Source organism: Lissotriton vulgaris, chromosome 12 (assembly GCF_964263255.1).
Source record: "Lissotriton vulgaris chromosome 12, aLisVul1.2, whole genome shotgun sequence".
Taxonomy (NCBI): Eukaryota; Metazoa; Chordata; class Amphibia; order Caudata; family Salamandridae; genus Lissotriton; species Lissotriton vulgaris.
Genome location: NC_141700.1, coordinates 703,709,379 through 703,781,467, shown reverse-complemented (window position 1 = coordinate 703,781,467; position 72,089 = coordinate 703,709,379). Strand labels below are relative to the sequence as shown.

General features: G+C 45.6%; 1 protein-coding gene across 1 annotated transcript; it reads left to right on the top strand.

Moving 5' to 3' along the window:
• The first annotated feature begins 41,333 nt into the window (after positions 1 to 41,333).
• On the top strand, positions 41,334 to 66,160 carry VGF (VGF nerve growth factor inducible). The gene is made up of 2 exons (XM_086945942.1): positions 41,334 to 41,399; positions 62,599 to 66,160. Exon 2 carries the CDS (start codon positions 62,615 to 62,617, stop codon positions 64,250 to 64,252), a length of 1,638 nt encoding a protein of 545 aa, XP_086802068.1. The 5' UTR covers positions 41,334 to 41,399; positions 62,599 to 62,614; the 3' UTR covers positions 64,253 to 66,160.
• The last annotated feature ends 5,929 nt before the right edge of the window (positions 66,161 to 72,089 follow it).

Here is a 72,089-nt window from a genome sequence, read left to right as displayed (position 1 = left end):
GTACAGGGGTATTTTTAGGGTTATGGGGTAGGTTTGGGTTTTGGGGTACAGGGGTATTTTAGGGTTCAGGGGTAGGTTTGTGTTTTGGAGTACAGTGGTATTTGTAGGGTTCAGGGCTAGGTTTGGGTTTTGGGGTATAGGACTATTTTTAGGGTTCAGGGGTAGGTTTGGGTTTTGAGGTAAAGGGGTATTTATTGGATTCAGGGCTAGGTTTGGGTTTTGGGGTACAAGGGTATTTTTAGGGTTTAGGGATAGGTTTGGGTTTTGGGGTACAGGGTATATTCATAGGGCTAAGATGGGTTAGTGTTTAAGGGTGTTGGGGTATTTTAAGGAGTACCGGTGGGCTATGATTATGGGGTGCAGGGGTATTTAAAGGGAGCAGGATGGGATTAGCACACAATATTAGACATGGCATGAAGGGCGGAACGTACCACATGCCCCCAGCGTTTGTCACGCCCCCAGCACACGCCCACAGCACAACGCAGACACGCCCACAAGGGACTACTTTGCTGGCACGGTTCTTTTACCTTTTAAATGTATATGGTGGGCGTCTGCATAGCCTATGTCCTTCTGCTGCAACTGCCCTTTCCAACGCTGTATTGGGTGTTGTGATTGGTGCTGTGGTTCCTGAGATTACCCGCCTCAAAGGTTTGGGCTCTCTCTTTATTATATTAGCATGGATGAGTGCGGATCTGATATATTAAACCCAAAGAAATAAGCAAACTTCTATACAAACGTTTGTGAACTACCTTTCAGTGGTATAGGTAAATGTTCCAATTGGTGGCGTGTGAAAACATAACGAGGGGTACTTGTTTTATGGAAACAATTATGACCATAATGTTGGTAACAATACATGGTGTCAAAATCAGACGTATCATCATGCATGTCATATTTTGAGAATGCAGCAGATTATTCCAAATCAGATGGCATACTATTTACAGTTTGAAAGTCCCAATCATCAGAGAATGTCCTGGAGGTGATGATATCATTGAAAGAAATGCTAAACCAGCTAGCTCACAGTGCCACTATGTGCCCCTCTTATCAAGGAGTGAATTGTTTCTGGCAACTATCGAACATGACAACCCTGACCCCTCAGAGATCGTGGAAACAGTACAGTACTTTTCGCTCAGTCACTCGTGTTCACTTTGTCCTAGAGAGATACACAGAATAAAGGATGAGAACATTTTCAATAGCATTTATTGAACCAGCGTCATTCTAGTGTAAAATATGTGTGCTGCAACAACCATAAGACAGAAACTGATGTATACGTTTTTAAGCACAAACAGAGTAAATAGATGGTAGAATTCTACCATAGTGCTAAAACAATAGATATATATGCAGGCATATAAATACATGACAGTAATAATGCGTACTCCTATGATGCTAACCCTAACTAGATGTACCTAAATGTACCTAGCATGTATGTAGTGAATCCCCATATAGCCAACCCCATTATCTGATGTGAGAAACAAAGGACCCTGTCTTGGTCTGAGATGGACAGCCCGCGAGAGATGTAAGACCACTGCATGCTGGAGTGTCTGCTTGCAGGAACCTCAGCGTCTCGTCTCAGCGTGTCAGCATGGAAGTCTTTTCCCTCTGTCTACCCAAGCAAGGATATGGTATTTACATACCCAAGAGGTACCCTCAGGCGTTCTACCTAGCTGTGTCATGTCGGCTGAGGATGACAATAGTGGGCCCCACTTTCTGTCCTGCTCCTGCTCCTTGCTGCAATCGGTCCAGGTGAGGACCACAACACCCAGCCAGCACCTCCTCTCACAGTGCTTCGTGCCCTGTCAACAGCGTCAGCGCCAGGAGGCGCTTAAAAACAGACGCGGGCTCCCGCAGCATGGGTCCCGCTTTGTATCCTGCTCCTACTCCTTGCTGCCATCGGTCCAGGTGAGGACCACAACACCCTGCCTGCACCTCCTCTCACAGCGCTTCGCGCCCTGTCAACAGCGTCAGTGCGGGATGTGCACAGGCGTGCCCGGGCCAAGGGCTGGCCCATCTGCGCCCATCAGAGGCCGAAGGAGGCTGGGCTGGGCCACATCGCTCGGTTTGCCAAAACTACACTCCCTGAAGCACGCATAACCAAAATTGGACATTAAAAGGACCGGGACTCAAGACCTAACTTTTCCTGCCGAACACGAGATATAAGTGCACAGTATCGTTGAGAGGGAGCCATTGTGAGACTGAAAGAGGGATTGAAGAAATATAATATCTGACGCCCGTTATCACAGCAGCCTTACCGGGATCAGAGGAGGCCAGGATTCGTCGCCCCAAGGTGCCTCGCGCTTCTGCACAGGCGCACACCAAGCGTCATTGTCTGCGCCAGGAGGCCCCATCTCAAAGGGCAGAGCGGGCTCCCCCTCTTATCCAGAGGAGGCTGGGCTGGGCCATTTCCATAACATCGCACACACGGAGCCCCAGGCCACATCTTACTAAGGTACTGTTGTCGATCTACCCTTGGAACTTCATGTTCTTCTGGTCTCTAAGATTGGACTTATAGTCTGCTCCCTATTGGCTATCATAGCTCTGCTGGGACTAGTACTGTTTGCAGCTCTCTTGTTGAGGTTTGATCGCTTAACCGGTGACATGGGGAAAAGAAAAGGGACCGAGACTGGGCTGGGAGGTACTATTAGGAAAAGATTAAAAAAACTGCTTCAGACGCTGGTACAGGGAACTGGGTGTGATGGAGGGACAGGAGAGGATGTCCTCGGCCGCATAGAGAACATTGTTGCCGATTGCGAAGAATTGCTATTCACACCTGTACTAATTCCTTCCCCCACTAACATGGATACCACCCACACCAAGCCCCCATGTTCCTTACGTTCTAACGGACCCACTACTGTAGGGTACGGGAACATCCCTGACCTATTTAAGAAAGCAGCAAGGAAAAGAAAAACTATCCCAGCCGTGGAAGAACATAATAGTAATATTCTAAGCTCCTCGTGTGCCCAAAAGGAAGGGAGTCTCTCTGATAGCGTTATATCCGATGAGCTTCCACTCAGTAATCAATTTGCCCTTCTTGCTGTTGACCCACTTTCAAATAAAGTGCACACTAACACGAACGGCACCCACACAACTGATAATTGCTTGAGTGCAAATTTCCCACAGGGAGAAAGGGAAGCTAACTCTTGGCCTATACCCTCGAACCTTGATCTCCAAAGGGAAATTATAACTCTAAGAAATAGCGTTGAGGCATTATCTACCTTGGTATTTAAACTCTATCAGCAACTAGATGGCCATATTAGATTACATCTACACCAACCATTGCAATCATTGCAATTGCCCTCGTCATCCACCAATGCTGGCCCAAATATGGAACTTCAAACGCCCTCTGGGAAGCAACTTGATTGCAATGCCTTGCCCCTGTAATCCCACCACCAATTCACCCACAGCACAAGAGCGACTAAAGGTACATCTTTAGAGCTACGGGGGTTAAATGTTGAGCATGGTAGAAAAAGTATGGGTTTGCCACAGGACTGAGGTGGGCATGGACCAATGATAGGGCCACCTGTGCTGAGTATGGCCACAAGTTGCAACAGGGTGTCCCTACCTTACCAGCCTTCCCCACCATTACATCATAAGCAGAGCAAACCATTATTATTGTCAATCTACCTGACCAATGTTCCTAAAGTAGACCCACAATATATTAAGTATGAGAATGTTGATGCCTTAATAAACAAAGCTATACATTGGTTGAGGCACATTAGGGGATGTAGGTCAGTAATTAGAGACGATACTTTATACGCCAAAAGGTGCTCCTCACACCTGAGTATATATGATGCAATTGAGCTAAGACTGGCGTCCGAGCATCTGGTGCACAATTTAATTGCCCTAGAGACTAGAGCCCATCCAAGCCCTTTCACGAAAATCAGGTTGAGACTAAGCATCCCTTTAATACCAGTTTAAGCTGAAAATATGCACCAGCCTCTTGGCGATCCTCCCATTTCATCTCTATCCCAGAATGATTGACTAACCCTAGCCTCCAACAAGGTCTTCCCCAGCAACCTTATTATAGGTCTTACGAACAACACTGACTGTGTATTTCCTTATCCTGATGTAACATCTAGAGAGAAAGAGAGCACGTTACACTCTACACAGGTGGCTCTAGTCCTTGACCCACCGCAGGTGATGAGTGATTGTACCCGGGCCAGTGGTCCAGAAAGGGCCATTGATTGCCAAGCATTGCCCAAATTGAATGTCCCCACACCTTTTTTGGCTTCCACTCCTAAAGTCAATGGGCAAAAGTTGAGAATCACAACATGGAATATGGCGGGTATAAGGGGAAAGCTTGATCACCCGCATTGGCTGGAGCGTATCGCACAGACTGAGATTCGTTTACTCCAAGAAACCTGGAGTTTGACCCCTACATTAATTCCAGGCTTTATGACCTTCCACAGACCTGCAATACCATCCACACATGGTCGGCCCTCTGGAAGGCTGCTCATACTTGTAAGTATTACATTAAATTGTGACGTCAAAGAGTTGGTTACGAACAGTCCAGCTGTTCTTGGGATTAGGATAACCAATGGTAAGGGTAAAACGGACGATATATAATGTATATGCTAGGAGTACCAGAGGTGGTAGTTTTCCAACTCTCCAGGTCTTGGACAACTTATTGAAAGCCAGGCTTGACATTTATCCACTAATAGTTGTTGGTGACTTCAATCTAACTGATTGGGCAGAGGCCAATGACGTGAATAAGGTGGTCAAATTTTGGAGGGTACCCCCGCTGGAACTCACCCCGATCAAAAAATGGTCGCAAGCTGCACTTCAGTTAAACACGATATCCTTAGAATATAGGGTAAGGCTCACAAATGGTAGAACTATTTCAGACAGAGGAGGAGGAATTACTTTTGCTGGAACAAATGGGTCAAGTAGGATTGACTACTTACTAGCGGACCTGACAGTCTGGCCATTGGTACAGGATATGGCCATAATCCCATTGTGTGACTGTGATCATAACCCCCGTATTCTGTCCATTCATAATCCTTGTGGTGGTATTGGGAGAGAGCCCCTGACACCATTAAGCACAAAGATTTTAACCCCCACAAGCGATAAGCGATGACTCAAATGGCCTGTGGTATTGGTGGACCAATCAAAGATAGATTTGATTAAGGATGTCCAAAGTAAGCATTTAGCGACCCTAACATCAGTGACCACGGACTTGCCTAGAAGTGGTAGTTGTAGTAACCTGCATAGGGAATTATTTGATCACCTGGCCCGTTTTTTTCATGCCCCGATTAATAAGATCAGGTTATCTCAGGAAGGACCTCTGGGAAGGCATTCATGGTTCAATAAAGAGTGTAGTACCTTGAGATGGAGACTGACTGTTGCTATTAAGAACAGAGAGCCAGCAGTATTCACAAAGCCAGGAAGGAATATAAACAGGTGCAGGGTAAAGCCAAAAAAGAATGGGATGAGAGGAGATGGGAAGAGCTAGGAGAAGCCATTGGGCATCCTGATAGTCGGATGTTTTGGTCCTTGGTGTCTAAAAGTAATTTCAAATGTACACCTCCCTTGGCAATTAATATTCCGGCCGTTGAATGGCATAAACATTTTAGTGAGCTATATTCTGGTGGTCCCTTTATTGATAGTTCCCAGACGCTCCACGACATAGGTCTTTCGATATGTACACTCATGTTCACTAGGGAGGAGATACTGTGCTCCCTTGATACCTTTATCCCAGCAAAAGCCCTTGATCCCGATGGCATCTCTAGAGACCTTTTTCATGCTGAAAGGGAACACTGGGCAATTTATTTTATGAGACTGGCCAATGATATCACTGGCAGGGGGAGCATCCCGGACACCTGGAAGGGGGCAGAAGTAATACTAATTTTTAAGAAAGGGGACAGGTCGAAGCCCGCCAAATACCGTCGAATTAGCTTGATAGATTGTGCCCAGAAGGTCTTCTGCCACTCGCTCCTTGTTAAAATCCAGACCAGGATGGAGGAGAATGACATCCTCTCTCCTCTCCAGGCGGCCTTGCGGCGGAAGACCAGCACCATTGACCAGGCGTTTCGCTTGGTCCTGCTGTATTGGAAGGTCTTTGTGCTGGGTAAAGGCAGCTCATATCTTGCCTTTATTGATCTTAAAACAGCTTTCGACCTAGTCCCCAGGGATTTACTTTGGCAAGTCCTTCGGGACATGGGTATGCCTTTGGAACTTCTAGAACCACTTATTAGGCTACATGAGGATAATTTTGCCTGAGTAAGGTGGGAAAACCAGGGCCAAAACACCGAGCCATTCAAGATCAGGCGGGGGGTATGCCAAGGGTGTGTCCTGGCCCCACCCTCTTCTCCCTTTATGTAAACCAGGTGGCCGATCTTTTGTGCTCTACTCCGGCCGACGCTCCCTTGTTGACAAACCACAAAATAGCTACTTTGTTGTTTGCAGACGAAACCCTCTTGGTGTCCAAAACTCACATGGGCCTACAAAAACTTTCAAATAGTTTTAAGACCTTTTGTGATGAAAGGGGTTTGGCTATCAACACCACTAAAACTCAGTTGATGATGCTAAATCCCCACAAATCTTTTAAAGGTTACCTTGTCCTTGATAATGTCCCTCTCGAACAAATGAGTTCGTTTGATTACCTGTTAACTGGGGCCTTGTGACAGGAGCACTGCCTCTCTTATACCAGGCCTCGTACTTAAGCGATATAGTTGCAAGGGGATTGGTGTCAGTACAACGCGATGTATTACAACGCGTTCCGTTACAACGCAGATTTTACAACGCGGGATACATTACAACGGATGTCATTACAATGCATGGCATTACATCGCAAATGCTATTACAACGCATGGCATTACATCGTAAGTATAGGTAAGTATAGCTTTTTTTAAAAATGTTATTTAGTTTATTGTAATTAATTTATTTAAAATAATTTAATTAAAAGACATTTTAAAATTGTCATTAAATTAATTTAATTAAATAATATCTATTTAATAAATAATATCTATTTAATAAATGTAATTTTATTAAAAATAGTAATTAATTTAATTTAATAAAAAAAGGTAATTAGTTTAAAGTACATATTTTTGATAATGAAATTAAATTAAATTAATAATAATTATTTATTTAATTTAATTAATTTAATTAAAAAATGTAATTAGTGTAAAATAATTAATTTAGTTTATTAAATATATTTTAATCAATTTTAAAATGGTAAATATATTTTAATTATCCCTAAACACAAACCCTACCCTAAAACCTAAAAACACCCCTGTACCCCAAAACCCAAACCCTGCCCTAAAACCTAAAAACACCCCTGTACCCCAAAACCCAAACCCTGCCCTAAAACCTAAAAACACCCCTGTACCCCAAAACCCAAACCCTGCCCTAAAACCTAAAAACACCCCTGTACCCCAAAACCCAAACCCTGCCCTAAAACCTAAAAACACCCCTGTACCCCAAAACCCAAACCCTACCCTTAAACCTAAAAACACCCCTGTACCCCAAAACCCAAACCCTGCCCTAAAACCTAAAAACACCCCTGTACCCCAAAACCCAAACCCTGCCCTAAAACCTAAAAACACCCCTGTACCCCAAAACCCAAACCCTGCCCTAAAACCTAAAAACACCCCTGTACCCCAAAACCCAAACCCTGCCCTAAAACCTAAAAACACCCCTGTACCCCAAAACCCAAACCCTGCCCTAAAACCTAAAAACACCCCTGTACCCCAAAACCCAAACCCTGCCCTAAAACCTAAAAACACCCCTGTACCCCAAAACCCAAACACTGCCCTAAAACCTAAAAACACCCCTGTACCCCAAAACCCAAACCCTACCCTAAAACCTAAAAACACCCCTGTACCCCAAAACCCAAACACTGCCCTAAAACCTAAAAACACCCCTGTACCCCAAAACCCAAACACTGCCCTAAAACCTAAAAACACCCCTGTACCCCAAAACCCAAACACTGCCCTAAAACCTAAAAACACCCCTGTACCCCAAAAACCAAACCCTACCCTAAAACCTAAAAACACCCCTGTACCCCAAAACCCAAATCCTACCCTAAAACCTAAAAACACCCCTGTACCCCAAAACCCAAACCCTGCCCTAAAACCTAAAAACACCCCTGTACCCCAAAACCCAAACCCTGCCCTAAAACCTAAAAACACCCCTGTACCCCAAAACCCAAACACTGCCCTAAAACCTAAAAATACCCAAACACCCCAAAACATATACATCAGTACCCCAAAACATATACTCCTATACTCATACTTATTTAAAAAAAATACTTAAATTAATATATTTAATTTATAATATTTAAAAACGAAATAAATATTTTTTAATAATTAATAATAAATAAATCAATTATAAAATATTAAATAAAAATAAAAAATTTAAATACTTACCAATACTTACGATGTAATGGTATGCGTTGTAATAGCATCTGCTATGTAATGCCATGCGTTGTAATGGCATGCATTGTAATGGTATTTGCGCTGTAATAGCTGCGTTGTAACAGCATTACGTTGTAAAAGATGCGTTGTAAGAGTAACACACCTTGCAAGGTAGTGAGTAGTGTGCTCTGTGGGGCAGAATTGTGGTGTTCCATAAATGCTAACATCCTTTCAACAATAGAAATAAGGTTTCCTAGGAGCCTGGTATCACTTCCACAGAGCACTCCCCTCCTTCCCTAGAAACTTGACATGGGTGTCAAGTCTTTCAATGACCAGGTGAGCTTACACCCATTGCTCTTCTGGTATGGTTTGGTCACAACCCCCAAACTGATGTCCTACGCTGCTGCTTTTACTGAAGTTTCTGCCTTGGACACAAACCCCAAAATTGGGTGGATTAAATACATAAATACCATCCGGGCAGACATATGTGTGCCTAAGGAGCTAGAAGGTCTTCCCCCCACATATTCTAGGGACCTATTAAAATCACAGTTTTGGGCATGGGTAAAACAGAAGAATTTCTTGACAGTACGCCATGGCTGCTTAACTGATGTGTGTTCAGTGATATTAAATCCAACAGCCGGCTAGAAAGTTATTTTGATTTTATAAAAGTTGCGGCAGTCAGAAAACTGTATACTCAGTTCAGATACGGCTGCCTACCCATTAATTCTTTTACTATCACTTGGCTGCCTAATACACTACAGCCCAATGGCTGTCTCTCTTGTCCATGCCCTAATGCACAGCTTTCCAAACTTTTCATGTTGGTGACACACTTTTTGGAGATGCATAATTTTGTGAAACAGTAAGACAGTGTAGCAAGCGAGCGAGCCCGAATCAGCTAAGGGGGTTCGGGGGGGGGGGGGGGGGCTGTGGGGGTGGGTTCTCCCCCGATAGAACATTTTGAAATACAAGTGGGAAAATGGTCTCCCTCTGTCTGTCTCCCTCCCTCTGTCTGTCTCCCTCTCCTTCCCTCTGTCTCCCCCTTACTCCCTCCCTCCCTCTGCCTCCCTCCCTCTCTGTCTCCCTCTGTCTGTCTCCCTCTGTCTCCCTCTCTCTGTCTCCTCCCACTCCCTCCCTCTGTCACCCTCTGTCTCCCTCTCTCTCTCTCCCTCTGTCTCTCTCCCTCCCTCACCCTCTCTGTCTCTCTGTCTCTCTGTCTCTCTGCCTCTCTGTCTCTGCATGTCTCAGTCTCTGCCTCTATCTGTCTGTCCCTGTCTCTGCCTCTAACTGTCTGTCTCCCTCCCTCTGTCTCCCTCTCTCTCTCTCCCTCTGTCTCCCTCCCTCTCCCTCTTTGTCTCTCTGCCTCTCTGTCTCTGTCTGTCTCAGTCTCTGCCTCTATATGTCTGTCCCTGTCTCTGCCTCTAACTGTCTGTGTGTCCCTGTCTCTGTCTGTCTCTGTCTACCTCCCTCGGTCTCCGTCTCCGTCTCTCTGTCTCTGTCTGTCTCTGCCTCTATCTCTCTGCCCCTGTCCCTGTCTCTGCCTCTATCTGTCTCTTTCGGTCCTTGTTTCTGTCTGTATATGTCTCCCTCCCTCTCTCTGTCTCTCTCTCTCTGTTTCCTCCCTCTCTCTCTCTCTGTCTCTCTCTGTCTCCCTCCCTCTCACTCTCTCTCCCTCTCTCTTCCTCTCTCTCCCTCTCCCTCTGTCTCACTCACTCTCTCTGTCTCCCTCTCTCTCTGTGGGTACAAGGCCGCAGAGGGGGAAGCCAGCACATATTGCAATTTCCCCCCAGCGAGAAACCCTCCCTTACACCCAAATGAAGTTGAGTTCCATACTGGTTTCTACCCTGAAAGGGGTTTACTGGAGCCCTTTATAGGAGCAGATGTCTGCCGTGTAGACACCAATAACACGAGAAAAACCAAGCCTTGATCCACATGCAGCACACTTCAATAGGGTTTACTCTTGCTAAATTGTCCACAGTTTTATCTTACAATTACACAGGAGTAAATACATTTACACCTACTATGTGTGTGTGTTTTTGTTGGTACCGAGCAGGTGTAAGTCTAGCCATTTTCGGTCATTGACATAAATTTATGGATGAAAATTACTTGGTTCATTGTGCTCATAGACAGCTCACTAAATCTGACGTAATACTGTAAATTGGCATGATGCATTTTAGAGGAAATTATACTTTATTTATTAGTTTAGCGTCAGGACCAGCATTTTTGACCATATTCTAATGCTTCAGCGTGGCACTACATAATTTTGAATGGAGCAATACAACAGTCGCCAGATTATGCGGAACGACATTTACCACATATTTATTGAAGGCTTCAAGAACATTCTACCATCAATAAATGAGAGGGCAAGCAGAGAGAATGTGCCTTGAATTTGCAGACAGCAGCCATGCAACGTCTCTCAACTGGTTCTATGCAGATTAGCCTTGGCCTGCACCGAAAGTGAAGATAAACTATGAACACATGCACACACATGTTTAACTTTTCGGCATCCATACTGTACATCCAGCTTCTCTGCAAGAGGCTTCCCTGGCTTCGCTAAGTGCAGGCGGCCGAGGCCAAGGTTAAGGATATGTTCTGCAAGTTCGAGACGCCAAAGGAATCCAAAAGGCTCTCCGAGTCGGCCAGTCTAATACAAAAATGCTGTCAGAAGTGACCTCTGGCTGGGAGCCAGGGAGTACCTAAGGGACCCCCCTGTAAAACTCTGTACTGTGTGGTAGGCACAATGGAGTGCCAGCATCAAGGTGCAGGGTTTTACACACACACCCCATCTCCCCATAGAAGCCTGTGTTACGGATGGTTGTCGGGCAGAACACAAGCTCACTCGGGGAAAAATAGGACTTTAACCAAGCGGTGTAATAGGGCGGGCGGAACCACCGACTGCTAGTCGGTCGGTCGGTCGCCATTCCGGGTTGATGTCGGGAAAAAAGATTCTGGCCGACATCGTACTGAGCTCCGAAATACGAGTATTCAACCTGTGTAATGGAGGGAGAAGTTTGTAACAGCCTTACAGAGGATTTTGAACAATGTATCTCAGCTCTCACTCTCCCAGCCTCTGCTACAAAGATTTCCTTGATTCTCGTCTTGAAGACAGACATGCAGATGGATTGTTTTTTGTATATTTCATTTAAACCCAGAGATCTCAATGTATTCATCACGTATTGTAACCAAACAATCTTGTATGCGTAGTCCTGAGGTCAAGTTAACAGTTTCCCTCCTCCAGATCGAGTGGCATAAAAAAATAGGTGCTAATCGCACATCATCGGAGTGGTAAGGAGCATCAGGTTCAGTATGGCAGTTATGATTTGAACAGCTGTGAGAAAGGGCCAGTAACTTTTTATAAAAACATCCCTCAATATGTTGTAGAAGTTCTATCGCCACCATTCCCCACACACCTGCCCCATACGTTGCAGTAGAAATAGCTTTAGCAGAGCATACCCTTTTATTACCTCAATGGGCTTAGACCCAAGCTTCTTAATAATGCTGAAGGTAACTGCTGTATTCTGATTTAATGTATTATGTGCTTTCACTTTAAAGCTCATGTTCTTTTTAGATCTTTAATTGTGGTGGTGTTCCATGTCTTGGTTTTCTGGCAGTTGCCTGTTAGCCTTGAATGGGATACCACCTTACTTCTGTTGTGCTAAATAAATACTTCACATTTTACTATATTCCTTTGTGAACATTATATCTTCCCCTACAACAACTGGCGATGGACGGCTAGCAGGGTGAGGAGCAGACATGAAGTGAGTTAAAGAAACTCGGCTGGTGTGGAGAATCCCGCGTGCAAAGAAATAAGAAAAAAAAAAAAATGGAAAAGAATCCTTGAAGGATTTATTACAGGCGAGTGCGTTACCAAGCATAATCGGACTGTACAGGACAGTTGAGGCTCTTCGTATTACAGAGAGAGTATTGTCTGAAGACTCGAGTGGGAAGTGCTTGAAGTCAGAAGTGTAACAATTTGGAAAATTACAGAGACTGGAACCGGATCGGAAGGAAAGACAACTAAGGTCTGTATATTTTTTTTGACACGATTTGGTGTAAAAGCGAATATTTGGTCTATGGGAAAATATCATGGGCTGTTTACTCGCGGAGTACATGTGCGACATTTGAAAGTGAAGAAACGCTTACCACGAGCCGGGAAGCAGGAGCTCAGGTTCGTGTGAATGATCAGTCACATTGACGAGGGACGACGTAGTAAGTGACGCAGTTGGTCACGAACGTAAGGAAACGAGCTGCGGAAAGGCGTGACGTGGCACGTAAGGAACGTGCGTGATGAGACAGCACGCAGCGGCCATTTTCTAGATGCTGTAGCGTTGCGTAGCGTAGCAACGGAGTGTAACGCGGAAGCGCAGGGATAAAGAGCAGATGTGACGGAGCGGAGACGGACCTTTGGGAGCAGTAGTTATTGGACCGTACAGTGAAAAAGAGAAGACGTGACGGAGCGGAGTCGGACTTTGGGAGCAGAAGTTATCGGGCAAGCTGTGGTTTTATGCATGCTGGTATAGAAGTGCATGGCGCATCGAAGTGACAGTTGTTTATATTTCAATTGTAACAAGACGCATTATATTCATGAGCAAACCAGTTTGGGAGTTTGAAGGGTGAACTTGGTAACAGACTATTGTGAGAGTTTGTGCAGGCATTATGGAGAATCAAAATGTGTTAATGTCACCCCTATTTTTGCAACAGAGTGGTGATCCACCCATTGAATGGGAGGAATGGATTGAGATATTCGAAAATTATATTGAGGCGCTGGATGGGAAGGACTTCAGCGCCACAAGGAAGAAGGCCCGATTGTTGAGTACTTTAGGGAAGGAGGGTCAACACGCGTTTTTTTACCTTCTGGAACTAATGCTGATGGTCGAGCTATAACGAATGTGTACTTGGAGGCTAAAGCAAGTTTAAAAAAAATGACTCAAAGGAAGTTAACATTGTGATGGCCCGACACAAGTTTTACACCCAACCGCAAAGGCAGGACGAGACAGTTGACCATTTCAAGACTCATTTGCGGGAACTGTCGATTAAGTGTAATTTTGGGAATATCAGAGATGAGATGATAAGGGATCAACTTATAGTGCAGAGTGAAAATAAGAAGATGCAGGAGAAGCTATGGGCCGCAAAGAATCCTTCGCTACAGAATGCGATAGATATTGCAAAAGTAGTTGAAGAGTTGAGTGCATGAATGAAAGAAATGGAAAGGAAGGAGAGTATGAAGGAGAGTGTATTGTGTGTGGAACAAGTTGAGGGAATTGCGGCTGTAGGTGGTAAAAAAGTTTATGAGAGGAGTGAGAAGGGTGTAGGAAGAATGATAGGTAACCCTTCAGATTCAATTGATCAGTAAAGGAGTCGAGACAAAATGTGTTCGAGGTGCGGGAGTACGTACCATACTGCAGAATACAAGAAATGCTTTGCATTAGACAAGGATTGTAAGAAGTGTGGGAAGCGAGGCCATTTTTACAAGATGTGCAAGAATGTCACTAGAGGGAGAGTGGCAGTCATTCAGGAAGAGGTTGTCAATGTTAGTTTGGGTGTAGGAGTTGAGGGAGCAAAATAAATACTGTGTGTGAGTGATGATAAGTCTAGCATGGAACCTGGGAGAAGAGTGAGACCGAAGGCATTGTTCCTAATTGAGGGGAAGGAGATCGAGCTGATGGTAGACTCTGGCTCATTTTGGACCATAATACCAGACTGTTTGTTTAAGGAGAAGTGGGCAGTTGTTATCTTGCAACCGAAGGATATAAATCCAAGTGGGTACCACTGGGAGAGGATTGATATCATTGGTTACATGCTTGCTGGCATTATATTCAAGAGCAGGTCTGTTAAAGGGAAGGTTTATGTAGCGCAATCTGGTCCACTGATTTTAAGGTGGGGACACCAGTACGACTTACATATCATCTTCAATCCGAGAGCAAAAGATCAAATGATGGTTGTGGAAGAAATTTCTACGGAATCTATTGTAGATGGGATGGCTGAGTTGTTTAACCCCTTCCATGCTGGTGACGAACCCCAGCCGTCATGCACTACGGTGCTCGTGTGCTGATGACGGCTGGGGTTCGTCATGGCCCGCCCCTGTTCGTTTGTTTACCGCACGGGGGCAGAAACCGGCCAGCAGGGAAGGGGTTAAGGAGGAGATCGGAGAATTGAAGGGGTATGTTCACAAGATCATGCTCAAGCCTGATGCAGTTCCCATGCAACATAAGGTCAGGAAAGTGCCTATAATTGCTAGAGGTGAAGTTAAAAACATGTTGTGTGAATTGTTAGAACAGGGTGTGATTGAGCAGATTGAGACGTTGAGTTGGATTTCGCCTGTGGTTATCACGACAAAGTCGGATGGGAAGTACAGGTTCTGTGTTGATTTGCGCTCATTGAACCGCAATATAGTTGTGGATAGCTTTCCATTACCGAACACTAATGAGCTGGTGTTGTTGTTAAAGGGTGGTAGGTTTTTCTCGAAGTTGGATCTACGGAGTGCATACCACCAGATCAGTCTGCATGAAAACTCTAAGCCTTTGACGGCAATTATTACTTCGGAGGGTATTTTCCAATTTACTCGAATGCCGTTTGGGTTGGCGTCTGCTGCTGGGGTTTTTCAGCGTATGATGGGATCTGTGTTGAATGTGATAAAGAATTTTGTGTACTTCCAGGGCAATGTTTTGGTGTTTGGAAAGAATAAAGAGGAGCATAATTTGATTTTAAAGGAGGTGTTGAACAAGATGGAATGTGCGGGTTTGACCTTGAAGAGAGAGAAATGTAAGTTTGCTGTTGAGGAGGTTGAGTATCTGAGTTACACTTTGTCAGCGGAGGGGGTCAGGCCTAAACGTGATTTGTTAGAATCGATTTGGAGGGCACCTGCGCCTGTTGACCGAGATCAGTTAAGGTAGTTTTTGGGGCTTATAGAATATTATGGCAAGTTTGTGCGAAATTTTGCGGACAAAACAGAGAAAATAAGAGTGTTGCTCAGGAAGGGTTGCAGATTTGCGTGGGGTGAAGAACAGGAGAGAGCGTTTGTGGGTATTAAGGAAGAGATTTGTGGGTCTGGAATTTTGACACCGTTTGACACAAGGTTAGAGTCTGTTTTGACTGTTGATGCTAGTGCTGTTGGGTTGGGTGCAGTGCTTGCACAGGTAAACCTATCAGGAGTTAAGACTGTGGCGTTTGCTTTGAGATCCCTAACTGGTTCTGAGAGACATTACTCCATTATCGAGAGAGAGGCTCTGGCGGCTGCATGGGGCTGTGAGTACTTCAGGATGTATTTGTGGGGATTTACTTTTAGGTTGCAGACGGATCACAAACCGCTGGTTAGTATCTTGTCACCGGGTGGTACGGGCAAAGGTTCCGCAAGATTGGCAAGATTGGCTGCTAGATTACAGGAGTTCTTGTACAAGGTTGATTATATCCCGGGTTGGAAGAATAATCAGGCAGATGGTTTGTCTAGGCTTCCGTTGCCATGGGAGGAGGTAGATCGGTTGGGGGTTGAGTCACTTTTGTGTGAGGGCTCGGTTGCGGCGGTAGGTGACGTTGTTGACTTTGGTTTGGGCGCAATTGGAAGAGAACAGTGGAATGAGAGTATGTCTAGGGATGGGGTGTTGCGTAGTGTGAAAGAGTTGATTGTAAAAGGTGTGAGGCGTGAGAGCACTCTTGAGGTTGCTGTTAGACCTTTTGCAAAAGTTCTGGATGAGTTGTCTATTTTTGATAAAGAGGAGAATATAGTGATGAAAGGGGATAAGTTCATACCGCCACAGGACATGAGACTTGTGTTGTTCAGGTTAGCACACGAGGGTCATTTAGGTCAGTCCCTTACTAAGAAGCGGTTGAGGGAATATTTCTGGTGGCCTGCAACGGGTCAACATATTTCAGATTGGGTAGAGAGGTGTGCAGAATGTTTGGAGAGCGAGAAGAGGTTGAAGGTAGGCCTTCAGGTTTTGCATGGGACGATTGAGGATCCTCAATCTCCGTGGCATATGGTATGTATGGATTTCATTGGACCTTTTAGTGGATTGAATTTGGAACTGAAGTTTGCTTTAGTAATGTTTTTTTTTTTTTTAGAAGCTTTATTCGATTTTTAAAACAAAACCATAAAAGCGAACATTGCAATAAAAAGTGCCCAAAACATTTAATAGTTATACATGTTTTTTTTAAATTCAATAATAAATAAATAAGAAGAAATGTTTATCAGTTATCACAATTAATAATAGGATTCGTCAAACAAATTAGTGCAATGAAATCTGGAATTTTATAACAAGTTTTAAAAAACCAGAAACTGCATAAATTACAAAATCGTTTTCTAGTTGCTGAAGTCTGATAAAAGCAAGTTTGCAAGTACGGATGCCCCACTGCTTTAAAATCGGTTTCAAAATGGTCCTCCGTGGGGTTTCATAATATTTACAAAAAAAGACACAATGAATGTTTGACTGGACAGATATATCATCACAAGGACAGATTAAATTTTCCATAGCCCAATTGTTAACATGAGGGAAAGTAATCAAACGGAAGAAGGTACCAAACCTAAATCGCGAGAGTAGCATTCGGTCATAACAGCTAGGGTTAGACGTAAATAGCTTTGAAGCCCTTCAGAAGTAGTAATTTGTTGGTATCTTTTAACTGTGGGCTTAATTATTTCCATGCCCATCTCTTGGTATTTAGGTGATCCATGACCATCTTTTTTAAGGATTTCCTGGGTACTAGTTACATGGTCAATGGGCTGGTATAAAATTCAGGGTGTCCAAGCTCTCTCATCATGTTCTTCACGTAAGTTAACCTTTTGATATTTCCTACCCCTTCAAGTTTGAGGCACTCATTAATTAGATCACGGTTTAATGAGATCTCGGGGGTGCCCCAAATTTTATGCCATAATAATATGGACGCTGTTTTAATAATGTCCAGTATGTAGTGCAGCCCCAATTCAATGTGTACAAGGTAGGTTGGTGTTGATTTAGGTACAGCCAATAAATGGCGGATAAACTGGTTTTCGCTGTGCTGAAGCTTTTGGGCATTATCCGTTCCCCAGAGGCCTGAACCATATACAGCTGTGGAGACACATTTAGCATTGTAAATATGGATCAGCACTCTCACTGATCTACTCCCTATTTTAGCCTCGAAGTTGTTCAGGGCGCCAATGGTCCTGGAAAAAGCTAGCTGTCTAGCTGTCACAGCAGGCTGCCAACTTCCTTTTCTATCGAAGTGTATGCCCAGATAGGTAAATCTATCTGTGGACTCAATCTGCCTACCATCAAGAAAAATAGAACAGGGAGTCCTCTTAGATCCTGTCCCGCATGACATTATGTATGTTTTGGAATATTGATTTTTAAACCCCTTTCCGACATGTAGTTAGCGAATTTGAGGACAGCTCTCTGCAGTCCAATCCTAGTACGGGACATGATGGCAGCGTCATCCGCATATAGAAATAATGGTGTTGGTATTCCCATTATAGTTGGATGGTCGTGTTGGAATTCCCTAAGATGTTGACTAATGGAATTTATGTAAAGTGTGAAGAGGAGGGGTGCAAGAATGCATCCCTGTCTTACACCCCTCTTGATGGGGAATTTTCCTGAACACTCACCCAATCTGCTATAACGGACCCTAGCACCAGCTCCCCTATAGAGTTCTTTAATAAACTGGAGAATTTGATTGTCCAAGCCCAGGTCTATTAATGTTTCCCATAAAAAGTTGTGGTTGACGCAATCGAAAGCAGAGCTCAGGTCAACGAAGGCAATGAAAAGGTTTCCCTTCTTGGCCTGAGTATACTTCGATATTGTCAGTACAAGATTTAAACCCTGCTTTATTGTGCCTTTCCCCGTTCTAAAACCATATTGCAAATTTGATATGATATCGTTTTCCTCAGCTCATGATTGAATCCTGTGTAACACTATCCGACCTGCTACCTTCATGAGGGCATCAAGCAATGAGATTGGACGGTAGCAGGTGGATTCATTGCAATTACCTTTTTTAAAAATTGGGACCACTATAGCTTCCGTCCAAGAAGGTATAAGCCCCTGTTGATTTACTTTATTTAAAACATTTGTTAATAGTGGAGCCCACAGATCAGTTTCGTTTTTATATACGTCTATTGGGACTCCATCTGGGCCCGGGGCTTTACCCGAGGGGCTGTCGCTAATAGCTTTTAAGACCTCCCCACAATTAAAAGTAATATCTAACAGAAATACGGTAGGTGGGAGAATGTCAGAGTGAGTATTCGACAAGCCCGTTCCAAAATTAGCATTGTCTGGAGGGGTCACTTTGTCATAAAGGTGTGTAAAGTGATTGACCCATGTTTCCCCATCAATGCCCTGGTCTATAATATCTGCATCTCTATTTGTTAGATAAGGGGTATTAACGGTTTTCTAAAAAGCGGTGTTATCCCTGCTTTTGGAAGCATCGCATAAAGCTGACCAAGCCTCCTTTTTCAATTGATTTTTCCTATTCTTAATGGCCGCTTTATATTGTTTCCTGGCTAGCCGAATCGCAAGCAAACATTTGGGTGTTGCGTGCAATGACCTTTTCAAAAAAGTATGTGCTTTTGTACAGCTTTTATCAAACCAGCCATACGGTTGTTAGAGTTTAGTCGATGTTCCTTAGTTAGTAAATTCTTCATCTCACCCTGGACTTTGATAAAAGAGCTCACAACCTTAGCTGTTTCCTCTGTATGGAATAAGCAGACAAGTAGATCTTCTTAGCAGGCCGATTCCAGTTTTAGTAGGAAATCAGCTGGGTTCACCTTATCCCACTTTAACATGTATCCGTTGCAAGTAGCTAGTTTAATTACCGGATGGTATAAAAATTTCTCTTTCGGAGTCTTGGTTTGTCCTCTGAATTTTATAAGAAAGGAAAAGGTGTAATGGTCGCTAAGAATTAACGGAAGGGTTTCCCATGAGGAAATTAAGGCCGCATGGGAAATTGTTAACAATGTAAAATCAATCGTTGAATTTCGTCCCCTGCCGTTAAAAGTAGGACAGAACGAAATGGCCTGGGAACATAATTCATTAATTTAAGACAAATTAAAGTAGAATAGCATACTATTGAAGGCATTTCCAAGTTTGGAATGAATAAAATGGGTGGGAGAGTCCTCTTTGTGTTCGGCTAGACCACACATGTCAGACGAACCATATGGGCAGATGGTACAGTTAAAATCTCCCAACCAAATGAGAACCATCTCACCTCGTAAGTGGTCCTGAGCAATAGATAAACTACTTCTGAGTTTTTCCTTTACTTTATCCACATTATTTTTGGGCACATTATTATAAAAATTAACTATGGTCATGTTTTTAACATAGCCCCCGCTAATACTCAGAATCTGGTAGTACTCTGTAGATATAAACTTTAAAATTTTGATTCCTGCTGCCGTGGAAACATACGTGGACAATCCCCCTTTATTTCTTCCTTGGGTGGTTATAATGGCAGGGGTGTGTAAAGTCTGGTAGCCAATTATATGTAATTCGTCCAACGCCCATGTTTCTTGGAGGCAGATTATATCGTAACTATGGAAAACATCTAGCCAGGGTTGATAGGAGATTTTACTAGCTAGCCCTGCAACATTCCAGGATAGGACATTTTGAATATATTTTCCCCTCTGTGGAGGAATAGCAGCATCAGTGTTATCGTTGGGATTTATCATCTGTAGTGGAGAGGGTTGGTCTGCCTCACATATCAGGTTGAACCTTTGCGCATTTGGGGAATTTTTGGGTTTGGGGATATCCAGCCTATATGTGATCCCTAGTTCCTGATCTTCTCCTCTCCTATTTTCGGGGGATTCCTTACCAGGAGTTGCTCTCCAGTGTTGATTTAAAACAGCCAGTGGAAGAATAGGGGCATTCAAAGTGGTTATCTGCACCCTATTTCTCCCCCTATTTCAATCCAGATCGTCAAGGGAAGTTATCGCCTCATATTGGTTGTGCAGGGGAATAGACCAAGGCGGGATGTAAGCGGAGCTCTGTGTTCTCACATATTGATATGGAAAGGGCCTATCTCTATGAGAAGATCGCGGGTGGTATGCCTCCTGCCTTCTGTGAAACGAAGGAGTTGGAGCTGGTGAAAAGAGACTAAAGTTATTCCCAATCTTACTAAAAGGTCTTGATATCCTCTGGGTTACTAAAGATTGTGGGTAAAAATAGCTCAGATCACGAGTGGATATGCCATCGCAGCCTCTCTCAACATACCAGTCTGTAATATGAGTGACTGCTCTTCGGTCCCTAAAGTTTATAATCAAAACATCGCCCGGTATGTCCTTTGGCCTATGGCAAACCCATGCCAGTCTTCTCGCGAACATGATCTCACCATTGATGTTTGGTGGCAATGGTCTATTGTTTTTTAGCCAATAGATGGCCTTATTCTTTAGTTCCAGATAGGCTTCCTTTTTCCCTACTGCCAATTCTGGAACGCCAGTAAGAATTATGACATAGGGGGCAGCAGCTGGGGGGAGATCTATATGTGCACCCATTTTATTTAAATTTGTAATCGATGGGTGTTCCCTAATGGGAGGAATGTTTAAATCTTCTGGGATTTTTCTTGTATCGGCTGCTTTTGCTCCTGTATTTATTATATGAGCACTATCTGTTGCTATAGAGACCGAGTTGGGCTCTTTTGCGATATGTAAGGTTTCTAATGTTTCCGATGTTTTATGAGCATCCCCCGGTATCTGGTCACTGAGAGTAATAGCTTGTTTAGGTGTCAACAATTGCTTTAGCAGTTTGGTGTTGTTAGTTGTAGCTTCAGCCATAGTACTCAGCTGGTCAGATATTCTCTTGACTCTTTCTATAAGGGGTAAGAGTAACGATTTTACTAAATGCTCAAGATTGTTCATTAGATCGTTAGAATCTATGGACAGGGGTTCTTTTCTCAATGTACCTTTAAGCTTTAAAGGGCTGGTATAAATTTTGGCTGTTTTTGGAGGTCTACCTTGGTTGCAGGCCCCTCCCCTTTTTGTCTTTGTTGTGGCACCCTGCCCTTTTTTTCTTATCTTCGAGTTTTTATTTCTGGGTGTTATAATTTTTTCTGGGGGCTTTGAGGGTACGTCCGATAGTATTTCTAAAGAGATATCAAGACTGTCACTGATTACTCGTGCCCCCCTGCTTGAAATCGGAGATGTGACACGATCTTGCAGAAGTAGTGGAATACTACAGTCTTTTGTCGGGGTTACTTGAGTGACTTGGGGGGGCGGAGATGGAACTGTGATTAGGGAACCCAGGGAGGAGTTTCTATTAGCTAATTCCAGGGACAGTCGGTGTTCGGCAATCGCTATCTCCTTGTCGATTTTTGAGGCCGCCTTAGTTAAAAAATGGTCAAGCGTCCCTTTATTTGGCCCTCCCCGCAAGGAGTTCCTGCCCTTAGCTATTCGTGCAGTCATTATTCTTAATGGGGCTGAAGGCTAAGTCTAACAGCCTACCTAACAACAGTGGTGATCCTTACAAATATAATGGTATGAAAGACTTTGTTACATGTGTTTTATAATGACTTTGCGAAGTAAAGTTCTTACTATCAAGGCAGTGCCCAGTGTTCACACATCAATGGGGGGGTCCCTGCCCGGCCTCGTTTGGTCCCGGATGGCCACAGACGGCCCACCCTTTGCCCGGGCTTCGCCCGGTGAGTCCCGCGCGCGGTCCCGCGACGCGGGAGATGGTTTTCTGATTTAAGCACCGCTTGGCGCGATGATCCTGCGTGCTGCTTCCGGCCGCAAAGGCTGATGAAATCCGTAGTCCAACCGTGCCACCATCCCCCCCTCCACTCGGCGGCCACAGTGTGATTCAATCAATGTGCGGCAGCGGAAGGCGGGCCACAACGGCAGCAACAGGCAACAGGCAGCGGGGTCCAAAGTATCAACCAGCAGCAGGTAAGGTCTCTGTAAATGTTCACAGCAAACAGGCAAAGTTCCCCGCTCTACCGGAGGTGGTTCCCTGATTTAAGCGCCGCTTGGCGCGATGATCCTGTGTGCGGCTTCCGGCCGCAAAGGCTGATGGAATCCGTAGTCCAACCGTGCCACCGGCACCCCCTCCACACGGCGGCCACAGTGTGATTCAATTAATGTGCGGCAGCGGGAGGCGAGCTATCACGGCAGCAACAGGTAACAGGCAGCGGGGTCCAAAGTATTAACCAGCAGCAGGTAAGGTCTCTGTAAATGTTCACAGCAAACAGGCAAAGTTCCCCGCTCCACCGGGGTGGTTCCCTGACTTAAACGCCGCTTGGCGCGATGATCCCGTGTGCGGCTTCCGGCCGCAAAGGCTGAAGGAATCCGTAGCCCAACCGTGCCACCGGCCTCCCTCCACTCGGCGGCCACAGTGTGACTCAATTAATGTGCGGCAGCGGGAGGCAGCCTACCACGGCAGCAACAGGTAACAGGCAGCGGGGTCCAAAGTATTAACCAGCAGCAGGTAAGGTCTCTGTAAATGTACACAGCAAACAGGCAAAGTTCCCCGCTCCACGGGGGGTGGTTCCCTGATTTAAGCGCCACTTGGCGCGATGATCCCGTGTGCGGCTTCCGGCCGCAAAGGCTGATGGAATCCGTAGTCCAACCGTGCCACCGCCCCCTCCTCTACTCGGCAGCCACAGTGTGATTCAATTAATGTGCGGCAGTGGGAGGCGGGCTATCACGGCAGCAACAGGTAACAGGCAGAGGGGTCCAAAGTATTAACCAGCAGCAGGTAAGATCTCTGTAAATGTTCACAGCAAACAGGCAAAGTTCCTTTAGTTGCTTTAGTAATGATTGATGTTACCTCTAAGTGGTTGATTGTAAAGTTGTGTAGGGAGATTACGACTAAGTCTACTATTTGCTTATTATCAGAGATTTTTAGAGAGGAAGGTTTTCCCATTAAGCTGAAAATGGATAATGGGACTCAGCTAACTTCTGATGAGATGGTAAAGATTTTGAATGTTTGTGGGATTGTACACAGTAGGACATCGTTGTACAACCCACAAGGAAACAGATTAGTTGAGAGAGCGGATCGTATGGTGAAGGGGGCAATCCAGATGGCTTTGGCTAGTAGTGGTGCTGTCAAGAGTATGGTAGATGATCTAGTCTGGGCGTATCACACCACTGAAAACCATTTATCTGGGAAGATTCCTTTTAATGTGATGAGGGGGCGTTCAGCTAGCACAAAGCTCATTCCTTCTTGGATGAAGGATTGTATTGGCTTGGCTAGTTTAGAGAATGTTAAGGAAATTGATGATGTAGTTCAATCGGGGAGGAAAAATATTATGGTGAATGATTGGGTGAAAGTGAAACCTGAGAGAATTGCTGGTGGCTTGACAAAATTTAGGGGGCCATTTAAAGTGAAGTCTGTCCACAATAGATTCATTACTTTAAGTAATGGTGAACATTGGAATCTTAGGAGGGTGGCCTTGTACAAGAGGTGTATGGAAGTTGGAAAAGATGGTATGTGTGTGAGGGGGAAGAATGTTGTTCATGATGATTCAAGAGAAAGAAGTGTTGGTGGTAATGTGGAGTCCTTGGAAAATGTAGAGGATGATTCTTCTGCTTCAGGTCGGAGGTGCAGAAGACCGCCTGCTTATCTACAGGACTATTATTGTGATGATGCTTGAGTTTTGATTTTATTTTGTTTTTTTTTGTTTTCTTTAATTTAGTGGAGGGAAGAGGATATGTTGTATTCTGATTTAATATATTATGTGCTTTCACTTTAAAGCTCATGTTCTTTTTAGATCTTTGGTTGTGGTGGTGTTGCATGTCTTGGTTTTCTGGCAGTTGCCTGTTAGCCTTGAATGGGATACTAGCTTACTTCTGTCATGCTAAATAAATACTTCACATTTTACTATATTCCTTTGTGGACATTATATCTTCCCCTACAACAGTAACCATTACACTTTTTTCCATTAAAAGGGCTCTGTTCTCTACCATATTTAACCAGGAATGCTTCCTATAAAAAAGAACCCCCAAGTAAAGGAATGTGTCTACCAACTTTAGCCTACGTGTCTCTGTGTAAAATATTAGAAGTTTCTTAGGGCATACCCCTGCCACCAAAACAAAAGATTTAAATTCATTTACATGAATGTGCAGGCTTTTCATAAATTGTGAGTATGCCTCTATAAGTTTTTGCATAACGACCCCAGTTCTGTCTATTAACACAGCGCTGTCTGTGTAAAGAAGTATTGGGAGGGGAGCTGCATTGAAAGAGGGAACATCTGTAGTGGACTCAGTCAGTTTGGCCTCCAACCTATTAACCCCTTAAATGCTGCCGCCGGCCAACGGTCGTCATGAGCACTACCTTGCCAGTGCTGCGCACGACTGTTTGCCGACGGGCCAGCATTCGTTCTTCGAACGTTCAGCACTGGGCGCTGAACGTTTGACGCTCCTATGAGGTTAATGTAATTTGGGAATAAAAAAGGGGTGAGGACACACCCCTGCCTAACGCCCTGCTTAATCTGAAAACGCCTTGTACACTCCCCATCTCTACCATAACGAATTGTGAATGGGATTATTATAATTCTTTTCCATGAGACTGGAGGACCCACCTTGCTTATAACATTAAAAATATTGGTCAAAGTAGGCGCCTAGAGATCTTGTTTGTCTAAAAAGAAATCTATAGGGGCCCAATCTAGCCCGGGAGCCTTTGCAATACTGCCTTGGGCCACCCCACACCTCACATCTGCCTAATTGAACATCAAGTTATCTTTAAGTGCTACTTGAACTATATTAATTGAAGCGGCCTGATCCCCAACAGCCGCCCCAAATACTGGACCCAAAAAAAGCCACCGTAGCTTCTTCATTGACATGGGTATCTAGTGTCAGGTCACTCTCACCTGTGAGAAATGGAGCATTTATCACTCTCCAAAAATACGTGCAGTTTTTATTAGCTGCTGCTTGGCACACATTCTCCCAAACTCCCTCCCTCAGATCCATTAATCTGGATCCCCGTGCCTCTCTCAATAGATTATGCAAGATCCATACCAATCTGTGATCTCTTTAGGACTTTGAACATGCAGCATCAAACCAGCAGACCTAAGGCACAAAAGGGCTCTGCCCGCACACAGAGGGCTCCAGATGGCTACAGGCTCCGCGGAACGAAGCAGCACTTATCCGCACGTAGAAGGGCCACAATGGTTGTTGGGGACTGTGGTCCTTTCCCCACTCCTCGGCTCCAGCAGGCTCAAAACAGCTCTTCCCGCACTCAGAGGGCTCCAGGCAACACAGGGATGGCACATGGCCACCGTGAGTGGCACTGGAGAGCAGCAGGGAGCATCAAGAACCCCTCCAGCAATTGGTCCTGTATTCCCAGGACACAGGCGTCTCTGGAGTCCGGCCCAAAACGAAAGGGGCCCCTTTAGCTCCTCATAGGGCCCATAGGCAATCAACAACACAGCGTCCGGCCTCGATCGCCTCCCGGCCTGATCCAGGCACCGGTGTCAGTCAGGAGTTAGCACGGGGGCAGTAGAATCTGCCCCACCTCTCCTCTTAAGTACGCGGGCAATCTCAGCTCTACCGGAGCCTCAAACCCCCAGTCGCGGTGGGCCCTCACAGGAGCAACCCGATCTGTTCCAATTCCCACCCCCGGTGGGCTCACCTGCTGTGCTGTGCCTTAACTTTTTAGTATGAAGGAGTTCGGTCCTTAAAGTGGGAAGGCTGGACCTGAAATCACAATTTTACACGAAAGAGATGCCACCCACTGTTTATTTGAACCAGCTTTTAGTTATAAGCCACACATCTACTTGAGTTAGAAGTGTTTGGTATATTTATTTGTACCTTATATTCATCATATAGTCAAAATGTTCAAAAAGTTTTTACATGTCAGACAAAAAACACTACAAATATAACACATACATATATCAATATGAGCACAGTTTTACAAATGAAACAATGAGACAAATCAACAAGTCAACATGTGCATGTACTATACACAACCAAGCGTTCACATCTAAGTACAGACGATTGGAAATTACAATAACCAGTGATGAAAAGCTTGTAATTAGAACAATAATGGACAAAATCACACATGAAAGGGGATATCACGACAATTGAATTATAATATTCTTTACAAAACACTAGTTCCTGGTCGTGTTAATTTATTTTGTAAATGGGTATAATTTATATCCCCTTCCTTGCCGACGCGTTTCGAACTTCATACATGAATTACGAGTTCTCTTCAGGGCCTTGTCAATACTATCTTCAAAGCCTTGCCATTGCTAGCTGCCTGTGTGTAGAGTAAAAAGATTCTGTCAATGTCGAATAGTGTGCCTCATCTCTTAAGACCTCTCGCATTTTTAACAAAAAGTACCTGAGTGTTAGCCAGATTTTTCTCAATATCTTGTTCTGAGTAAAGGCGTATTTCAATCTAAAAAGAATTAAGAGCCAAAGTCACGTTTTAGAGTCAAAAAATTCCAGGAATGGCCCTACAATCACATCGGCCAAGAACATCGCGCGACATACCTTTGGGTTTGTTTTGGGTGCGGAGGGGCGTCTCCCTATGGCACGGTGAGGCTTCAATTACCTGAAGGAGGGGGGAGGAGGGATTCAATACCTGCATATTTGCACATTTTACGTTTCTGTCATGAGCCGAGAAATCGGATTAAACAAGCTGAGCAGTTAGCGTTACCTCTAAGGGTGCCCCGCGGGCTTCGGGAGAGGCGCACTTTCTGTCTAGCGGTTTGAAGGTCCACGTTAGTCAGGAATATCGCGGGCTCGCGTTCAGTCTCCTATGTCCATGTCTAGATTATAAATTAAAGGTTGTTTGGGACTCCATGGGGCCCCTGATCTCTCATGCGACAGAAGGGCACATGAGGAGGATGTGCAAGTGACAACTGTAACCCCTGAAATCTGTGAGCCATACAATGGGTCTGCGCGCACTCAGCACTACAATTCCCATAACACCTCCGGTCATGTGACCGTATTTAGTTGCTTGGCAACCTGACCGCCGCCCGCGAGACCGAATCATTTGGAAAACGGAACGCTTGTGAAAAGGTGAGCGGAGCGCTTGTGCGAGTGAATGATAAATAGACTGCCCAATATAGCATCTAAATTGGGAACCGATCTCTCTTTTAGCAGCGCTTGAGATCGGAGGGAGACTGAACGCGAGCCCGCGATATTCCTGACTAACGTGGACCTTCAAACCGCTAGACAGAAAGTGCGCCTCTCCCGAAGCCCGCGGGGCACCCTTAGAGGTAACGCTAACTGCTCAGCTTGTTTAATCCGATTTCTCGGCTCATGACAGAAACGTAAAATGTGCAAATATGCAGGTATTGAATCCCTCCTCCCCCCTCCTTCAGGTAATTGAAGCCTCACCGTGCCATAGGGAGACGCCCCTCCGCACCCAAAACAAACCCAAAGGTATGTCGCGCGATGTTCTTGGCCGATGTGATTGTAGGGCCATTCCTGGAATTTTTTGACTCTAAAACGTGACTTTGGCTCTTAATTCTTTTTAGATTGAAATACGCCTTTACTCAGAACAAGATATTGAGAAAAATCTGGCTAACACTCAGGTACTTTTTGTTTAAAATGCGAGAGGTCTTAAGAGATGAGGCACACTATTTGACATTGACAGAATCTTTTTACTCTACACACAGGCAGCTAGCAATGGCAAGGCTTTGAAGATAGTATTGACAAGGCCCTGAAGAGAACTCGTAATTCATGTATGAAGTTCGAAACGCGTCGGCAAGGAAGGGGATATAAATTATACCCATTTACAAAATAAATTAACACGACCAGGAACTAGTGTTTTGTAAAGAATATTATAATTCAATTGTCGTGATATCCCCTTTCATGTGTGATTTTGTCCATTATTGTTCTAATTACAAGCTTTTCATCACTGGTTATTGTAATTTCCAATCGTCTGTACTTAGATGTGAACGCTTGGTTGTGTATAGTACATGCACATGTTGACTTGTTGATTTGTCTCATTGTTTCATTTGTAAAACTGTGCTCATATTGATATATGTATGTGTTATATTTGTAGTGTTTTTTGTCTGACATGTAAAAACTTTTTGAACATTTTGACTATATGATGAATATAAGGTACAAATAAATATACCAAACACTTCTAACTCAAGTAGATGTGTGGCTTATAACTAAAAGCTGGTTCAAATAAACAGTGGGTGGCATCTCTTTCGTGTAAAAGTGCTGTGCCTTAAGGCAGCGGGGTGCTCCTCGGGCAGAGCCAGCAGAGAGGCACTTCCTCAGCCCCGGGCCATTCCAGGGTCAGCACCACCACAGCTGAAGGCCACCTTGGCCATCACCATGGGCCCCTCAGATCCTGGCGCTCCTGCACCGCAGTGGTCAAGGGGGGGGGGGGGGGCACATCCATTGTCCACACTCCCGCAGGGGAGTCTCAGCCCCACTCCCAGTGAGCCCACATGCAGCTGTCCATACAATGTAGAGAGTAACCATGTCATATGCCTACTGCTACTGTTTGTCAACCTGTGCAATGTAACTTATGCTTTGTGTTATTTTTGAGTGTGTGTCAACACGTTCCACACCGGTCTCTCTACGAACGGAGAGAAGAAGAAGAAGAAGAAGAAATGTTTAAAAAGCACCACAAATGCCTGAAGGCGTCAATGTGCTAACGAGGTTAGTCCTAAAGCAGGAAACGGAGCAAAACTCGAATACAGAGATCACCAGGGCCCAGACCTTCAATGAAGAGGGAAAAGCCAGGTTGTTAAGGCCTTTCTGAAAGTGTGAGTTTGAAGGCCAGAAATGGAGCAGGGAAGAATATTCCAGAGCTTGGATGCAGCCACAGGGAAAGCCGTGCCTCTCCACCTTGCCTTTCAGAATTTAGGAATGAATACAGGATTGTGGTTGGAGGAGAGAAGCGATCAGGAAGGAATATACCATTGGAACATGGCGCTGATCTCTTTAGGTAGGTATTCTGCAGTGCCGTGTGAACAATACACAAGGTATTGAAGACAACGTGTCTGTTCACAGTCAGCCAATGGAGCTTAGAGATCCCGGCCGGGACAGACTGATATTTGGGGATATCAAGGAACCGTCTTGCCACAGCATTTTGGACCAGCTGCAGCTTGGCGAGTGCAGTCTTGCTGACATCCAAATATAGTGCATTGCAGTAGTCCAGCCTAGAGAAATCAAGGCCAGAGCCACGTGCTTACGTGCCAGCAGGTGAATGTAAGAAACACCTTACTAGGAGTCCTGATTATCCAGAAACAGGTAGAAACAGTTTCATTGATCTGATGGTCAAATGACAGGCTTCTGCCAAATAAAACTTCATTTATTCATCCTACCACTTGCCTGGCAGCCTTTCTTCACACTTACCTACCTTAGAGGGCTTATAACAGATAAGCAGAGCCAGTTGGCTACCCTGAACCGAGCCAGGCTTAAGCGACCTGTAAAGCTCTCCCCTGGAGCAGAGTTGTCTTTGAACTGCCCTAGTGAGGAGACACCTACTGCTAGGGTACTAGACAGCAGTTAAGCCATCTGTCTACTTCCCTCCTTTTGGAAGATCCAACCACTCTAAGGAAGTGCTAAGTAGCCCAATCTGAAGCCCTGGAAGCTTTGATCTGCTATATGAACAGTCTCTGTTCTCCCAGAGATGTCTGTGGCCACTGTGTGCAAAGAAGCAATGGAAGTCTTCGAATTCAGCCACAAGCTGTAATGTTAGAAATATCAATAGTCCTGCTAGAATCTCTAAGTGGGAAGAAATTTGAGGTTGTGCATGAGTAACGAGAGAGGTGATGTTATCTAGTCTTGGGGTGCCACATCCACCAGTGTGATGGAGGAGGTGTGAGAGACAGACACACAAATGACATTTGTAATGAGATGGTAGTTGTAGTTTACTCTGCAGGTCAGAAGCCTCATATCATAGACAGAGATGGGATTTAATGTCTTTGAAAAAACTGACTTTATGTAATGTAAATGTAATATAAGTGGTTCTTATACAGCGCATACTGCCACCCTACGGGTATCCTGGCGCTCAAACTGAAGAAAATAGCCATCATCTAAGTGAGCCAAAGAACAGGAAAGTTGAAGAAGAGGGGTCACGCCTTAGGAAATAGCCAGGTTTTCAGGCTCTTTCTGAACTACTCGATTAGAGGGTTGATTTGTCTAATATTCTGTGGTAACTCATTCCAAAGGTGGGCAGCAACCACACTGAAGGCCCTCCCTCCCATCCTAGAACTCTTGAATCTAGGAGTTGCCAGCAAGCTTGCACTAGAAGAGTGAGGCTGCCTCTTGGGGAGGTACCACGTGAAAGACTCCTGTAGTCATCACTGGTGAGGTTTCATATTGTTATCCAGTGCTTTAATGTTTCACTGTGAAAACTAATCTATTTGGGGTCCCCTATTCAAGCACAGGGCATTGATTTAAGACTTCTTTTACACCTATGCTAGGCTGGACTGTGTATGTTAGTAGATTATGAACTATGCTGTTATTTCTAAATGACGTTCTATCTGTGCCAATCTACTTAGCTGCTGTAGCCAGGTAGTGATGGTTGTAAATTTGCCATGTTGCACCTTATGTTGTGTACTATGTTCCCTTCCAAAGAATGGCCTCTTTTCCTGCTGTCAAGCAGCACTGCATCACACTTTCACAAACAGAGGATTAATCTTTCCAGACAGCTCATTTTATGGTGCACACCTCACCGAAGCCTAAAACAAACATGTGCTCACAATCAGTGCATTATGACGATTCCATACTACACAACGAATACATTTGAAATCCCATAATCAAGCTTTCGTCAGATTCCCAACATCAGAAAGGGCAAACGGCAGACCAGGGTCAAGCACATCCAGTCCATATGTACAATAAATTCAAAAGCTGGTGCAATCACTTCCCACACCCGCCGTCCAGAGGTGTGAGTATTAGCCAGATTCACAAGAGGAAAAGGAAGGTGCACTCAACATCACTCTCCACTCAAGAGCAGCTCAATGCACCATTGTTTCTAGACACACCTCCAAGTGGCCATCCCTTAACAGTACAAGCAAAAGAACAGATGATGGATGGAATGCTGAACAAATCAAACACTCACCCCTTGTCAAAGATCTGGGTTTCATCCATCCTTTTTTTACTCACCATGCCACCCCAGTTTGGACCCAGCCAGATGCAAATGATTCTTGACCCTGCTCCCCATGGGAACGGTGCACCCCGAACTGCCATGCCAGGTCCTCCCTGGTCCGGAAATAAGCATCCTGGGCCCGGTTTCGAAATATCCCCCCTCATCAGCCAGGCTAGCTTGAATCCATTGGCACAGTGAGCAAAGGTCCATGTCCGTGCATACCCTTCCCACTTAGGGCGACGGAATGCTGACCATATGAAACACTCACCCCAGTCACAGATCTGGATTTGATCCATCTTTTTTCTGCTCACCATGCCACTCCAGTTTAGACCCAGTCATATGCAAATCAGTCTTGACACTGCTCCCCATGTGAACAGTCTAGCCCTCCTGCCAGGCCACTGGATTCAAGCTAGCCTGTCTGATGAGGGGAGATACCCCGATCCAGGGAGGACCTGGCCTAGCAGTTCTATCTGGACTGTTCCCATCGGGAGCAGGATCAAGAGTAGACTGATTTGCATACAGCTGGGTTTAAACTGGAATGGCGTGGGAAGAAAAAAAAACGATGGATTCAGGTCCAGATCTCTGTATTGAGGGTGAATGTTTGACAATGTTCAGCATTCCGTCCATCATCTTTTTGTGTTGCATGCCTAAACAGCCCACCTTAGACACAACCCTGATGCCCTCCTGCCAGATAGCCCCAAAGCGAAATCAATCTGACAGCAGTCACCCGCCATAGCAACATACACTACAGCATTGCATCAATAAATATCCATTAATCCCCTCACCCCCCATATGCTCACAACATCACATCATAATTACTGAACTTGAATGTGGTGCACACAGAGAACACTGCTTAAGCCGAATAATGGGAAAACCAAGAACGAAAATATGCGCGTCTGTGCGAACACACAACCACGCACCTACAAATATCTACCGTGGCCGAACGCCAACTGCCCTCACACTGATCAACACAAACCACTTCTAAGGTAAACACTGAAGGTAATCTCAAATCATCTCCCACTTTCAAACACCCACACGCATCAGCCACGAGAGATCGATGGTCTTCCCAGTTTGAAAATGTATTCGATGGGACGGAAATGCGGAATAGAGCTATACAAATGCTCAAACCACATCGTATCTTCCTCGGTCTCCTGTGCTTGGTAAAGTCCCTGACTCCCAGTGGTCGAAGTGGGGACAAAAAAGTAGGGGAACTGTGGGCGGAGACTCAGGGGGCGGGAATAAGCAGAGGATTGGATTAGTGGGCGGAGTTGGAGGTGTGGCTAAAAATAGCAAAACATACCAATTTTTTGTGCATTTGACATTTCACTGACCAGTTACAGCTTATAACGTTATTTAATTCAAACAATCGATACACATGTTTATTTGAGGTTTAATATATAAGTTGTTTATATTTAATTCATTTACAATGTGGGACATGTTTCCAATCACAGAATATTCCAAATACGCTTATAAGTGGAATCATAAGCCATTTGTCTCCGAGCCATGCAGTTTCTTTCGTTGGCACTTCTCCTCCCTTTTTCTAACCATTTCTGAACATAAAATTCAGGTTTAAATTCTATGACAGGAGGCCCCACGATGTTTATGAACATTATAGAAGACAGACGATTTATTGATATTCTGTTCCGCAGTGGTGTGAGCACATCGTTCATTACACTAAAGCCCCGTTCACATTCAGCAGTGGAGGTACTAAAGGTGTCTATAATGTGCACTAATGGTTTCAGGCTTTCAGGGATGCAATTTTTATTTTGTTTGTACTCTCTGAAACCAAGGATGTACTGCCTAGTATCAAATACATGCAACTTGCTACAAAGGTTTTGTAATTCTCCCTCACCGTATAAGATGTCTACTGGATGAATGAGAGCCACCCTAATAGCAAAGCTGAGGAATGATCGCCATCCACACATCAGTCCAGGACCTGGCAACTCATTAATGTTTACACCCATTCCAGCGGCAGGCGGAACCTACAGCTTACACCCAGCACAGGCCCTACCACACTGGCCCTGGACCACGTCTCACCCTTCTCCGGACAGTCCAGGAATGACTGTACCTTTGTGCTCCCCCACCCGTGGCACCTTTTAGAAGAGGAGAACATTTTGCAGTGCTCACATTTGAAAAGTCATTCCCTGCTAGTATTTGTTACACAACTGTGTTTGCCATGTCTCATGTTTGTAAACTGGATGTAATTTAGGAGGTGGCTTCATGTGGTAAAAACTTTTTTGCAGCTTTCAGGGGCGGCTGGTGACATTTGAAAGTGGTGGGGGCGTAAACTAATTTCCATATTGCACCGCAGCGAGCGAGCGAGCCCTAACCACCTTGCATCCATCCATACATCATTCATGCATCCACCCATCCATCCACCCACCCATCCATCCACCCATCCACCATCCATTCATGCATCCACCCATCCATCCATCCATCCTGCATCCGTCATTCATTCATGCATCCACCCATCCATCCACCCATTCACCCATCCATCCATCCTGCATCCATCATTCATTCATGCATCCACCCATCCATCCTGCATCCATACATCATTCATTCATGCATCCACCCATCCATCCATCCACCCATCCATCCACCCATCCATCCACCCATCCACCATCCATCCACCCATCCATCCATCCATCCTGCATCCATCATTCATTCATGCATCCACCCATCTATCCACCCATTCACCCATCCATCCATCCTGCATCCATCATTCATTCATGCATCCACCCATCCATCCTGCATCCATCCTGCATCCATCATTCATTCATGCATCCACCCATCCATCCACCCATCCATCCTGCATCCATCATCCACCCATCCATCCACCCACCCATCCTGCATCCATCATTCATTCATGCATCCACCTATCCATCCATCCACCCATACATCCACCAATTCTGCATCCATCATTTATTCATGCATCCACCCATCCATCCATCCATCCACCCATCATCCACCCATCCATCCTGCATCCATCCTGCATCCATCATTCATTCATGCATCCACCCATTCATCCATCCACCCATCCATCCTTCATCCATCATTCATTCATGCACCCATCCATCCATCCACCCTGCATCCATCCTTCATCCATCATTCATTCATTCATGCATCCACCCACCCATCCATCCTGCATTCATCCTGCATCCATCATTTATTCATGCATGAGGGCAAACCGATATGTTGTGGGTATTAAATTGCTTAATAAACGACAATATTGGAATTAGAATTAGTAGAGGGGATCTTATGTTATCATTACACCTGTCAAGATAGTTGTGTATGCGGAGCCCCGCAAGAACATCCCCTGGAGGAGCACACCAATTGAGATCACACAAAGGTGCTTCTTTATTGGATTCTAAGTCTTTATTACTTCATTTATATCGTAATTTTGAGATTTTGCACGGCTTCGATATTTAACAGCATATCGAGAATGTGATAATCCATTTACACATGAACATTATGCTCCAATGCATTTCGGGCGTAGGCGCCCTTGATCACGGAGAGCTAAAAGAGGAAGCAGAGAAAGATAGTAGGTGAGGAAAGGTGTTCGAATTCGAGGGTACGGGGAGTCTATCAGTGTGCTCTTAAGTGTGGGGCTGCTAAACTTAGGCTTGCGCAAGTGGAGTACAGAGTGAGGGGTTAATGGAAGAATTACCGCCGGTGAAATGTGATAGGTATCTGAGTAATCAAACGGGAAAAAAAAAAAACGGGAAAAAACGCTAAGGGCGTGCTCTTAAATGTGAGGCTACTATGTTAAGTTCGCGTAAATAAGGTGCAGGGTAGGAGGTGATAGGAGTTTTACCGTCGGTGAACTAAATCGATGGCGGGTCTCTGGGGATGCTTACTTCAATGTGAAACGTGATGTCCTTAGGTCTGTTCCTGCGGTCATCTGTTTGCCGTCAGAGTCGCGTAAGAAACAACCGGCTTAATCAGATGAGTAGACAGAGATAACGGACTCAAGTCCGTGTATCTGGGGGCCATCTTGGAGTGGGGCAATCCTCTAAAAACACCGGATAGTGTGTACATGCGTATGTGAATGAGGGTGAGGGAATGAGCTTGGTGAAAGAAATTACCAGTAAACACAGATAAGTGTGCAGAATAAATAAGGTAAACAATATTACATCAATGTGTAAACATGGAGAGTAGAAGCATAAATATAGTGAGATGAGTGAAAGTAAAAGGAGATACACAAAGGTTAGGACAGGATGAAAGATAGTACTCAAAAGTTGGTGATGAGAGAGAAAGAGCTCCAATATTAGGTAGGTTAGAGGGAATGCGGGTGAGGGAATTTGAATATCATGGGAGAAATAGGGGTTGGGTAGGGTAAATAGGTGTGAGGAAATTAAACATAGTGAGAGAAATAAGAGTGAATGAGGTTAAGATAGGGTGAATACAGTGATAAAGAAGAATAAGAATAAAAGTGAATAAGGTTATTCACTAACTTTTTAGTGCGTTCTTCGATGATACCCAATTGGAATGCTGTTGTAATGATGTCATAAGTGCATCGACATGTTTGAGACACTGGTCCGAAAAGACTTTGCCAACATCAATTTCAAGGCACCCAGAAAAACCCACAATCTTACCATCAAAGACCGTGATACATTGAAATCTTTAGCTAACAACGCTAACATAAAAATCACCAAAGCAGACAAAGGTGGAGCCCTTGTCATATTGGACAGCGAAATGTACTCCAACAAACTCAGGGAACATATCCAAGACACTGACACCTATATGGCACTGAATTGTAACCCCACCAATGAATACCACAACCAACTGAAGGAAATTGTCAATAAAGCATTCCAATTGGGTATCATCGAAGAACGCACTAAAAAGTACCTGCTAGTGGAATCTCCAAAAAGCCCTACGATACATATGTGTCCAAAAATTCATAAGAATCTCATGGATCCTCCATTCAGACCCATAGTGTCCACCAAACGCTCAATCCACGAAACCACCGGCAAATTCTTGGACAAATACTTACAACCTCTCGTGCACCAAGCATTGAGCTACATCAAAGATACCACCGAATTTCTCCTAAAATTGTCTGAGTTTCAAAAGCCTAACAATGAACCTTTAGTGTTCTGCACAGCTGATGTGAGCTCATTATACACATCAATACCCCACGCGGGGGGTATCGAGGCAATAGAGCAAAGTCTTCTCAAAAGCGATATTCACCCAGACATGCAAACATTCCTGATGGAATTAATGATATTCACGCTCTATCACAGCTACTTTAAGGTTGACAATCAGTGGTTTTTACAACTCTCGGGGATGGCCATGGGAAACTGCGCTGCCCCGTCCTACGCTAATACCTACATGGAGAATTTTGAAACCAAATTCTTATACACCCATCCAAGTTTCCAGAAACACACCAAACTATTTCTACGATACATTGACGACCTGTTTTTTCTATGGGCAGACACCAAAGAATCGCTTCATAACCTCCTGACAGAAACTAACACCAAAGACCCACGGATTAAACTTACGTGGCAAATCAGCAACACAGACATTGCCTTCTTAGATGTTCACATCAAGAATACAACCGATGGTATTGTGACGGATCTTTACAGAAAGAACACAGACCGAAATAATGCCCTCCATTACACCAGCTTCCATCAAGGGTCCCTGAAAAAGCACCTTCCGTTTTCCCAGATGTTGCGTGTCAAACGCATAGTCTCTGACAAAACCATAGTTCATCAACGCATGACGGAAATGTCTTTAAGATTCCGGGCACGTGGTTACCCAGAAAACATTTTGCAAGACGCCAAGAACCGTGTGGCTAACACATCGAGACAGGATTGTCTTAAAAAGACTCATAGGAACACAGAACAACGTATGGTCCTCGTGTCCAAATACTCCACTGCTAGCGCAGCATATAAAAAGATCATCTGGAAGCACTGGCCAATATTACAAAATGAACCGGATTTCCAAGGCATCTTTAATGAGCCCCCCATATTTGCTCACACCAGGAGCCGAAACATCAAGGAAATATTGGCTAAACCTACTGAGTTCACCAAAAAACACCGTGGCACCCAACCGTGCCTAAACTGCGGACACTGTAACAGTGTAATCCGAGGCAATCAAATACAACACCCTATGAAAGGACACAACATCAGACTCCATGTAGATGCCACATGTGACTCCACCAACCTCATCTACGCCTTCAAATGTCCATGCGGTAAATTATACATAGGGAAGACCGAACGGAAAATCAAAACCCGCCTGAATGAGCACAAGTCTAACATCAGACTCAAATCTGAAAAATCCAACATTGCTCTTCACTTTATGGAAGCACATCATACCATCGCACAACTAAAATTCATGGTCCTTGAGATCGTATCCAGAAAAGAAGGTATAGACAATACCAAATTGTTACTGAAGAGAGAACTCGAGTGGATTTACCTTTTACAGACTCTCAAGCCCCATGGACTCAATGATCGTACAGAATTTAGCTGTTACCTATAACATATTACTGTAATGTTGCTGCTTCTCCATTCTCTTCATCGCTGCATTCACCCTATCTTAACCTTATTCACTTTTATTCTTATTCTTCTTTATCACTGTATTCACCCTATCTTAACCTCATTCACTCTTATTTCTCTCACTATGTTTAATTTCCTCACACCTATTTACCCTACCCAACCCCTATTTCTCCCATGATATTCAAATTCCCTCACCCGCATTCCCTCTAACCTACCTAATATTGGAGCTCTTTCTCTCTCATCACCAACTTTTGAGTACTATCTTTCATCCTGTCCTAACCTTTGTGTATCTCCTTTTACTTTCACTCATCTCACTATATTTATGCTTCTACTCTCCATGTTTACACATTGATGTAATATTGTTTACCTTATTTATTCTGCACACTTATCTGTGTTTACTGGTAATTTCTTTCACCAAGCTCATTCCCTCACCCTCATTCACATACGCATGTACACACTATCCGGTGTTTTTAGAGGATTGCCCCACTCCAAGATGGCCCCCAGATACACGGACTTGAGTCCGTTATCTCTGTCTACTCATCTGATTAAGCCGGTTGTTTCTTACGCGACTCTGACGGCAAACAGATGACCGCAGGAACAGACCTAAGGACATCACGTTTCACATTGAAGTAAGCATCCCCAGAGACCCGCCATCGATTTAGTTCACCGACGGTAAAACTCCTATCACCTCCTACCCTGCACCTTATTTACGCGAACTTAACATAGTAGCCTCACATTTAAGAGCACGCCCTTAGCGTTTTTTCCCGTTTTTTTTTTTCCCGTTTGATTACTCAGATACCTATCACATTTCACTGGCGGTAATTCTTCCATTAACCCCTCACTCTGTACTCCACTTGCGCAAGCCTAAGTTTAGCAGCCCCACACTTAAGAGCACACTGATAGACTCCCCGTACCCTCGAATTCGAACACCTTTCCTCACCTACTATCTTTCTCTGCTTCCTCTTTTAGCTCTCCGTGATCAAGGGCGCCTACGCCCGAAATGCATTGGAGCATAATGTTCATGTGTAAATGGATTATCACATTCTCGATATGCTGTTAAATATCGAAGCCGTGCAAAATCTCAAAATTACGATATAAATGAAGTAATAAAGACTTAGAATCCAATAAAGAAGCACCTTTGTGTGATCTCAATTGGTGTGCTCCTCCAGGGGATGTTCTTGCGGGGCTCCGCATACACAACTATCTTGATACTTGAAGGTGTTCCGTGACGGATAACACCACCCTAAGTGAGCACCCATAACCCACAATACTCCATCTCTTATTGAGCAACTTCTTCAACTTGAGGTGTGCACCCCGTTATCTCCACTATTCGATCATTACACCTGTCAAATGACTGCATTGTTACTTCATTCAGTGTGTTTAAGAGTTTAGTGAAAAACGTTTTCTGCACAGGAAAATGTATGTTTATTTCGGTTTTCATACTTTTACAGACTGTCTTCCTCTGTTCTAAGTGAAATCTTGTTGTCATCTGCCTGGGGCTTCTTATCTCTGTGTTCTGGGAAGTGCGGGCGGGTTTTCTACACAGTAATATAAGGCCAGCTTTACGTTAGATGCCAAGCCCCCCAAATAATTGAGAATAACACAATAAAAATGTTCATGCATGTAGATTGTTTTTTTTTAAAGTAAGAATGCCGCAAATAAGTTAGGGACACTGCCTTAGAGGAAGGCCAATTGTGTTTACAGTCTGCCTACTCCTGAAATACGTCCATTATTGCAGGCTACCAGAGCACTGTCCCTACCAGCCAGGAGGCCAGTCCATCACAGGACCAGTGCCCAAGCTGAGTCATGCACATTGAAGAAAGTAGGGCAGACCATAGCGACAGTTCAAGCACCCCACAGGCAGTCAGTAGGCGATAAGCAAAGCAAGCCACATTGATCCCCAGCAACTCCTGCATACCACCCAACACTTCTGCGCATCCTTGCTTCAGAATGCTGCACACCCCACCATAGAGCCTCCATAAGTACGAGCACACCTGGGTACTTATAAAGAATCTGGGTCAGAGCTTATAGAGGTACCAGCACCAAACGTCACTACTAAGTGGGCCTAATCAGTAGATTCTCTAACCTCGGTGCAAACGGTTTGAGATGTGACCCGTATACATCACACTTTTACAGGATGGCAGAAAAATACAAGCGAGTAAGAAGCAGGTGATGGAGTGAAGAAAAGAGAATGGTTTGGAGATAAAATACGAGGAAAGGCAGAGAGAAAGAAGACAGAAGCAGCAAAGAAAAGGGATAAGGAGAATTATGCACCAAGTGTTTTATTCCCCCCACTTACTTACTTGATGTTTGGGGAGTTCGCTTCAGAGGCAGTCCAGGCTCCTCGTGCAGGCCCGGTTCAGCGAAAGGGTAGAGCTGTAAAGGAGGGGTCAGGGACCTCTGGGCAGGCACGGAGAGGAGAGTAATTTACAGGAGAGGCTGGTGGGGCTGGGTCAGCTTTTCAGTGGCTGGCTGGCGAGCAGATATATAGCAAGTCAAGAAGTCCCCCAGGTGGCGTCCCTCAGTCTGATTGACACCAAAAGAATCATTGTCACAGGTCACAGTGGGGGCTGGCAGCGTTGCGAGGTGTGAATCACGGGCTCACAGTAGCCACAGAGCCATCAGAGTAGCCGTTTTCGCACCATGCTACACTGATGGCCCTTTCACTCTCGGTTTGCAGGCCCATTAGAAACAGCAGGGAAGGGGAGGAGGTCGGGCGCCCTGCAGAGGCCTCCTGAATATTCACGGTGCACCACTCGTGCGGCGAAAAAAAAAGTGTACTTTTAAAGTATGGCAACTTTACAGTCCCCGGTACGCTCTATCAAAATTAAGAAGTAGGGGAACGGACTAACACAATTTTAAGAAGTAGGGGCACGCCGTGCCCTTCCGTCCCCGCCCACTTCGAACGCTGCTGACTCCACGTCCCATCTTGCACTCAATTTTTTCTTGGGATGCTCCTGACTGTACCTTATATTCCAACGTGCCCTTCTTCTCTTGGTGGCTGGGACCCTGCAACCCCGTCATCATTATTTCCTGGCCCTCTAGGCCCAAACCCACCCGTACCTAAATTCACTGACAGGCTCCACCGACTCCTGCCCTTGCCCCTCTACGCACCGAAGCCCTCGTTCCCTCTCTGTCCTCCTTAATGTGGTCTCTGTCCTTCCATGGTCCCTGTCCTCCTGATGTCCTCTTCCTCCTCCCAATGGACCTATTGCCATGGTCTGTGTCGTCTATGCCCATTCTTCCCTCTCTGGGCTGTTTGGTATGCACATTGCAGCACACGGCTTCTCGCCTGACTGGTTGTAGGCAGCAGGGCTCCCTCCCCCTCTCCCTGCCGCTGGAGTAAGGCTGGTCCCCCTCCCCCATTCATTCATGATTTCCTTCCCATTCATGCAGTTCCCTCCGATGCTCTGCGCATGCGCACCCCCCTTCCAGGGCCCGGACAGATTCTTATGAATGAACTGTGACGTCAATGGCGGGGGCTGCGGGAGAGTCACGTGACGCCTGAGCCTGGTATATGAGCTGCCGGAGCTCCCCTTGGTGCTGAAATCAGCAGAGACAGTCAGAGGAGAGTGAGAACAGAGCCACAGAGCAGGAGCATAGTTTGCAAGGTAAGGAGAAAGGTACGGAACCCGAGAGAGTCAAGTACAACCCCAAGTGTAGAGTGTGAGAGTGAGACACAGCCTGAGATAGAGTGTGAGAGCATCTGGAAGATTCCCACAGACTCCGCGGAGTCAGGTGCAAAGAAAGGTACGGACTGAGAGTACAGGTACTGAGGTGAGGCACACACAACAGAACGGCAGGAGCACGGGGTGCAAAGTCAGGACAGAGGCACAGAGCCCGTGTGTGGTGCCTCAGAGCACCGCCAGGTACACAGCGCGGGTTCAAAGTCGAGGAAAGGAGCCTCCCGGTACACAGTGTGTGTGTGTGTGTGTGTGTGTGTGTGTGTGTGTGTGTGTGTGTGTGTGTGTGTGTGTGTGTGTGTGCGTGTGGTGGTGGGGGGAGGGGGGGGGTAAGAGGGTATGTAGGGGAGATAGGGGGCTTGATGGGGGAAGACGGGGAGATGCGGTTGGGCTAGGGACAGAACGCAGGTGCAGCGCCTGGTACACAGTGTAGATGTAAAGTGTAGGTTCGGGACCCAGGAATAGCACCCCGGCGCAGCTGGGGGCGGGCGGGGCAAGGGACGACACAGAGACACAGAGTCATGAGTCTGGTAGGGAGCCCAAGCAGATCACTCGGGTACACAGGCACGGGGGGGGGGGGCGAGGTAGGGGGAAGTGTAGAGAACAAAGACGCAGTGCATGATTCATAATGTGGGTGCAGAGTCCAGGCATAGCTATCTCACACCGAACAGCCAGGGACAAAACACAGGTGTGCAGTGCCTAGAAGAGATACAAAGTCTAGGTGGGGAAGCCAGTGCCGTACCCCGACACAGAGCTGAGGTGGGCGGATCAAGGGACAAAAATATATACAGTGAAGGTACAGGGGTTAGGTACTGAGCATAAGTACGCAACTCGGGGACAGAGATGAGGCGGGGTGGGTGTGGCAGAGATAACACAGGGACAGTGTCTGGGGCAGTGCGCAGTTACAGGTCTAGGTCCCGAGCCCAAGCTTGTCACTCGGTCGGTACAGGGATCTGGAGGGACAGAGGCAAAGGTGCATGTCTTGGTACGGTGCCCAAGTACGTCACCCAGGTACAGAGATCGTGAGGGGTGGGAACAGAGACACAGGTACAGGTGTAGGTACGGAGCCCAAGTATGTCACTCGGGTACAGAGATGAAGGTGGGGCGGCAGGGAGAAACCGAGTACGTTGTCTCTGACAGTGCGCAGGTACAGAGTCCTGCTTTGGGGCACAGGCATCGACCTCCATCAGAGCCGGGACCCGGAACAGACCTCAGGTACAGTCACTGATCCACAGTCAGAAGGAGCCAGGGGCAGGGGAAGAAGTGCCGAGGTGCAGAGCCCGAGGCGGTCCGAGGAACATGAACAGTGCGAGAGCACCGCGCACCGAGGCGGAGAAAGTCCGTAGCAGAAGAAACATACGAAAGCAGCCGGGCCAGAGGAAGGCGCGGAGACAACCTACAGACCCCGCACAACGAGACTGAACCCGCATACTGAGACAGCTACCGAGCCAGCACACAGAGACGCCGCACAGAGCTCGCATACCGAGACAGAGCCCGCATAAGGAGACACCGTACAGAGCTCGCACATGAGACACAGCCCGCATACTGAGACCATACAGAGCTCGCTCATGGAGACAATGTACAGAGCCCGGGTACAGATACAGAGTACAGAGACACTGTACAGAGCCCTGCTATAGGTAGAGAGACAATGTACAGAGCTCTGGTCTAGATACACAGACAATGCACAGAGCCCCGGTCTAGGAACAGGGACAAGGTACAGAGCCTGGTCGAGGTAGAAGACAATATACAGAGTCGTGGTCTAGCTACTGAGACGATGTACAGACACCGAGACAGATCCTGCACATACAAGGTACGCAAACATAAACCGGGACAGATCCTGCTCGTACTAGGTATGTAGACAGAACCCGGGACAGATACTGCAGGCACAAGGTACAGCAGACACAACCGGGACAAACCCTGCGCGTACAAGGTACGCAGAGCGAACCCGGGACAGACCCCGCACGTACAAGGCACGCAGACAGAACCAGGGACAGATCCCGCACGTACAAAGTACGCAGAGCGAACCCGGGACAGATCCCGCACGTACAAGGTACGCAGAGAGAACCAGGGACCGATCTTGAGGTACAAAGTACAGCAGACAGAACCCGGGACAGATCCTGCTCGTACAAGGTACGCAGGGCGAACCAGGGACAGACCCTACTCGTACAAGGTATGCAGACAGAACCCGGGACAGACCCTGCTCGTACAAGGTACACAGACAGAGCCCCGGACAGATCCTGCTCGTACAAGGTACACAGACAGAGCCCCGGACAAATCCTGCTCGTACAAGGTACACAGACAGAGCCCCGGACAGATCCTGCACGCACAAGGCACGCAGGGCGAACCAGGGACAGACCATGCTCGTACAAGGTATGCAGACAGAACCCGGGACAGACCCTGCTCGTACAAGGTACACAGACAGAGCCCCGGACAGGCCCTGCACGTACAAGGCACGCAGGGCGATCCCGGGACAGATTCTGCAGTACAAGCAAGGTACACAGACACAGAGCGAGCGATCCAGCTGCAGAGGAAGAGAGCCGGAGGAAACACGCACGAGCCTGAGATCAAAGAAGACCCGGGGGTTACACCAGTCTCAGAGATTCCAACAGAGCCCTGGCGCATAACCGGAAAGCCGGTACCATCAGAGCTCGAGAAAGGATGCTGGCAGAGCCCGAGCGGTGTCTGTCACATCCCAGGAGAGCCAGTACCTTCCAGAGCCCGAGAAAGGATGCTGGCAGAGTCCGAGGAGTGCCTTGCACATCCTGGCAGAGTCAGTACCAGCAGAGCCTGAGAAAGGATGCTGGCAGAGTCCGAGGAGTGCCAATGGCATCCCGAGAGAGCCAGTACCAGCAGAGCCTGAGAAAGGATGCTGGCAGAGTCCGAGCGGTGCCTGTCACATCCCAGGAGAGACAGTACCTTCCAGAGCCCGAGAAAGGATGCTGGCAGAGTCCGAGGAGTGCCTATGGCATCCCGGCAGAGCCAGTACCAGCAGAGCCCGAGAAAGGATGCTGGCAGAGTCCGAGGAGTGCCTGTCACACCCCGGCAGAGCCAGCACCTCCCAGAGCCCGAGAAAGGATGCTGGCAGAGTCCGAGGAGTGCCTGTCACATTCCGGGAGAGGCAGCACCACTAGAGCACGAAAAGGGATGCTGGCAGAGTCCCAGTGATGCACGCAAGCCCTGCACGACAGTGCCTGAAAAAACCAAAGCCCTTGGATAAAAGCAAGGATCTACTGTGTTAAACGAGCCGCAGTGTCTGGACTAAGAGTCCAGAATGCGAGCGCGCCAGGCGCGCCGGAGTCACGCTTGAGCCCGAGCGCGTCACGCTGGAGCCCAGGTGCGCCACCCTACATCCATGGGGGTCTGAGATCAGAGTGTCGAGGAACGAGCTTGTTGTGCTTGTATCCTTTCAATCACTAAATGGACTGGGGTTGCAGGTGCTGATTGTTGCCTGACAATCACTGGGGTGTATTACTTCCTGCTGTACGGTTTGATGTTGTACAGTAAACGATGTTACTGCAGGATTGAACACTGCGTGGTACCAAGGGCGTGGCTGTGTCAGTGTTCACAACGTTGGATACTGTCTGCTCCGTAGTAAGGGCTTTCGCAACAGCTTGAGGTTGGGCATTGCTCTCTATAAAGTGAGCCTGCACTGGGGTGCATCAGTGTTTGAGGTTGGGCATTGCTCTCTATAAAGTGAGCTTGCACTGGGGTGCATGAGTGTTTGAGGTTGGGCATCGCTCGCTATAAAGAGAGCTTGTACTGGGTGCATCAGTGTTTGAGGTTGGGCATCGCTCGCTATAAAGAGAGCTTGTACTGGGTGCATCAGTGTTTGAGGTTGGGTGTTGATGTTCGGCATTGCTTGCTATAAAGAGAGCTTGCACTGAGGTGCATCAGTGTTTGAGGTTGGGCATCGCTCGCTATAAAGTGAGCTTGCAGTGGGGTGCATCAGTTTTTGAGGTTGGGCATCGCTCGCGATGAAGAGAGCTTGCACTGGGGTGCATGAGTGTTTGAGGTTGGGCATCGCTCGCTATAAAGAGAGCTTGTACTGGGTGCATCAGTGTTTGAGGTTGGGTGTTGATGTTCGGCATCGCTTGCTATAAAGAGAGCTTGCACTGGGGTGCATCAGTGTTTGAGGTTGGGCTTCGCTCGCTATAAAGAGAGCTTGCACTGTGGTGCATCAGTGTTTGAGGTTGGGCATCGCTCTCTATAAAGTGAACTTGCACTGTGGTGCATCAGTGTTTGAGGTTGGGCATCACGTGCTATAAAGAGAGCTTGCACTGGGGTGCATCAGTGTTTGAGGTTGGGCATCGCTTGCTATAAAGAGAGCTTGCACTGAGGTGCATCAGTGTTTGAGGTTGGGCATCGCTCACTATAAAGTGAGCTTGCAGTGGGGTGCATCAGTTTTCGAGGTTGGGCGCTTCGCTCGCGATGAAAAGAGCTTGCAGTGGGGTGCATCAGTGTTTGAGATTGGGCATTTCTCGCTATAAAGAGAGCTCTTACTGGGTGCATCAGTGTTTGAGGTTGGGTGTTGATGTTCGGCATCGCTTGCTATAAAGAGACCTTGCAGTGGGGTGCATCAGTGTTTGAGGTTGGGCATCGCTCGCTATAAAGAGAGCTTGCACTGGAGGGATTATTGCAGGAGCTTTTACTGTAGTTGTATGTGGGTGGGAGGTTGGGTATTGTACACTATCAGGTCTATTGCAAGGGCTTGTCCTGGGGACTTATTAGTGTATGCTATGAGGAGCTGCTGCAAGAGCTTGAACTGGAGGTTTATTAGTGTATGAGGGTGGGTATTGCTATGAGATGTTGTTGCAAGAGCTTGTACTGGAGGTCTGTTAGTGTATGAGGGTGGGTATTGCTATGAGGGATTGTTGCAAGAGCTTGTACTGGAGGTCTATTAGTGTATGAGGGTGGGTATTGCTATGAGAGGTTGTTGCAAGAACTTGTACTGGAGGTCTATTAGTGTATGAGGGTGGGTATTGCTATGAGGGGTTGTTGCAAGAGCTTGTGCTGGATGTCTCTAGTGTATGAGGGTGCGTGTTGCTATGAGGGGCCATTTCAAGAGCTTGTACTGGAGGTCTATTAGTGTATGAGGGTGGGTGTCGCTCTGAGGGGCCATTTCATGAGCTTGTGCTGGGACTATTGGTGTATAATGTTGGATATTATTCACTATGAGGGGCTATTTTAATAGTTTGTTCTGGGGTTGTATAGATGCGTGAGGTTGAATATTGTGCGCTTTAAAGGACTATTTCAGGACAGGAGAATGTACTATGGTGTATTAATGTGTGAGGTTGTGCATTGCTCACTATAAGAGGTTATTTAGTTCTAGAGCTTGTACAGGGATATATTTGTGAATGGGGTTGGGTATTGCTCACTCTAGGGGCTATCGGAGGAGGTTGTACTGTGGTGTACTATTGTGTGAGACTGGATATCCCACGCTATAAGGGGCTATGACAAGAGCTTGTACTGAGGGTGTATTGATGTGTGGGAATGGGTATCAATCATTGTAAACGGCAACTGCAAGCGGTTGTACTGGGATTGCATTGGTGCATGAGGTTGGATATTAATTATTCGAAGTGGCTTTTGCAGGAACTTGTACTGAGGTGCACTGGTGTGTGAGGTTGGGTATTAAATGTGATGTTGGGTCTTGCTCAACGTAAGATGCTATTGAAAGCCAGTACTGGGCTGTATTAGTGTAAGATGTTGGGTATCTGTCTAAGGGGCCACTGCAATAGGTTGAATTTGCTTTGCATTGGTGCATGAGTCTGCGTATTGCTCAATATAAGAAGCTGTTCCAACAGGTTGTACTGGGGGTGTATTAGCGTATCAGATTGATTACTGCTCATCACAAGCACCTATTTATTACAAGAGGGTGTACGAGGGGTCTATTAGCGTATCAGGTGGGGCCTTTTTCATCACAAGAGGTTATTTATTATAAGAGGTTGTTCTGGGGGTGTATTAGCATATCAGATGGGTTATTGATCTTCACAAGAGGATATTTATTACAAGAGGTTGTACTTGGGGTGCATTAGCGTATCAGACGGAGTATTGCTCATCACAAGAGGTAATTTATTACAAGAGGCTGTACTGGGGGTATATTAGGGTATCAGATGGGGTATTGATCTTCACATTAGGTTATTTATTACAAGAGGTTGTACTGGGGGTGTATTGGCGTATCAGATGGGGTATTGATCTTCACATTAGGTTATTTATTACAAGAGGTTGTACTGGGGGTGTATTGGCGTATCTGATGGGGTATTGAACTTCACTTTAGGTTATTTATTACAAGAGGTTGTACTGGGGGTGTATTGGCATATAAGATGGGGGCATTGATCTCCACATTAGGTTATTTATTACAAAAGGTTGTGCTCAGGGTGTATTAGCATATCAGATGGGGTATTGATCTTCACATTAGGTTATTTATTACAAGAGGTTGTACTTGGGGTGCATTAGCGTATCAGATGGGGTATTGCTCATCAGAAGAGGTAATTTATTACAAGAGACTGTACTGGGGGTATATTAGCGTATCAGATGGGATATTGATCTTCACATTAGGTTATTCATTACAAGAGGTTGTTCTGGGGGTGTATTAATGTATCAGATGGGGTATTGCTCTTCACATTAGGTTATTTATTACAAGAGGTTGTACTGGGGGTGTATTGGCATATCAGATGGGGTATTGATCTTCGCATGAGGTCATTCATTACAAGAGCTTGTACTTGGAGTGTATTAGCGTAACAGATGGGGTATTGATCTTCACAGGAGGTTATTTATTACACGAGGTTGTACTGGGGGTGTATTCGCGTATCAGATGGGGTATTGTATTGATCTTCACATGAGGTCATTTATTACAAGAGGTAGTACTGAGGGTGTAGTGGCATTTCCGATGGGGTATTGATCTTCACATGAGGTTATTTATTACAAGAGGTAGTACTGAGGGTGTATTGGCATTTCAGATGGGGTAGTGATCTTCACAAGAGGTTAAATATTAAAAGAGGTTGTACTGGGGTTGTATTAGCACATCAGATGTGGTTTTGATCTTCACATTAGGTTATTTGTTACAGGAGGATGTACTGGGGTTTATAAGCTTATCAGATGGTGTATTGATCTTCACATGAGGTTATTTATTTATTAGAAGAGGTTGTAATGGGGTGTATTAGCGTATCAAGTGGGGTACTGATCTTCACATGAGGTTATTTATAAAATTCAAGAGGTTGTACTGGGGGTGTATTAGCGTATCAGGTGGGGTATTGATCTTCACAAATGTGGTTATTTATTTTAAGAGTTTATTTTGGGGGGGTGTATTAGCATTTCAGATTGGGTATTGATCTTCACAAGAGATTATTTATTTCAAGAGGTTGTACTGGGGTGTATTTGCATTTTAGAGTAGGTATTGCTCTTCACAAGAGATTATTTATTACAGGAGGTTGTACTGGGGGTGTATTAGCGTATCAGATGAAGGATTGCTCATCACAAGAGGTTATTTATTACAAGATTCTGTACTCAAGGTGTACTGGTTTGTGAGCTTGAATGTTACTTACTATAAGGCGCTCTTGCAAAAACTTGTACTGGGCGTGTATTAGTATATGAGGCTGGGTTTTGCTCACTAGAAGACGTCATTGGTAGGTTGCTTACTTTTCAGTATTAGAAGGGAGGATGTCTATTTCTTGGGGTATAAGGTTGGATTTTATTTTTATACAGTAGAAACAACTATGTCTGGAGTGTGCGCTGATTCATACATGGTGTTTGATGCTGTTTTAGTTCGTGTTGAGATCAGATAATGCTCAAACGAGGAGTACTTGCTGAGGTGAAGAGCAGATGTGAGGGTGGCTGGAAGCTTAGGTGGGGATGGAGTGCTGGCTCATTATTGATTTTTGGTTTTAATGCAGTTGAGTGGAATATGCAACATTTGATATATATTTTCCTATGGAGTGTATGTTGACTATCTTTGATGCTCACAGTTGACAGGAAGAGAGTGTGGTGCTGTCTGTTGCTGGGTGCATAGGTTGTTCCTTGTTAGGAATATTCTGTGTCAGTGGAGGGATGTGTTGCCATATGTTGAGTGTATTATCACGCCGGTGCTGTGGGTTTGGGTTTTCTGCTGTTGTGTAATATGTTGTATAAAGAGATGTGTTGCAGATTGCTGAAGTAGTATATTCCTGCAATATTATATCGTGCCTTTTGTTGGCGGGTGAATCATTTGTCTTGTAGGTAAACATTCTCTGATGTGGGGTGTCTGTGTTCCCTATGTTGCCTGGTGTTTAGAGTATGTGTTGCTTTGTGTAGTGGCATGTGTTGTACATTGGTGCATCTAGATATGCCTGATACTGAGAGTATCATTTAATATAAGCAGTATTTGTGACCCCGAATCAACACAACATGTTCTGCAGTGTTGGGGTTAGTATTGTTTGTTGCTATGTTGCCCGGTGTCTGGTGTCTGCATTGCTTAGTGTTAGCACATATGCTTCCTGGTATTGAGAGCTGTGTCATCTTTGGTTCTGATTGTTGTTTTTCTTGATGGTATGTGTTTACGTTGGCTACTAGTATCAGTGCAAGTTTTGCGCAGTGTCGGGTACATGTTCTTTGTAGTTTTCCCCGGAGTTGAGATATGCACCTGGTGTTGACATGGGGACTGCCCAACGTTGCTGTACTTGATGCTCTGTTGGCTTATGAGCTGTCAATTAGGTGTTTGTCTTGTCAGGCATTGTGGATTCATCTTACTTTTTGGAGGGTAGCTTGGTTAGTGTTGTGCATGTCTTTTGCCACACCGAAGAGTGAATTACAACTGCCGGCTAAATACAAATATCATTTTTGAGCTTGTTTCTCATGTTTACTCCTCCATCCCACTGGTAGAAGTGGTAACCCAAGACTAGATAAAAGCATTTCTCTGGTCACTCACTCTCAACGTCAAGCTGTTTCCTTCGGAGGGTCAAGTGTTTGACATTCTATATACATGAAACAATAATATTATTCGTGTTGGGTTGGTGTGCACTGTTTACTGGTTGAGTGCAAATATTGCCTGATGTTGCAGGTGTATATTGAACAGCTTTTGGGTGGCTGTTATCCAATGTTCTGGTCAGTGTGCCCAGTGTTGTAGTATGTACTCTTTATTGCTCCTGTACGTGTTGCCTGGTGTTGGGGGTGGTGCAGGTGTACTGTACAGTGTATGGTTATGAACTACAATGATTTCCCTGTGTCAGGTGTTGCCTGGTGTGTGTTGGGGCAAGTTGTGGCTGACATTGGGTAATGTGAATCTTGGTTTAGGGATGGTACGCCAAATGCTGTTTATTGTCCTCTGTTCTTAGAGGTTGATGCATGTGTTGCTTGGTATTGAAGTAGGATTTGCATTGTACCTGAGATTTCGTTTTTTGCCGTTTGTTCTTTTATGTTTGGAGGGTATGCTGATTGGTGGTGAATATGTGTGGTGATGAGTCTGTATACTGTCTTGTGTTGGGGTGTGGGTTGCATGGTGCTCAGAATGTGTGTTGGGGTATATGCTGCTTGGTGCTTAGTGTTAGAGTTGTTGTCTAACGTTGGGGATATGTGCTGCCTTGTATTGAGTTATGCATTGCAGTATTGGGGGCTTCAGGGGAATGGCATTGGGAATGTGTGATGCCCTATACACTGGTCGTGGGTTGCACGGTATCAAGTTGAGTGACAACTTCTTTTTGGGGTGGGTTGTGCACAGTATAGAAGTTTACATGACAACATGCCATGTAATGCCCATTGCTGCAGTTTGTGTTGGTCTTATTTTAATAAGAGGCTTTGGGCCAGATGTAGGTATCCAAATACCGGTCGGAAACGGCCGAAAATACCGATTTTCGGCCGTTTCCGACCGGTATTTGGATATTGAGATGTAGGGGCATGTTAAATTACAAAAACTGTAATTTTACCGAATTTGTAATTTTTTGGATTCTGTAAAATACTGAATTGGTAAAATTACTGATTCTGTAATTCAACACGTAGGTAGCACTGTCATCAGTGCTACAAGGGTTTAAGAATTCGTTATTTACCACCAACTAGAAGTTTGTGGTAAATAATGAAAACCCTTCAAAAAGCATTTTTTTTGCTTTAAAAAAACCTGCCATGTTGCAGACATACATGCCCTAAGGGCATGTATGTCAGCAGCATATGCACCCATGCACAATTGAGGGGTGCAACAGGTTGTCAAAGTGACACCCTGTCCCCAAGGCCCATAGGAATCAATGGCAATTACCGAATCGGTAAATACCGTTACCGATTCGGTAATTACTGAATCATTCCGATTCGGTAATTTCAAAAGTGAAATTACCTACATCCCATTTACCTACTCTTAAATACCGAATCGGTATGATTCGGTATTTAAGAGTAGGTAAATCGGGATTACCTACATCTGGCCCTTTGTCCTTTGTTTTTGGGTCATGTGTTGCATACTGATGGAGGATACTGTTGCCATGTTTTGGGGTATCTAATGCTTGGTGTTGGGTGGTATGTGATGTCTGGCGCTAGAGGGGTGGTGACTATTTTCTGGCATGAGGATGTATGTTGGACAGTGGTAGGATATACTTTGCCAGATGTTGAGTATATGTGATGCCTGGTGTTAGGGATATATGTTGCTATGTGTTGGTGGTATGATTTGGTGGTGTGGGGCACAAATTGGTGTGTGTTGGGCATGTTTTCATTCAACAATGAGGTATATGATGCCTAGCACTAATGTGTGGCATGCCTAATATTGTGGATATGTGTTTTCTTCAGGCGGGGTATTTGTCAAGTTGTGTTGATTAAAGGAGTTGCTTGTTGAGAAAACTGTTTTGGGGATGGGGTTATATTGCCATGTGTTGTGGTATATGTCACATGATATTGGTGGAGTTTCCTGCCTGTTAATGGGGCACTGCGCTCCCTTATTTTCGGGGGGATGGTGTTGGAGTAACTGTTGCCTGTTTTGATGGGGGAAGATGTGGTGCCTGGTGCAAGGTCTTTGCCGTCTGGTTTGGAGTGGGTTTTGTCTAAAATTGATGTGTTTGTTGTTGTAATAGGAACTGTCTGGGTTGAGGTTGTGAGTTACCTTGTGTTGAACATGTGTTGTTGAATGTGGGGGCTGTATATACAACCAGTTGACTTAGGTGGTGACATATATTACCCAACATTGACTGTGAATTGCCTGGTGTCGCACACATATTGTCTGGTGTTGTTGACATATGTTGTCTAGTGTTGGGGATATGTGTTATTTGGAGTTTGGGTATATAATGTGCAGTATTTGTTGCCTGGTGTTGGATACGGGCTGATTGGTGCCATCCAGTTTTGGGGGAATTCCTGTTGGGTGTATGCATCTTTCTGTGTAGGGGCTATTTCCTGTATAGTGTGTCATGCTAAGTGGTGCATGGTTTTGGGTGGGTGTATTACTCTATGTTGTTGGGGATTGTTATATGTAGTTGGGTTACATTTCTGTCTGTGTGGTGCCTATTGTTGGATATTTGCACTTCCAAAGCAATTAATCAATCACGGCTTGTAAAGTGCAGCTACTCACCCGTGAGGGTTTCAAGGCGCTGGGCAAGTGTAAGGGGTGTGTAATGCCTTAGGTTGTTCATTTCTCGCAGTGGGGCACCTGTTGCCTTCTGCAGGAGTGGCATGGGGCTTTGCTTTCTGTGGTACTATCTAATGCTAAGTATCTCGGTATGTTTTGCCTGTTGTTGCGGCTTTTGAGAACATATGTTACTTGATTGATTTATTTGGTAGAAGAATATGTCTTTGTTGCTGCTGTGGCTTATGTTACTCATTGATTAGGGTACATGCAGCTTTACTTTAGAGACATGCGTTGCCTGCCACTGCAGTGTGTGTCACTGGGTTTCGGTGTATGTGTGGCTCAAGCTGAAGGTGTTTGTTGAGTGGTAATGTGGGTATGTGTTGTACTATGCTGGGGATATGTGCTGGTTAATGGTGGAATATGTGCTGCTGTGGTTTTTTGTCTGTTTTTTGGTGGTGTTTACATGGTATTGGGAGAAGGCGTTGTCTGTTATGTGTTCTATGTGTTCTCTAAGAATGCTGTGTGTTGTCAGGTGTTTCAGAATGTGCCTCCAAGAGACCAGACGAGGGTAGTATGCAGTAAATGTGCTATGATGATTATGGTAGGGGGTTTAACCTGGTCAGCAGCGAGTGCATTGCTTAGTAATTTGGGTATGTGGTGTTCTGTTTACATTGCCTGGTACTTTGGGTCTTGTATTTTGGTATGTGTTACCGATGCTGTGGCACGTATCATTTTTTTGGTACTGTTCTGTGTTGCGTGGCACAGGAGTGTGGGTTGCGTGGTCTTGGAAGGAGGTGCCGCCTGGGTTGTGTTTTCCTTTGTTGGATATATGTTGCTTAGTCTGTGTGTTATCTGATGCTCTAGGGTGTGTTACCTGCTGTTGCAGACATATGTTGCAGACATATGTTGTCTGGTGTTGGGGTTGCTTGTTTCATGCTGCTATTTTGGGCATGTGTTAATTTGTGCTGCCCAGTGCGAGTACATGTTGGTTGATGTTCACGGGATTGTTGCGTGCTGTTGGGATTTGTGTTGCCTTGCCTTCGATGTCTTGCTACACGGTGCTGGGGAGGTGGTTTTCTAGCTGTTGCGTGCTTCAAGAGCGCTGCCGCTTGGTCGCCACCTTCCCATGGCGCGCAATGTTAGGACTGCGCTGGGGCAACGTCCTTTTCTGCAGCTCCCACGCAAGTGATGGCGTCCTTGGAAGAGATGGACCATTCGCGCACACGGTCAAGCAGGTGGGGGCCCCATTGAAGTGTTGCGCCTCTCGTGCACACGGTCAAGCAGGTGGGGGACCCCTTGAAGAGATGCGCCTCTCGCGCACACGGCCGAGCAGGTGGGGGGGCCCCTTGAAGAGATGAGCTTCCCGCGCACACGGTCAAGCAGGTGGGGCCCCCCTTGAAGAGATGCGCCTCTCGCGCACACGGGCAAGCAGTTGAGGGGCCCCCTTGGAAGAGATGCGCCTCTCGCGCACACGATCAAGCGGAAGAGATGCGCTTCTCGCGCACACGGTCAAGCAAGTGAGGGCCCCCCTTAGAAGAGACTGGCCTCTCGCGCACACCGTCCTCGTGAAGAGCGCAGGCAAACTGTGCCTGTGATCTCATGAACATATGGAGGGGGTATGTCACATCCCTAACTTTAAAGCCCTCCGCCCCTTTCCCAGAACAGACTCGCATCTTCCACGTCCTGAAGGGAACGGAACTCTTACATTCCCCCGTTTTCCGTTTCAGGCTCCCCTAACCCTAGTTTTTTTCCCTCCGTATTTCTCCCCATCTCTCAGCCTCTATCCACCCTCCCCAGTCGCCCCTGCTCTGTTACCCTCCCTCCCAGCCTGACCGCTTCCCCGTAGTCCACACATTCCGCAGACATCTTCCACTTTCAATCTCTCTCTCGGTCCCCCCTGGACCGCGCCGGGCCCCGCTCGTGGGGTCATCCACACTGACAGGCGTGTCCCGCTTATAGAAGAGCCGGGTTCAGTGTAAGCCACCACGCTTGGTCACCAAGTGGCTAAAAGCGTGTCCAGACCAGAGAGCAAAAAGCCCCCTTCCCCTCCTTCCGGCCACCACCACCTTGTGTCGGTTTCCGAAGAGCCAGTACCAGTTGTGTGTGTGAGTGGGGGGGGGGGGCGGTACTGGTCGAGGAACTCAAAATCATACACTTTGGGGGAACGTCTAACAGGACAGGGCCCCGCATTTTCGGGGAAAAATAATTTTCGCTAGCTATATTAGACAACAATAGTTTATTTTGTATTTTTAAAGCAAAATTAATCTAAAACATCTTTCAATAATATTCATTTGTTGTCAGTAAAACGTTTCCAGACAATCTTAAAACTATGTCCTTTTGATATTAGTATGACGTGAATATTTTTTCATCCCCAGCCCTTATCGATATTATGCTCCTAAAATAGTTTTTTTTTCAGGGAGAAAAAAGTAAAGCACTTCGCTGCAGCGAGGTCCATATTTATGTACGAGCGGTCACACTCAGTAGCGGGTTTACCGTTTGCTTTTTGAATGAAATACAAAACAGAAATTAACTAGAAATCATTGTTTTCACAGAGAATTGTGATGCAATGTAGGGCGCCTGTCACTGTCCCGTCAGCAGCAAAACTAGAAGTGCTCAGTTCTGAAGGCCACATCTGGTGCGTTGTGCCCCCGTTCTTAGGACAACACCTGGTTCACTGTGCACACTTCTGAACTCACATCCGATGCATTATGCCCAGTTCTGAAGACCACAACAGAGCATTGTGCTTCCATCTGAAGACCACACCTGGTTCACTGTGCTCACTTCTGAAGACCACACCTGGTTCACTGTGCTCACTTCTGAAGACCACACCTGGTTCACGGTGGACCCTTCTGAACTCACATCCGATGCATTGTACTTCCATCTGAAAACCACACCTGGTTCACCATGCTCAGTTCTGAAGACCACACCTGGTTCATTGTGCCCAGTTCTGAAGACCACACCTGGTTCATTGTGCCAGTTCTGAATATCACACCTGGTTCATTGCACCCCGTTCTGAAGATCACACCTGCTTCACCCTGCTCATTTCTGAAGGTCGCACCTGGTTTATAGAACCCATTTCTGCAGACCACACCTGGTTCACTGTGCCCAGTTTTGAAGACCACACCTAGTTTATTGAGCGCCCTTCAGAAAGCCACATCTGCTGCTCCGTTCCCAGTTCTGAAAACTACACCCAGAGCATTGTGCTCAGTTTTGAAGACCACACCTGGGTTACAGTGCTCCCTTCTGAAGGCCACATCTGATGCCTTGTGCCCAGTTCTGAAACTACTCCTGGGTATTTGTGCTCAGTTCTGAAGACCACACCTGGTGTATTGTGCTTCCATCTGAAGACCACCCCTGGTTCACCATGCTCAGTTCTGAATGTCACACCTGGTTTACTGTGCCCAGTTCTGAAGACCAGAAATGGTTCATTGCGCCCCGTTCTGAAGACCACACCTGGTTAACCATGCACATTTCTGAAGACCACACCTGGTTCCCCATTCTCATTTCTGAAGACATCTCATTCATTGCGCCCACTTCTGAAGACCACACCTGTTTCATTGTGCTCAGTTCTGAAGACCACACCTGGTTCATTGTGCCCAGTTCTGAAGACCACACCTGGTTCACTGTGCCCAGTTTTGAAGACCATACCTGGTTCACCATGCTCATTTCTGAAGGCACCCTTCTGACCTCACATCTGATGAATTGTGCGCAGTTCTGAAGACCACACCAGAGCATTGTATGCAGTTCTGAAAACCACACCTAGTTCATTGTGCCCAGTTCTGAAGACCACACCTGTTCATTGTGCCCAGTTCTGAAGACCACACCTGGTTCACTGTGCCCAGTTCCGAAGACCACACCTGGCTCACTGTGCCCAGATTTGAAGACCACACCTTGTCAACAGTGCTCCCTTCTGAATGTCACATCTGATGCCTTGTGCCCAGTTCTGAAACCACTCCTGGGTCATTGTGCTCAGTTCTGAAGACCACACCTGGTGTATTGTGCTCAGGTCTGAAGACCACACCGGGTGCATTGTGCTTCTATCTGAAAACCCCACCTGTTTCACTATGCTAATTTCTTAACATCACACCTGGTTCATTGTGCCTAGTATTGAAGACCACATCTGGTTCACTGTGTCCAGTTTTGAAGACCACACCTGGTTCATTGCGCCCAGTTCTGAAGACCACACCTGGTTCAACGTGCCCAGTTCTGAAGACCGCACCTGGTTCATTGCGCCCAGTTCTGAAGACCACACCTGGTTCACCATGCTCACTGCTGAAAACCACACCTGGTTCATAGTACCCAGTTCTGAAGACCACACCTGGTTCATTGTGCCCTGTCCTGAAGACCACACCTGCTGCATTGTGCCCAGGTCTGAAGACCAACCTGGTTCACTGTGCCCAGTCCAGAAGAGCACACCTGCTTCATTGTGCCTCCTGAAGACCACACCTGCTTCACTGTGCCCAGTGTTCTGAAGACCGCACCTGGTTCATTGCAGCCAGTTCTGAAGACCACACCTGGTTCACCATGCTCATTTCTGAAAACCACATATGGTTCATAGTGCCCAGTTCTGAAGAACACACCTGGTTCATTGTGCCCCGTCCTGAAGACCACACCTGGTTCATTGTGCCCAGTTCTGAAGATCACACCTGGTTCATTGTGCCCAGTCCTGAAAACCACACCTGGTTCATTGTGCCCAGTTCTGAAGACCACACCTGGTTCACTGTGCCAAGTTCTGAAGACCACACCTGGATTACTGTGCCCACTTCAGAAAACAATCCTGGGTCATTGTGTTCAGTTTTGAAACCACACGTGGTGCATTGTTCCCAGTCCCGAAGGGCCCACTTTGTGCGTTGCGTTAAGCTCTGAAGGGAACATCTGCAGCTGCGTATCCAGCTCTAAAGACCACATCTGGTACATTTTGCTTGGTGCTGAAGGCTGCATCTAATGCATTGTGTTCGGTATGTAGGCCACATCTGATGCACTTTGCTCAGATAAGAATGTCACGTGATGTTTCGTGCTCAGTTATGTTGTTTTACAATATCGTACAGAACGGAAACGGTTGCCCATATGGAAATCCTGGCGCTAGATACTTTCTGAACATATATTCCTTTGCCCATAAGCCGAAACAAAGCAGTTGTAGACCTTTCCTAAAGGGATAATAGGGCTTCATCTTCTTCTGCTTATGTGGCAGGGCCTTCCAGGATTTAGCAGCTGGCAAGCCAAAGGACCTAGCTCCAAACCAAACCAGTCTGAAACAAGGTATTCTCCGACTGTTTTCACCAGCGGATCAAAGGCTGCTCTGTTACTTCCACACGCTTAAAGTATATTTTTACTGCAAATGGCATGTTCATGGTACATTTTTACGACAAACGGTACATAATTACATGAAGTGGCACAATGGCGCAATTTCAGGAATTTCATGTAATGCAAAATTTACAAAATGATGCGAATTACACGATCATAAGGTAAATGTTGTCCAGGCAAAGAGATATTTCTGCAGCCTTCTGTATTGCTTGGGGCACCAAGCATATCACTTACCCCCAGATGCATCAAGACTCCATTATGTTATTCCTTAATAGCGAGAAATAACGATTCTCTATTAAGGAATAGCAAAATGCAATGCATGAAGAAATCACTAAAAAATAGCGATTTCTTAAAATTCCTTAATTGCGAGTTGCAAATTGCGAGTTACAATTAAGGAATACCTCCCCATTCATTCCTATGGGCCTAGAGGCCCATAGGAATGAAGGGGAAGACATTCTCAATTTGCGAATCGCAATTAGCGAATCGCAAATTGAGAATGCGATTTCAAGGGTGCAGGGGTGTCCAAAGGACACCCTGCTGCACCACTGAAATTGATCTGTGCACATATGTTGCGCACACACATGCCCTTAGGGCATGTGTGTGCACAACATGAAACTTTGAAAAATGCACTAAATTTTCAAAGTTTTGGCAAATTACCATGAAGTTCAACTTCAAGGTAATTTGCGAGCCCTATTAGCGAAATCGCTATTTTTTAAACTTTAATGCATTGCATTTAAGGAATCTCAATGTGAGATTCCTTAAATGCAAGTAATCGCAATTTTCCGATTTCTTAATTTGCGATTTTTGCATTTGGGATGATGCATCCCAAATGCAAAAATACCGGTCGCAAAGGGGCAGATTCTAGCTTGATGCATCTGGGCCTATGAAACAAATCCATTTCACAATTGGGAGTCAATGGAGCATCCTCCTATGGGAGGAGAACAGTGCCATTTATGGAAGCTTTAAGATCAGTTGCCCGGCCCAAATTTTGTATGACTTGCACCTTCTTGCCCGTAGACTTTTTTATGTCTAGATAGAGACAATTACAATAGTCAAATGTCAGTAAAATCAGGATTTGAACTGCCAACTTCCCCTTCCACAGGAAAGAAAAAAAGGAAGACGTTTCTTCAGCAGTCCAAGACAGAAAACACAAGTCAATATGACATGGTTTATTTGTTTCTGAAAATCTAGATTATTGCCAAGGTAACCTTCCTATCCTGGACCACTCTTTTAGGGGTCCGGGTGGAGGCAAGGTCTAGAGGCAACCACACATCTGACCAAACTTTGTATCCAGGTAAAAGACCATTACCTCGGTCTTATCTGAGTTAAGCTGTTTACATAAATATTAAAAAGCATAGTGATAAATTGAGCTCTGAGATACCCCAGATTTTACAGGATATTCATTAGAAGGCCTAACGCCAATTTCCCTCAATCTAGTTAAACTAGCATGGGATATTGAGCTGAATGCGGCTAAAAGGATAAGAGCGGCATGTCCTTCTGTGTCTAGCATCCACCTTAGTACATCTATTACCGCACCCATTAGTGACTCATTCTAAATCCCGACTGTACTTGATCCAGTGATGCTTGAGAATTAATACATTCTGTCAGCCTGCTATTTACCTCCTTTTCCAGCATTTTTATTGGTGTCAATATCAGCAAGATGGGCAGAAATTGCCATGGATCACTACATTTGCCGTAGCTTTCTTCAGAACAGGTGTGACTGTAGAAAACACCTGGTCTACTGTGCTCAGTTCTGAAGGAGACGTCTGGTACATTTTGATCATTTCTGAAGACCAAACCTGGTGCATTGTGCTTGGTTATAGTGGTCAAAGTAGTAATACGTTATGATGCGCATTTCTGCTTGTCACACAGGTACCATTGTCACTTCTGGCAGGCACAGCCAGAGGCCACTTCTGGAGCAATGTGCCCTGTTTCAGATAACAAGCAGTACTATCCTGTCCAGTGCTGGAGGTCACACCACCATTATGATGTACAGTTGGTTCTAGGGGAAGAGTGTTCACAGCTGGAGCATTGCCTCCAGTTCTGGATATCACATCTGCAGCACTTTTCCCAGTTTTGAAGCTCAAATCTGGAGTACTGGGTCCCATTTTGGAGGCCCAGTTAGGAGATCATGTGCAGTTATCAATGCCACATGTGAAGCTTTGCATTCTAGTCTGGATGCCACTCCGGGAGGGTTATGTCCAATTTTAGAGGTCCAACCTCACGTTCTAGAGTCCACAACTGTAATACTTTGTCCAGTAATAAGGATAACACAGAGAGCATTGTGTGCACGCCCTGAGGCCACACCCAAGAGCATTGTGTGCACGCCCTGAGGTCACACCCGAGAGCATTGTGTGCACATCCTGGAGGCCACACCGAGAGCATTGTGTGCACGCCCTGAGGCCACACCCGAGAGCATTGTGTGCACATCCTGGAGGCCACACCGAGAGCATTGTGTGCACGCCCTGAGGCCACACCGAGAGCATTGTGTGCACGCCCTGAGGCCACACCCAAGAGCATTGTGTGCACGCCCTGAGGCCACACCCGAGAGCATTGTGTGCACATCCTGGAGGCCACACCCGAGAGCATTGTGTGCACGCCCTGAGGCCACACCCGAGAGCATTGTGTGCACATCCTGGAGGCCACACCGAGAGCATTGTGTGCACGCCCTGAGGCCACACCGAGAGCATTGTGTGCACGCCCTGAGGCCACACCGAGAGCATTGTGTGCACGCCCTGAGGCCACACCGAGACCATTGTCTGCACGGCCTGAGGCCACACCTAGAGTATTTTGGCCAGTTTTGGAATGCTAACGTCTAGAAATGTGTCAAGGCCTGCAGGTCACAGCAGGAGTACTGTGTCCAGTTTGGAAGGACGCATTTGGTGCATAGTGCCCATTTCTTAAAGGTGCACCAGTAGTAGTGTCCAGTTATGGACATCACACTCGGACCACTGTCTTCATTCGTGGAAGTCACACCTGTAGTATTCTATCTAGCTCTGCATGGCACATCTAACTTACAGTTCACAGTTCTGGCGGCCACACGTGGATCACCGTGACCAGTTCCGGAGTTCACATCTGGCTTGCGTCCAGTCCTGGGGAAGCACTTATTGATCACTGCCTTGTGTTTTTGAGATTACATCTGTAGACTAATGTGTCCAGTTCGGTCATGAAAGGGGTACTTATAAAACAACCACCAGCTGCAACAGCGACGAAAATTGATTCGAAGCCACCCTTGGCAAATCAGACACAATGACAGCAGTCAGATATTAGAGATCAGGTTAAAAGCAATATAGGACCTGTGGTGTCGATAGGAGGCAAGTGGTTTGAAATAAATTAGATATATTAGAACAACCTCCGTTATTGGAGCTTTGGGATACAAACACGCCAGAAGGATAAGAAGTGGGTGCTTGGGGAAGAACAGAGGAGGGCACTGAGGAGAATATATCAGAGGGGGAAATGTGAAAAAAGATAAGCCTCAAGAGGTTTCAGAAGCTAAAGGAGAGGTGAGGGGGCAGAGACATAAAGCGGATTGGTAGTGTGAAGGGCAAAGAATAACAGGAGGTAAACTAGAGAAAAGGAGGCATAGAGACTGGGTGAAAGCGAGTGGAAGGGAGACACAGGGAGTGAATATATACTGTATAGGTTAAGCATCCAAACAAAGCCACACATTAAATGCAAAGCAACAATTCCCAACAGATACACACACAAGTATTACAAGTTTGCAACACACCTACATAAGGCAGTTCAGTAGGGGGCATGTTTAAATCACACACAATATATGTGTTACATTTTCTTGCGCTTAAAACACAGATCCAAAAATCTAAATTCAATTTGACAAGTTTCCAACACATACCCATGTAAGTAATTCAAAGAGGCAAGCTTTAAATACACTCACATATGTAATCCGACAAGGACAAGTTTAAAGGACACATCTAACCAAGTCATTTATTGGCGCACGACTTGAAACAAAGGCACATGTGCAATGCAATGGGAGAAGCTTAGACACATACCAATGTTAAGTAATTCAACGAAGAGAGCTTTCAAAACACAGCTACTTGTGACTCAATATAATCATCTTTCTGTATCAAATACACCACCACTTGGGACTAGAGGATACAAAGCTTCAAACACACACACATTTTAGGGCTTCGACCTCCGGTTGGGATCCTACTATAGGTTCCCACTTCCAAATTCCCTTATTTATTTGTTAGTGTTGACTTGTTATATTGGTACTTCTTTAAGCATGATTCACCCTATACTGCAAGTGATTTTACTGCTTAGTATAGGCTTGTTCTAATTACTGTTCAATTTTCCTTCCAGGAAGGGCATTAAAGAGATGATTTGGGCAACATATCTCCAACGAGCCGCCCTGATCCTCTCCATCATCCTCTTGCAGGAGTGCTATCTCCATGCCGCACCACTGGGAGAGGAAAAACACGAAGAGCTCCTGCCCAAAGCCCAACACAAAGAGTTACTTAAAGCTCAGGACCGTGAGATCAATTTGGAAGCCCCTCTAGAGAGCAAAAGTCATCAAGAAAAAGAGGTGCAGACTAGGTCACTCTCAAACTACCAGACCAAGGCATCCCCCAGCGATGATGACGATGAGCTCTTCAAAGACATAGATCCTAAGACTCTTGCTGCCGTACTCCTTCAGGCTCTTAACATTGACCAAGACAAGCCTCAAGACACGTCTGACAAACGTGACAATATCTTTGAGCAGTATGAGAACAACTTTGCAGCACAGGATGAACCCAAAGCTGACGACGACACAATGACAGAGAAGGTCCAGAGCAGAACTCGAAGTTCCAGCCTGGAATCACAGAAGCAGCCAGTGAACAAACAGGCTAGCAAGGCTTGGAAGGAAGAGGAAAAGACCGAAGACACCGATATCAACTCTGATGATTTGGAGAACCTGAAGTCCATGCTGCAGGAGCTCCAGAAATACAGCACAGCTGCCAAGAGAGAGAGGTCCAACGAGATTGACACATACAACAACCAGGAAAGAGAGAAAGACTTTGACAGGGACCAAAACAACATCTTAAAAGAGCTAGAAGACTTCCAACGGATGCTAGATGAACAAGAGCCGGAGAAAAAAAACATCAAAGAAAAAAGGAGATCATACACCAAAGAGAGAGTGGAAGAGAAAAAGTATGTGCGTGAATATGAAAACCTCGATGATGGCAGGAGGCAACCAGACGGAAAGACAGATGATGATAAGATTGCAGACATAGCCTCCAACCTGCTCTTGCAGTACCTTCTCAAGGGAGAAGACAACACAGACCAAGACAATAATGGTAAGGAGGAGGCAGAGACATTTGTAGACGAGACTAAGAAGAACAACCTGATATTTGACGACGATGGTAGGAACGATATTGATGATGCCACTTCAGAATATGGCCTGGGGGAGCAAGACAATGCTGCTGAGGACAAGAGATCCAATGAGGAGGATGACGACATGGATCCCCAGACCATCGATAAACTCATTGAGATCTCCAGCAAGCTCCACCTGCCCGCTGATGATGTCATAGACATTATCAATGATGTTGAGAAGAAGAAAAAAGATTCTTCAGAAAGGGACGATCCTAGGCACAACAGGGCCCACAAGGAGAGGGTGAGGACCATTTCATCCAGGCACGAAGCCCCCCAGCCAATGTACTACCCGCCCTATCACAAAAAGGAACACAACAAACACCACATGAAGGAGGAAGGAGTCTGGAACAACAATGTACTGGGGAACGACCTGGAGTACGAGGACACGCCCATTGCCTTGCCCAGAAGGTACAGAGATAAGCAAAACACCTACTCCAACTACATCAAGCCCCGGGCTTTCCAGAAGCCCCATCAATACTACTACAACCCTCCAAGTTCCTTGATGCAGAGAGAAGACTACTACGACGACAGCCAGGACAAGGAAGAAGAGCTAGAAAACTACATTGAGAAGATCCTTCTGAAACACCCCGAGGTGTTCCAGTAAAAGTGCGAGGAACTCCCTTTCACCTTGCCATGACCACTCATCTAAGTGTGTAAACATGTTCAAATTACGCATGAACTGGGAAGACAAAATGCCACATATTACAAATGCCTCCCCAGGGGTCGAATGTCAAGACAGGGCGCGCCCCTTTCATAGGGGGAACTGTCACAGCAACAACGTGAATCCATGTAGGATGGAGAAGGACTTCTGTCCAAATACCACATCTGCACTCAACCTAAAGACTTGGTAATTCGACATGTCAGGAGTTATCCACATGCATTTTACCCCCCCCCCCCCCAATTCATTGACGTAGTCTACACCCTTTTGAACATGACTAAATGTCTAATTTCAAAGAGAAAATACAAATTCGTTTTTAGATCTGTAGGCCACCACCAGTGACCTCTGAAAATGTTGTATTGCAGAACACAGCAACATAACATCTGTATTAAAATGGGTCAGTTCAACACATTTCATCAGAATGGTATACCATCTCCCTTTATCTCCACGATCTTGAAAAACAGAAATCATTGGAAAGGAAATTTTATTTTTGTTTCTGTAAACCCTGCATCTCAGAGCCATCTCTTTCAAAAGAACTTCAGAAGGTCACCAGTGTGTAAAAAAGAATATGGACATATAATTTTAACCAAGAATGCACTCCAATATAGGGAAAACGACTACTTGATCACAAAGATTTATTGAAATTATGATTATTATTATTATTTTTTTATGTACTCACATCCTATCCCAACTTATGGAAATGTTGTCAAAGCATAGGAGCATGGTATAAAGAACAGAATGTACATACTATGTCCAATGAGCATCAGCATACATTTTGAATATGTGAAAGAATAATTAGGGAGATGCAACTGTATTTGACATACATTATGAACCACTATTTGGCAAATTTCTACTAAAGGACTGGTGTCCATTGTGATCTACCAACTGTACCCAAAAGAGCACAACATAACAGTGATTAAGCTACACAAAGAGTGAAGACCAGAAGCAGATTTCTGGAGCACATTCATCGACAATGTATTTTAAGGTTCATGGGTGACATTTGTCCAAATTGCATTAGTCCATATCAATTCCGGGAATGCATTTTTGCCCTTTGCAAACGGATGATATGTAGCCCGATGCTTGACTAGATATCAATGTATCAAAAACATCACTATAAAATAGCTCCTATGTTTATTTACACAGGGGTGTACTCTACAAATCGCATTTTGAAGCACATCCATCAATAGTGCAGAGAACGAATCTCTGAAGAGAAAGGTGCCAAACGTCTCCAATATATATACACACACATACATATATATATATATATATATATATATATAGATATATATATATCTATATATATATATATATATATATATTTACTTGGATGACTATTCAAAGCAAAATTGCCATCATTCGCTAGTTCACCTAGCATCTGATGCAGTAAAAAGCCAATCACTGTACTCGCACATGGTAAGAACGTTGTCTATCAACCCAAACAGACCATGACAAATCCCTCTGGTATTTGTCTGTGCTTCACCTTAGAGCAAAGCACTGTTCTGGTGATCTTATGCACAGGCAGGCAACCAATTTCCTGATCTTTCTGGCTAAACCAGAACTGTTCTTCTATAGAACTCTGGTATCACTGGTGAAATGCTCCAGCCTATACTGCCTTAGAAGACAAGAAGAGCCCCTCCACTCCTGTGACATGGTTGAACAATGCCGGTGACATGCAGATCCTGCTAAATATTGTGAAGTGCCGCAGTTACATGAGTTATCTTTGTACCCGTGGGTAGGCCTAGGCATGCTGCTCAGTGTCGATCGCTGTATACAATCCATGACATCCAAAGACCACACAATGTCGAAACAATCCACCAGCATTTCCAGCAAAAAAAATAAAAAAAGAAATAAAAATATATAAAACATTCCACAAAAAAGCAGTCCGGATCCACGGAGAATGTCTGCAGAGACCATGCAAGATTTGTGCAAAGGGTGCTGCACGTGTCCCTCCAGCTCTGCCAGTTTCTTGCTTCGTGAAGTTTGACTCATGTATAACCAGTTTCCTTGTCCTGAACCGTTGTTGTACTTAATAAAATATTGTTTGCCTGTTGTAAATAGCACGTGAATTACTAGTTTTGCTAAGAAATAAAAGCAACTATTTTATTAAGAGTTACTCTTGTTATTTACATAGGTCAGCTTGTGGTATGGGCAACAGTTCCAATGACATGGGGGGTGGGACGGACAGTGCAACAGTAACCCATATGATGAGGTAGCAGTCGAGAAATGCCTGCTGTGCATATTTACGGATAAATAATCCTGACCTAGGACTATGTGCAAAGCGAAGGGTCTTGATAAAGTATCATCCTGACCAATAAGACACTTCCCATACATATTGCGGATGATAATCTTGTTCAGATATATTTCAACCCCCTTGAGGGATAAACTCACTCTGACCAAGACAACACCTCAACAACAATTGATGGGTTGGTATCCTCCTTACAGTGACACACCTACACACAGTTATTATACTGTTAACATCCGGTCAAATTGGACCACTCCACCAATGACAAGACACAACCATACTTTCTAATGAAATACCACCACAAGTAAAAAGCTGGGATCAAACCGACCAATAAGACAGCTCCTAGCAGTGCTGACAATACCATCCTCTCCAATATGACAACTCCACCAAGTGATAGTTGAGTAGTATCCTTTCTGACAAGACACCTCCACGTGTGATGGCTGGGTGTGACATCCCCAGGTACGCTTGGGTATCAATCTGGTCCATGACACCAGTCTACATGATGGGTGAGAGAGCATCCTGTCCAAACAGACTCCTTCCCCAATAGTGGTTTTGTATCATCCTATCCACTAACAAGTGGTTGACCTTATCTGTCCCATACAATATTTTTACCAGATTATGGCTGTTGAACGTCCTGTCCAATATCAGGTCTCCCCAAGTAATGAATGGGTATCATTTTATCCAATCAGGTACAACTTCCAAGTGACGTCTGGGAATCATGGTCTTCAATCCGATACCTCCTTCAGGGATGGTCATGTATTCATGAGACAGCTCATCCATTCATGGTATAGTATCACTTACCCAATAAAGTTTTCAGGAAACACCTGATTCATTCATGGTACAATATCACTTACCCAATGAAACACCTTCCTGGGGACGGACAGTTATCTTTCTGTCCAATAAGATGCTTTTCCAAATTTGTGAACAAGTACCACTTTGATCATGTAGTTTAATTTTACAGCAGGAACACACCATTCACTAGCCAAAGTCAAGTATAATCTGTTTATTAAAACCCCACCCTCATGCTGGTCTGTTATCAAATGGACAAATAATGCATGTTCCCAAAGTGCTGTTAAGGTGTCTTGCTTTTATTAAGACATCTGATGTAATATTACAAATCATTACCCTAATGAAAAATTCCCAGTTCTTCTAACGACCTCCGGGGAAAATGGTCCTATAGCTTTAGAAATGTGTAGATCACTATATTAATTGAAATTAGTAATCGGACTTCCTGTCAGACAAGAGAAGAGTCACAGAAATGTGTACCGATAGTAGATCTGAACCATGTGATAGTCATCGATGTGTTATCGATGTTACTCGAAGTATCATCTTCTTGCATCAAACTCTACAACGAGAGCTTACTGTCAAGGCAGACTGAGTTCACAGGGCGCTAGAAGAAGCAAGAACATGATTTAAATCACTTTGGAAAAATGGGAAGACAAGAACATATGATGAGCTGGGAAGATCTCTACAGTATACGAATGCTCTGCATGCTCATGACTCACATTTATTATTAAATCTCTGCATCCATCCTTTATACGACAATTTCTTAATGTTGTTGTCAAAGTGAAAATTTGTTGTCTACCTGAGCTATTGTGGTCCAAGCAGTAACATGTGATTCCGTTGAGGTTGTTTTTGATTGCCTGAACAATGAACTAGTTGAGCCTAAACCAATAAAAAAAAAACAGCCATTTCGCACAGAGCGATCCAGGTGAAGAACTAGAATCAAGCTAAGCAAGAATTTGTGAGACATTTTTTACTTAAAGCCAAGGAGCAATATTTAAATTATGTAATCAGTTCTTGAAAACACTTCTCTTGTATCAGAGGGTTGACTGTCGGCTCGACAACAAGACTTTTCCAACTCTGACCATATAGGAATGGCATAATGCGTCCCAGTAAAAGCCTGGGCACAAATTTAAAACACCTTTTGATTTTGTAGAAGATAAAGTTTGTTAGGGGCAACAACCCAATGACCTATGAAACAACAAATATTTAACTGTTGAAGATGCATAAACTAAGGGGTAAAATTGATGATAGAGCACAGACACAAACAAGTCCAGCTCGTTTCTCTGCCAAGCTGGAGAACTACTGAACGCCTTGCCGGAGAAGATCCATAATGCAAAACATTGCAACACCTTCTCAAGGCTGCTGCTTTCGAAGCTCCACAATAGGCTCGTTCCAGGTCTTCCAGGCTCATCGAAGCTAAAATCAGGCTTACAGAAATGCACACTGGGTTGAGTAGCGATCATTCAGCATCATTCCGCCACCATGCGACAATCGCAGTAAGGATGGCTATTATTGATGTAAAACATGGGCAGATACAACCCAGCGCATGAAGGCTACTCGGTGATGGTCTAGTATGATGTTACCTCCACACAGACACATGCTTCTCGGCATGTACAATAAACACCTTTCTACTGAAAGCAAGCAACCGAGATAGGTGTTTCATTCAACATGGTAAGCCTAAAAGTTCAGCTCTGGGACATAACATAAATTCTGGTGAAAAAGTGCAAATCAGAAGAGTTCAGTTCCTACTGATACTGACCCCTCTAGACGAAATAACTCAAAGGAGCCGAACAGCCTGAAAACAGTCCCAGAACTGCACCTGGAGAATACACAAACTGTTAGTAAACTTACTAGCATCATAAACACGGGGCTGAACCCTACATCAACGCTGCAGGGCTTCTCCTGACCAGTGCCCTGCAATACCCCTGCACGGTGGTGGAGAAACCTCGGCTTTCCAGAGCTGGTGTGTCAATCAAAGGTTCAACAACCAGCATCCTGCGCTAAGAAGCCGATCAGATCCTCAGCCCCGCACAAGCCCAGTGATGCGCCCCTGCTTCGCTGAGTGCACCAGGGTCGCTGGGGCAGACTAAAGTGCACACACCCAGAGCGGTAAGCTCCCATGTGGCTCTCCAGAGCACGACACAGTGAAAGACTGAAACGCTGACCCATGGGTCCCTATCCATTGCCAAACCGGTGCACAGAACCGCGAATGTGAAGCATCATGACCTTAGCCCCTTTTCCCTCGACACCCAGAGTGGTCTCATCTCTTTTGGGCAGAATATACCAGCTAACTTACACAGTGCCAGCGTGTGATGCACCATATCGGCTCCCATCACACGGTATCCTGGTGAGGCGCCGATATCACACGGTGGTAGTGAAAACGAGCTGAAAAGCACTGTAATTAGTGGGTTTCCAGCTCGTTTTCTGAGGCTGGGAACTACCGACTTCAATTAAAGCGTGTGAAAACACCACAGGACATTGGCACCAACCTTGGCAAGCATTTTTTTTTTTTAGGAGAGGGTGGCTTGGGGGCGGGGTTGAAAAGTGCCTCGTAGGTACTTGTAGGCACGAGGCCCCATCCCTTCCTCACACAGTGAGATTGTTCTTCGACATACAGGTGTGTGCGCTTGGGCCTGTGACGGCAGATGCTATGGAACTGCAAATTCTCCCATCCCCTGCGACACCACAGAGACATCCGTCACAAGGCAGGACAAGCAAAGAAGCTTTGACTGGGCAGCTGGACCCGCAGAGCACCCCATCTCTGAACATGGTGATAAAGTTAGATGGTCCCACTGAGGCCAATAGCGGAGTGAGACTCAATTTGTACATACCCGTCCGCCGTGTGGTAGCCCGACAACGATAGCCACAACTGGCCAGGAGAGACCTCAAGGTAGCAACCGCTGACAGAAAGAAGCCAGCGGTCTCGAAACACTGCCAAGCATCACCTTCCAGTTTCCCATGATTCCTAGCTTACCCCGGATATGGCAGCAGATTTGTCTAGTAGAAGAATAAAGTACTTTTTCATTGTCTGGACCATGGGTACTCATAGTACGGCCCGCGGGCCACCAGCGGCCCGGCAAGCCTTCCTGGGCGGCCGGTAGACCTTGCAGACAATTTACCCGTGTTTATAAATAAAATAAAAAAGTGTCAGCAAACACTGCACGCCGAGACTCTGCTGCTCTGTGGAGGCCCGGGCATTCCAGTGATTGGCATTCCAGTGATAGTGAGATGTGGAGTCAGAGTGGAGCTGCAGGGGCACTAAAAGATGACATACAACACATCCTCATTAACATGCCAATGGTCTTTTAAAGAAATGTGAAGTGCTCGGGTGCGGCTGTGTGTGTGCAAGCTGGAAGCTGTCTCAGCCCGGGCACACACAGGCATGGTGAGATGAAGAGGGTGACAGAGGGAGACAGAAGGAGGGAGGTAGAGGGAGGGAGGGAAAGGGAGGGAGACAGAGCGAGAGAGGGAGTGAAAGGGGAGGGAGGGAGAGCAAGGAGAGGGAGGGAGAGCGAGGGAAGGAAAGGGAGGGAGAGCGAGGGAAGGAAAGGGAGGGAGAGCGAGGGAAGGAAAGGGAGGCAGACAGGGAGAGCGAGGGAGGGAAAGGGAGGGGGGAGGGAATGAAAGGGAGGGAGAGCGAGGGAGGGAAATGGAGGCAGACAGAGGGCGAGGGAGGGAAAGGGAGGCAGACAGAGAGAGAGCGAGGGAGTCAGACAGAGGGAGAGTGAGGGAGGGAAAGGGAGGCAGACAGAGGGAGAGGGAGAGAGGGAAGGAGGGAAAGAGAGGGAAGGAGGGAAAGAGAGGGAAGGAGGGAAAGAGAGGGAAGGAGGGAAAGAGAGGTGTGGTAAATATTTTACCGTATACGAGTTTGTCAGATAATTTCAGAAAATTAAAGAAAATAGCTCAATCAAATGAGAGGCAGAGTCCGTGGTGTCTGAGTCATAAGGGCTTTAATCATAAAGGATGACTAAATGACTCGAGTCAATGGAGATCTAGTCCATCAATACAAGGGTTCGGGTATGCAATGATGGCAGGAAAAGATGTCAACGATTTATTCACAGTACATGACATATATAGTAAAATGACACAATAGCATTGAATACAGTAGGCGTGACAAGTGAAATGTATATGATAAGAACACATGTACGTAGCAAAAAGGCGTGAACATGGGTGTGCACAGAGGCGTGAACTAGAAACGTCACAGAAAAGTGTCATAAGTGGGTGGATGCTTGGAGAATTCTTGCAGAGTCAGCTGAAACCTATGGCCTAGATGCGCGCGCAGCTAATATGACGTGTGATTGACGTGCAACGGGAGGAAGCTAAGAGTCTGACTTTTAACACTGGTAGAAGAGACAGAAGTCTGGCATGTCAGATCGACCTGTCCCTAAACATATCTGATATCTAGTATTTGGAGGATGTTTAATCTAGAGGAAAAGGTCTCTTGGGCAGAGGCTACTCTATACTGAATGATAGTGCGTGCATAGGTGTCTGCGTGTCTACATGTGGATGCTCGAAGCCAGGGGCCTACTATGGTAACGGGAACTGTAAATTACTTGCACGGAGACAGGGAGACTTGCTCTTTGCTCTGCAGCCGGGGATATGTTTACCTAAATCACTAGACAGGAATGTGTTTTCGAGGAGCTGAGCTGGCTATGCTGATAACTCGAAGGCAAAATACTGTTTTTGGCAGGCAGACCAGGCCGAGCCGGGCACCGCTCGGTTGGCAGGAAGTAAGGCAGAGGTCAGGGATGCATC

Excerpts from the sequence above, each read along its gene's own strand:
- VGF (XM_086945942.1), top strand. The coding sequence starts at position 62,615 with ATGATTTGGGCAACATATCTCCAACGAGCCGCCCTGATCCTCTCCATC.